We start from the raw sequence: 59754 nt of genomic DNA, 5'->3' as shown, positions 1-59754 counted from the left end.
GTCAATACCTACCCCTCATCCTCCTTGGCCCCTGTCCCAGCCAGGGGCCACCCCTGTCCTGTTTAAGGAGCAAATGGAGGTGCCTTTGTCCTGTGGCCTTCAGGGCCCAGCCCACTCCTCTCTGTGGGACCCTCCTCTCTTCCCGGCCCCTCGGGAGGCTGGAGGCTGAGGCCAGCTCCTGCAGGAACCCACCAGGTCTCTCCTCCCAGCCCCTGGCACACTGGGATGAGCCGGGCTGGAGGGAGAGGTCAGGCCCTCCTCCGTTCCAGAATCGCAGGCTCTGGACTCAGAATGACCTCGCCTGCCTCTAGCTCTGCTGCTTCCCACTCGGGTGGGTCTCAGTTTCCTCATCTGTAGAATGGGGCGCTCCCTCGGGCAAGCTGCAGGGCGGGAAGCTCTGAGTGCCTCCAGGCCTGGCAGAGTTGGGCTCGGCAGTTGTTAGCAGCTGTTAACACCCCATCCTCCTCTTCCTCTTCCTAGCGGCCCCGGTGGCCTCCAGCAAGGCCTCACACGGGGCGCGGGACTCACCCCAGCTCAGCGGCACGCAGCGCTGCTCGCTCTCCGCGTTCCAAGGCTCTGCGATCCCCGCCCCGGCGCCCACGCAACTCACTTTGCTCCGCGGGCGGGCGGAACTGAGGGGCGGGGTCAGCCAAGCCCCGCCCCCAGCCCTGGCGTCTGGGCTGTGACTTCTCCTGGGCTTTGCTTCCTCGACCGAGGCTGGAAAGCCATCATGGGCGTGGGGCGTGGAGACCCCGAGACAGGAGCAGAGACACTGAGTGGCTCTAACCAGGGTTGTCTAAGCGGCCAGGCTGGGGGAGGACCCAAGCCCAGGCCCAGCTTGGGGGCTAGAGAATGGGGCCCCCACCATTCAGAGGGCTCTCTGGGCCGATGGCTGATGGGACCCCAACACCCTTAGGCCTGGGGCCAAGATCCACCTAGGGTCCAAGACCAACACGCTCCCCACGTATCGTACCCCCTCCTTCTCCTGTGAGGCCTCAATTACACGGGGTCCGGACACCTTCCTGCCAGCAGAGGGGCCTGGCAGACCAGCGCTCTGTGCCCTTGGGTGATGGCTGCCCCTCCCAGGGCTTCCTTCTTCAATGGCAGCAGAACATCCAGGGCCAGGCCACGGTTGTTGGCCCACTCAGGGCCCTGCTCCCAAGCAGGTGCTGGGCAATGCTCTGCACGTAATTGTCGTCCCCCCTGCTGGGGTGCCCCAGCGGCACTGCTGGTCTGCTCCCGGGGTTCCCCAGGTCCCGGCGCTCCTGAACTGGAGCTCACAGCTGTCCAGCTGCCTCACTTCGGACAAGCCGACGGTATCCACTAGGGCTCAGAGGGCCCAGGGCCCCTCAGCTATGCAAGGGCCTCTGAGGGGTGGGGAGGTGAGCAAATGGAACCCCAGAACTGGGACTGGACACTGAGTCACAGCCAAGGTCAGCATCCAAGAAAAGTAGAGATATGTTCTGGAACATCATAGGGCTGTTTCCAGAAGGGACCTTCAACACAACCAAACTCAGTACACCATGTATGTGTATGGGGTGGGGGGTTGTCTCAGGTCAACACTGCTGGGGCATTAGAGCTGCAGTCCTGATGCAGAAAACAGCTGTTAGTAGGGGAAAGACTCGTATCCGGAGCTGGACAGTCTGGCCCGTTTAATAAAAGTATTCTAGTTATCTGTGTACCAACCGAGGCTCCTGCCAATTCTCTGATGCTGTTTGTCAGGAAAGTGAAACTAGAAGCAATCTGGGACTTTTAGGTCCGCCTCTTGGAACTGCCGGTTTTTGCAGCACTTTGCCACCAGGACTAGCAGTGGGCTGGGCTCTCGGACACTTCCTGGGCTGCAGGCTTCTGGTTGGGTCCTGCACTTCTCACTTCTGGGCTCTGTTCCTTAACCTGAGGCCCCAAAGCCTTGGCCAGCAGTGGGCTCCAGCCTGGCCCAGGGGCCAGCAGTGATCTGGGGAAAGGCTGTTATCTTTGCAGGCCTTCTCAGAGCCTTGACTCTGCTAACATGCAGTGTCTGTCACAGAATGCAGAGGGCACTCAGAGATTTCCCACACAACACCCTCCCCACTTCCCTCCGAGAAGCATCTTGGGAAATTAATGCTTTGTAAAATACACTTTAGGAAATGATGAAGAGGGGGCACTGAGCGCTCAGACCAGTTAGTTTTCCACGGGATGTCGGCTGTGTGATTCTGAGCAAATCACTTCACTTCTCTGAGCCGGTTTCCCCGCTGCTGAGAACACAAGGAAATGCTCCTAGTGCTTAGCCCGAACTCGAAGGGGCCATTTTAGCTATTCCACTGGCACGGGGCTGGTGTGTGGCCCAGAGGGAACCAGACCACTTTGCTGGTATCACAAAGCAGGAAATCCTGAGCAGAAGCCAAGCCAGCAGCTCAGTCTGGGGAACTTGGGGAGAAAAGAGGATGTGGCTGGAGGTGAGGCAAGACCAGCTCAGGGGCAGCAGGACCTGTGTCACCATCTCATGACTGTCAACCCCAGGACAAGTTTCCCCATGACCTTCCACAATCAGCCCTTTCTCAGGTGCTGCCATTGATGTACTTTGGCCTGAGCCCGTGGGAGGCTCTATGTCCCTCGGGTCTTAGTTGTGGGTAGCCCTGAGGACAGGCAGGCCCAGGACCCAGCCTGTGGACACTCACGATCCTGGGAACAGCAGGCCGAAGCTGATGAAGGCCTGCCGAGCCCTGGGGGAAACGCCTGGAGCCCAGCCCCAAGGAGGGCCTGAGGGGTCCCCAAGGAGAGCTGGCGGGCTCAGCTGGGCCCCGAGGGAGCCGGAGGAACCCACAGGCCGTGGTCACCCTGGCTTGGACAGCAGATCATGACAGAGGCGGCGGGGGAGGTCAGAGCTTTTTTATTGGCAGCAGGGGCTGCGGGCCAGCCAGGTGGGGCGTCACCGGTAGAGGTAGTCGGCCTGGATGTTGGCGGAGATCTCGGCCTCCCACTTGTCCCCGTTGTTCAGCAGCTTTTCCTTGTTGTACAGTAGCTCCTCGTGCGTCTCCGTGGAGAACTCAAAGTTGGGGCCCTGCAGGTGGGGGTACAGGTGTGGCCACTTCAGGTCTCTCCAAGGAGCCTCTGCCCAGGCCTCCCCCACCCCAGGGCCCACTCACCTCGACAATGGCATCCACAGGGCAGGCCTCCTGGCAGAAACCACAGTAGATGCACTTGGTCATGTCAATGTCATAGCGGGTGGTCCGGCGGCTGCCATCAGCCCGTGGCTCAGCCTCGATGGTGATGGCCTGGGGAGTGGCACAGGGCACTGCCAGCTGCCAACCTCACCCAGCTCCAAGCCCAGGGTCCAGCGCTTACTGCTCATTTCCACCCCCAAGTCTGCACATGCCTGCCCCCTTGTGGGGGCTCATCCCTGGGGGGGCCTACAGATCGGACCCTCCGCCACCACTTTCAGCCCAGAAACGCCTTTCCCAACTTCTCTCCCAGCAGACCGCCTGTTACGTATATCTTGTCGATTTCTTCTGAGCATTTTCCCTAGGTGACATTCTTCTCGTCTGCTTGCTAACTGGAGAACCTAAGTCTCAGGAGAGGAGGGCTGTCGTCTGTTTCTACAGCACCCGGAGCCGAGGGTCCCAGCCTGCAGCAGGTGCCCAGTTCTACTGGCCGTGCATTGAACAACCCTCCCATTTATGTCTAATTTTCCACATTTGATGGATGAGAAGACAGAGGCTCAGAAGGTTGAGGGGCTTCCCAAAGCTGCACCGCAAGTGAGGGCAGAGCCCAGGCTCGAAGGGCATCTTTCTCTCAGTTCCGGGTACTGCCTGCGCCAGCCGGAGAAACGGGTGGCCTGCGGCTCCCACAGCCAGGACCTTCAAGGCGCGTGGCAAAGGCCCTCACATGCCCACCACTCACAGTGGGACCTTTGGCTGGTAGCTTCATCTCTTTGTGCCTCAGTTTCCTCCTCTATAAAAATGGGGCTAGCCCTGACCAGTGTGGCTCAGTTGGTTGAGCATCATCTCATGCACCAAAATGTCACCAGTTCGATTCCTGGTCAGGGCACATGCCCAGGTTGCTGGCTCAATGCCCAGGAAGGGATGTGCAGGAGGCAACCAGTCAATGTTTCTCTCTAGCCCTTCCTCTCTCTCTAAAAATAAAATTTTTTTTTAAAAAATTTGTTTTAATGGGGATAATAATTTCTGCTGCCTAGAGTTGTTGTAAAGGTAACTCATGAGCCCTGGCCGGTTTGGCTCAGCGGTTAGAGCGTCGGCCTGCAGTCCAGAGAGACCCGGGTTCGGTTCCTGCTAAGGGCACATACCTCGGTTGCAGTTTGTCCCTGGCCCTGGTTGGTCGTGCGGGTGGCAGCCACTCAATGTGTCCCTTTCACGTCGATGTTTCTCTCTCTCTCTCTCTCTCTCTCTCTCTCTCTCTCTCTCTCCCTCCCACTCTATCTGAACAAAAAAAGGAAAAATGTCCTTGGGTGAGGATAAAAAAAAAAAAAGGTAAGTCAGGAGCCTGGCACAGTGCCTGGTCTGGGGACGGCACTCGCTCCCTGGGAGCCATCACTGTTATTATTTTGGGTCTCTTCTGTGTTCTAGGTTGGTGGCTGGACTGGAAACAGTCCAGGAGATGTACTAGGACACAGAAAGGAGCCATCCTGAGTCATGGACACGTGCTCTGGGGCAGCTACTGGGAAGGGGTGTGCCTGTGGGGCTCCTGCTGGGCACGCCACAGCTCTGCCTGTCACGACTGTCTTTGTTTCTACATGAACAGACCTGACTTCAGGGGTCCACGGGGGACCCTTCAATAGAACCAAACACTGGGGTTCAAGGGAGCATTAGTCAGGCGCAGTGAGGGCCTCCACTGTGGTCTGTGTCCTTGGGTCTGGCCCTGTGACAGGCTCACAGCAGGGCTCCTGAAACTGCTGCTGTGTCTGGGGAAAGTGGAGACCCTCAGGGGCCACCCTGCAGCTCACAGGCCTGGTTTCACATCCCTGACCAGACCCCTAAGGGCAGGACCCACTGGGTCCTGTGGTCTGCTCAGGGTTAGCTTACTCTGCTGACTCACTGACGCACTGACTCTGAGTTGGCCCCAGTGACAAAACCTCCTGGTTCCCATTCACAGGGAGAAGTGGCTCAGAGAGGGAAAGAGTGTTTCCTGGGGACACACACCCAGCGGGGCCAGAGTTCCAGCCCAGGGCTGCCCTGCTTAACTCTCAGCAGCAGGCTGCAGCCTCCACCTCCAGTGCAGGGACTGCGGCCTCCGCCTCCCAGTGCAGGGGCTGCGCCTCCACCTCCCAGTGCAGGGACTGCGCCTCCACCTCCCAGTGGCAGGGGCTGCGGCCTCCGCCTCCCAGCGGCAGGGGCTGCGGCCTCCACCTCCAGTGCAGGGACTGCGCCTCCACCTCCCAGCGGCAGGGGCTGCGCCTCCACCTCCCAGCGGCAGGGGCTGCGGCCTCCGCCTCCCAGCGGCAGGGGCTGCGCCTCCACCTCCAGTGCAGGGACTGCGCCTCCACCTCCCAGCGGCAGGGGCTGCGGCCTCCACCTCCAGTGCAGGGACTGCGCCTCCACCTCCCAGCGGCAGGGACTGCGCCTCCACCTCCCAGCGGCAGGGGCTGCGGCCTCCACCTCCAGTGCAGGGACTGCGCCTCCACCTCCAGTGCAGGGGCTGCGCCTCCACCTCCAGTGCAGGGACTGCGCCTCCACCTCCAGTGCAGGGGCTGCGCCTCCACCTCCCAGCGGCAGGGGCTGCGCCTCCACCTCCCAGCGGCAGGGGCTGCGGCCTCCGCCTCCCAGCGGCAGGGGCTGCGGCCTCCGCCTCCCAGCGGCAGGGGCTGCAGTGGTGGTCTGAGGTCCAGAGCTCACCTGGGCGGGACAGACGGCCTCACAAAGCTTGCAGGCGATGCAGCGCTCCTCCCCGGACGGGTATCGTCGAAGTGCATGCTCCCCACGGAAGCGTGGGCTCAGGGGTCCCTTTTCAAATGGGTAGTTTATGGTGGCTGGCTCCCGGAACAGGTAGCTCAGGGTCATGCCCAATCCTGTGAGCAGCATGGGCATGGTGGGTGAGGCCCCTTATCCCTGACCATCGGTGCCCACCCTAGCCCTTCTGGCCCTCCCACAAGGGCCCACCTCGGATGAGCTCAGTCCACAGCAGGGTTTGGGCTGCCCGGTCAGTCACTGACTTCATGTCCATGGAGGGCTCTCGAAAGTTCACATACTCTGCAGGGGAAACGTGCAGAAAGGCGGTGGCAGTGGGTCTCACGGCCTCACCTCCCTCGCCAAGAGTACAGCTCAGGGAGACGAGGCCCCCACCCCTCTGGCAGGTGCAACAGCTGGGCCCCTGCCCCAGGGGCTTGTTCATTCACCAAACCTTCCCAAACTGGGCCTCTGACCCTGGGCCGTCCTCGATCCCTCTCCCTGTGCCTGTGTGGCATCTGAGGCCAGGAGTTGAGGGGCGTGGGGAGGGGCTTAGGCGCTGGGGTCCTGATGAAGAGGCACGGGCACTCGGGGCTCACAACTGGCCGTTCCCTCCCTGCCCCACACAGGGGCGCTGAGATCACACTGTGTAGCCACAGGGAAGGCCCTCCACTCTGCCATGAGACTCTGTTCCTGTGAATCATATTCAATCTGGACCGGCATCCTCACTTTACAGAGTGGAAACTAAGGCTCAGAGAGTGGAAGCTATTGGCAAAGCCGGGCCTCCTCCCCCTCCTCTGGCAGAACCCGTGATCAGGAAAGCCTGAGGGTCCAGGCACCCTGGGACTCACTGTAGGTGGCTGCCACTGCGCTGCTGTGGAGACTCCGGGCACTGGGATGCCCTGCAAGGAAAGGGGTTATGCTGTGCAGCTGCGACCTCAGGCGGGGACACTGGGCTCCCCTGCACTCAGGAAAGGCTCCCTTGGTCCTACCTGCACGAACAGCCTGGGCCAGGGCCCGAAGCAGCACAGGTGTAGTAGTCAGGCAGTGCATCTGTGGGGATAAAAAGGGAGGGAGGTGTGGTCGGTCCCAGACCTGGCCCCCCCCCCAAGGAACTCTGGCTCTGCAGGAACCCCGACCCTTGATCTCAGGGTCACCTGTGTCATCTTGTCCCCTACTTTATCCCATTCCCGTCAGAGGCACAGATGGCCTTCCTGTCCCCAGATGATGCACGTCTCGGCCCGCCAATGGGACTCGGCCCAGCCTGAGATAGATCCCAAGTTCCACCTAACTCACTTTCTAAGAAATCTTTAAAATCCATTCCTCCTCCCTCCCCCACCAGTGCTCCTGACTCCCATCTCTCCCCACCTATTCATCCTCCTAAATCTGACCCAAACAGCACTGCCAGCAGCCACCAGCCTTGCCCGGAGCTCACTGCACCATGCACTGCTATTTTGTCCTTATGAGGACCCCATGAGAGAGGCACAGAAGAGAGCCTGCAGCTCGGTTTGTCCGATAGCCTGGGGACTGGCGCCAGGCAAAGTGCTCGACCATTGTCTCCTGGCTCAGCCTCGCCTCCCACCCTGAACGGCCTGCCTCGAGCTTGTAGATTAACTCCCATCTTGCTCTTATCGATTCACATTCCAGAGGCTCCATGCATAGCCCCTGCAGGGCCAAACCCTAAGGGACAAATTCCAGCTGCAACAGGCAGATATAAAAGACACAAACCCCTACATTGAGCGCGGCTTCTAGGACTCGACCCCCGGAGTCTGTGAACCCGCCCGGAGTGTACCCAATAAAGCCTGATCCCTGTTTATTCGGCTGATTGGCTCTCCAGTCTCTTCTCTGTTTTATTCGGCGGTGCCCCCGATTCCTTACACGGTTGTGTTAAGTGATTTCCCCAAAGTCACACACTAGGAGGTTGGGACGGGACCTGAACCCAGGCCAGACCCATCCCTTTACATCCCCAGCCCTTCCCTGCTGGAAACCCTCTAGGCAGCGGTTCTCAGTCTGCGGGTCGCGACCCCTTCACAGGGGTCGCCCAAGTATAACAGTAGCAAAATTAGTTATGAAGTAGCAACGAAAATAATTTCACGGTTGGAGGTCATCACAACATGAGAACTGTATTAAAGGGTTGCGGCATTAGGAAGGTTGAGAACCTCTAGAGTCGAGAGGTTTAAATAACCCTCAAGAACAAATTCCTTCCCCCAGCATCAAGGCCCTTCTGGAACTGTCTCTCAGACTGCCAAGTGACCTTGGGCAGGTGAGGTCACCTGGCCTGTTTTCGCATAGGAGAAATGGGGGGTGGAGGGGTGGTCTTAAGAACGAAGGGAGCTCCTACATGTTAAGGGTTTAGCCCAGAGCAGGGCACTTAGCGGTAAGCTCAAGACTGCCCCTCCGTGACCTGTGCCCTCTAACGGGTCCATTTATTTTGACCACTGACTTCTATGCCGTGGGCCTGACCCAGTATCTTCCTCGACCTTCCCCATGACCTCTGACCCCCAAGGAAGGAGGAGGCGCATGCGCCTTGAGAACGCCAGCATCGAAGTCGCTCCGCTGCACGCTCAAGGTCACGGGGACCGCGGATCCCGAACAAGCCGAGATGAGGCCCAGGCGCGGAGCCAGCAAGAGCAACAGGGACGCTATACTCACTCCCGAAGTCGCGCTGCTCGCTCTCGGCCTTAGCAGCGGAGCCCCGCACACCCACCTTGCTGCGTTGCCGCTCCTTTCCCTGCCGAGCGGCCTATCCGCCGGGAGGCGGAGCCTACGCCCTGGGACGCTGCCATTGGACCGGCTGGCTTTGCCTTCTCCGTTCTGACTCTTGATGGTGTGCTCTGACTGGCCAGTGGCGCAACCGAAGAAGGCGGGATGCAGAAACACCTTTCCTCTGATTGGCTAGGGAAGAGCAGGCGCTTGAAGTTATGTCGCGCGCCGCCATGTTGTATTGGAAAGGCCAATAAACGAGGACTCCGAGACACGAGAGGCGGGACATCCGGGGCGTGGTTTAAGAAGCGGCTCCGGGTCGGCCACCGTGGGGCGTGTGTGGTCCTGGTGGCGAGAATCGCTCCCGGCGGTAATTCTGTGCAGCAGTCGCGCCTCCTCGGTGCTAAACTTCACCCAGGCGTCTTCATTTAATCCGTAAAACAGCCCTGGGTGGAGGGACGGTTATTCTCGCTTTCCCGATGGGGAGACTGAGGCACGAACTTGTTAACTTTCCCCAAGCCGTAGAGCTGCGACTGCAGAGCTTCCTGAACCGCGCCTGGATGTGTATGACTCGGGAGCCCCGGCCCTCCGTCAGCCACCCAACCTGAGTTTCCCCTCGTGAGTTGTGTGGCGGGACACCGGAGGCTGCGGACACCGAGAGGGCCCCGGAGGCCTCCTGCCTGTGTGGGGAGTGGGAGGTGGTCAGGGAAGGCTTTGGAGGAGCTGATGCTCGAGCTGAATGCGGGTAGGAGTTGAGCAGGCCAGGTAGGGCCGAGAGCGCGCACGTCCAGCATGTGTGCCGAGGTCCGACCAAAAAAGACGTCACACGCGTTAGAAGAGGACGAGGACAGGCCCAGGGTGCGGGCACAGGGCCATGGCAGAGCTTCCCAGGGACTGTCCCGGCCCAGGTTTGTGGGCCACAGGGAGCCCCAGCGGAGTTTGAGGCCGAGGGCTGGCAGGGTCCAGGGGGAGCTTTGGGAAGGTCAGTGGGTATGCCGAGGAGCAGGGCTGGCCTGCGGGGACAGGGTGGGTTATGATGGCCCTGAGCGCAGTGATTAGCGTGTGGATCAGGGAAGTTGTGTGATGTTGTAGGATCACCGGCACTTGCTGAAAGGTGGGACTTGGGAGAGATGAAAGGGGGTGTCAAGCAGGAGGCTGGTGAGTCGGGCTTTGTGGCTGAGTGTATGGGGGACCGTTCCATGGCATCGGGGCCCCGGGATGAGCAGGATAGGGAATAGGCGTCCAGTGTGGGACGGGTAAGGTGCCCAGGGCTGGCCACTTGGGGGACAGCAGTGTGTCCAGAGCTCCTGAGAAGCCTGAGCTGAAGGGAAAGGTGGGGAGAGAGAAGAGGGAGGCAGCCTCACCCTACTTGAACAAGGAGACAGGATGTCTGGAGCTCAGGGTCAGCAAGCCGCATTTATTAAGCTTCCAAATTTAATCTCACAACCACCTGAGACACTGATTGTTAGTCATCTCCACTGTGCAGATGGGGAGCAGCTCAGGACAGGGATGGCCCGGGTCACAAGAAGTCCACAATGTGGTCCTGGCCGGTTTGGCTCAGCGGTTAGAGCATCATCGGCCCACAGACCAATGAGTCGCAGGTTCGATTCCAGTCGTGGTTCATCTCCAGTCCTGGTTGGGTCGTGCGGGAGGCAACCTGGTGATGTGTCTCTCTCACGTCGGTGTTTCTCTCTCTCTCTCTCACCGTGTCTGATGATAAATGAAGAAATATCCTTGGTTGAGGATTTTTTTAAAAAGTCCACGATGTGGCCTGGACCGGAAATCTGCACCCTTCTGCACAGGAAGCGGGTGGCTCGGCAGTGCCCATGTCTGCCCTCTCCCAGGACATGGGAGGCCAGCGTGGAGGTTTCCAATGATCCCTCACTTTAGCCCATCTTAGTTGGGGGGCGGGGGTGCTGAGGGAGGAGGCTGAGGGCCAGAAGAGGGAGCCCTGGGAGGGAGGAGGGCAAGCACTGGGCTGGGCTATGGCCTTGGCAGGTGTTTTCCTCCTTGTGCCCTGGATCCTAGGCCACATCTCCACCAGCCACGGGTGACAGCAGAGGACTCAGACATGAGCCAGGAGGGGCACTTGGTGCCATAGTGCCTGAGGCAGGATCAGAGCAGGGTGCAGCTGCGGGTCTCCATGGACATCAGCAGTATCCTCAGGTTGCGTGGCGAGTAGGGTGGGTAGCGGATGGAGTAAATCTTCTCCATCCCAGAGGGGCACAGCAGGCAGGCACGGTGGTGGGAAAAGGTGTCGAAGGAGAACTTGCCGTGGTAGTTGCCCATGCCGCTGCCACCTGTACAGTGGCACAGAACATGGTAGTCAGGCCCTCAGTGGCCAGCTGAGGTGACAGCAGATGGATATGGGCTCTGCCAGTCACACACTGCGACCTGGGCGGGCTACCTCTCCCCTTCGGGCCTTGGTTTTCCTGTCTGTAAAGTGGGCTGGCTCATCATGAGAGTGGGTAAAGGGCTTAGCCCTGAGCCTGGCACCAGCTCAATAAACTTTGGAGACACCAGTTGCCATGCCAGGTGTTAGGTTAAGACAGGTAGACGGTGGTCAAGAATGTGGATTCTGAGCGACTGTCCAGGGTTGAACCTCAGCTTTGAACCAGTTGTGTCACCTTGGGCAGGTGACTTTGCCTTGGTCTGCTCCTCTGTGACATGGGGTGACAGTGGTACCCACCTCCTAGAGTTGTGGGGGATTGGGCAAGTGCTCAGACCCATGGACACAGAAAGTGCTGTATCGTTATGAGTCCTCAGCATCTAAGTCAAGGGAGGCAGTCAAGGGCGAGGTAGCTTCTGCACTGAGAAGTCCAGGGGCCCAGCCTGGTGGAGTTGGGGGTAATAAGGGAGGGCTTCATGGAGCGAGTAAGACCTGAGGGATGTGGAGTGGACCACATGAAGAGGGTGGGTGTGGGGAAGGGGGACCCAGAGCCTTGGAGGTGTTTGCCCTGTGGCATGTTTGGACCTGGGCAGACCTCTGGCTGGGGCAGCAGGCAGGGAAACTGGGAAAGGAGGCGAGAGCAGGACCCCACAGCTGGATCAGGAAGGGCCCGCCTCCAGAAGCTATGAGTTGGGCCTGGCTTGATTGCAAGGGGCCTGGGAGGTTTTCACTGAGAGTAGAAGGATCAGATTCACTCCCAGACAGACCCCTAGATACATAAGTCAGTGCAGAGGCAGGTCTGGAAGGTTCTGTCCAGACTCTGTAGGGGAGCATCAATCAAGTAAGGTTAAGAATGCAGGGCTCTGCAAGCACCTACCCACTCCTCCGAAAGGCAGGCTGTGGAGGATCAGGTGCATGAAGCCATCGTTCCCACAGTAGCCCCCGCTGCTGGTCCGGGCCAGCACCTGCTTGACCACCTGGGAAGAAGCAGCAATGAGGCCGAGTGGGCCCAGGGGCTCTGCCCAGCCCCGCCAGGGCCCCAGGAAGGGTCTGAGGCCACCATGTGACCTGAAGGGGGGGTGGGTCAGGTGGAGGGCGTTGTACAGCAGCCAGCCACCAAACTCAACCAACTCAGGGCACGTTTCCTGAGCATCTGTTCTCATGTGCAGGGTGCTGGGCACAGACTCGGCTGAAGGGGAGGTGGGAACCCAGCGTTTGCCTGGGGACATGCAGAGAGCAGAGCAGGTAGTCAGGGAGGTTTCCCAGGAGAGGGATGTGATGTGCCGGCTGAGTCTCAGAGGGGCAGGAGCCATTCAGGTGTAAGACAGGTAGGGAGGCAAGGGGTAGGGAAGCAGACTTTAGGGGGACTGTGGTGTGTAGCACAGGAAGGTGCTCAGATTGGTATTTTAGAAAAATGAACTTGGCCTTTGCTTGATTTTAGGAAGCCCTTTCCTCTTTGGTCTAGAGGTTTATTTGAAAAAGGAGGGAAAAGGATAAGTAGACACTAAATTGTTATATTTAGTTACAGTGTGTGACCTTCAGATGACGGCTGGGTCAGGGCTTGTCTGATAGTGGGCAGAGTGGACCCCCCATCAGTGGGCTCAGAGGTCCATAGAGACCAGCAGTCACGACCTGGGTGAGACATGAGTCTTAGGTGTCACTACATCCTAGGACCAGGGCTGGGCAGTCAGAAAAGTTTGAAAGCCACTATGCCAGGTGACGGCCGTTCCAAAAGCCCTGCATTGTGCTTTCGAAAGTGAACATCACCCAGACCAACCAGGGCTCCTGGAGGGACGGCTGATTGTAGGGCTGGGCGGAGGGAATAGAGATGGGCCTGAGGTGTTGTGTGGACCAGAGAGGAAGGAAGTGGAAAACAGGATGGGCAGGTCTCAGATGGTGCAGCTGAGACAGTCACGGGCCAGAGGAGCCGTGACAGCCAAGTGCAATGTGGGACCCTGATCTGGATGCTGGGACAGGAAAAAGACTGGTGACACCAGAGCTGAGTGCAGTTAACAGCAACATGCCAGTGTCCCCTTCGTAGTTTTGACCCGTGAAAGGGCCCTTCACTGGGGAACTGGGGATGGGAGGTGTGGTCCCTGAGCTAACTCTGTAACTTTTCTGTAAATCTAGTTATTCCAAAATGAAAAGTCTATTTTAAAAAAAGAAAACATTGTCTAGCCTGGCTTGTATGGCTCATTGAATGAACTGAGCGTTGTCCCATGGCCTGAGAGGTCCTGCTTCGATTCCTGGTCAGGGCACATGCCCAGGTTGTGGGCCCAGTCCCTAGTGGGGGACATGCAGGAGCTGGCCAGTTGATGTTCTCTCTCATCCATGTTTCTATCTCTCCCTCTTTCTTTCTCTCTTTCTCTCTAAAAATAAAGGAAAAAAAATTAAAAACAAAACAAAACATTGTCTAGATTGCGAGGGATCTCAGGAGAGCTGGCTGGAAGGGGAGGTGTGTTCTGAGCTAGGGATGCCTGCCCTTGAGGCTCTGAGTCTGCCCCCAGGGGCTGGAGTGGGCGGGGCTCATTCCTGGCCTGTGTGTCCTGGTTGTTCACTCCCCATGCCAGCCCATGTGTGTGCTTCTGTGAGCCAGGCACTGAAAGGGGGTACCAGCCACCAGGCTGATATGGAGGCAGGGCTGAGGGGGGACACTGGATGCTGGGGAGTGTGGCCTAGATTGCAGGGGGAGGGAGCACAGCTGCTCTCGGGAGAAGGGCAGAGACAGAACCAAGATGACTGCCATCCAGGAACTGCTGTGACTGCCCAGAGGGACCAGGACCCCTGCCTCCCCCTAAGTCCCTTGGTCCACTGCTAGCACCTGTCCCCACTTGTCTGGCCCCTACTGGGGCCTGCGCGAGCCCCCACCTGGCTGCTCTTGGAGAAGGCGTACAGGGCCAGGGGCTTCTCCCGGCGGTTGATGAAGTCTATGGCCTCGTCCAGGCTCCTCACGTTCACGATGGGCAGGATGGGCCCGAAGATCTCCTCCTGCATCACCGGCTCCGTCTCCTGCACGTCCACCAGCACCGTGGGGGCTGCCGGGCACAGGGGGTCGCTCAGCCCAGGGCTGGGGCCTCGGGCAGGGCCCAGGGACCCGGAGCTCCAGGCTCGGGATGTTCTAGGGAGGAGTGTCTCCCCACAGCCCCCGAGAAGTGACCAGGACCTGGGGCCCAGAGAACCCCCAGCCTTGGTCTTACAGTCATGGGGTGACTGGACCTCAGACCCCTGGAGCCCAAGGTCCCAGGTCCCAGCCTGTTGGGGCAGCAGCGTCACCGTAGTCCTGTGGTCCAGAGGCCAGGCTGCTTTGTAAGGACAGCCCAGTGGGTGCTCGGGACGGGGACCGTGGCTCCCAGCACCTGGGTCTCGGCCGGCGGGGCAGCAGATGGAGGTTGGGAATCATCACTCAGGAGCCCTGGGTCACTGGGGCCCAGCTGAGAAGCCAGGGCTTGGCCCAGAGAGTGGGGTCATGGGGTCACAGGCTCAGACCACAGCAGCGTGTAGCGCTCATGTCATGGAATCGAGGCGCCAGAGCCGCGGACCCCGCTGGGCTCCAGCAGCGGGGCTGGGGAGCCTCGGGGCCCAGCTGTGCCTCCAGCGTGAAGAGGCCTCAGCGGGGCCCCGCGGTCGGGAGAGGGGGACTCACCGATGTAGCGCTCACTCTCCTCACTCTGGCCCCCGATGGCCACGCGGCCACAGCGCAGCAGGCCCTGCAGCCGCTGGAAATGCTTCTCATTGATGACGCGGCCCAGGTCTGGGGAGCTCCTGGGGTCTTCACCATAGAAACGGGTGATGGCGCTCTGCAGAGCGGGCACCAGCCGCGCCTGCATTTCGGGACTGCAGAGGACGTAGTCGGGGGCCACGCAGGTCTGGCCAGCGTTGAAGTAGCGGAACATGGCCACGCGGTTGGCCACGGTCTGGGGGTCGCAGTTGTCGTCCACGTAGCAGGGGTTCTTGCCCCCCAGCTCCAGTGTGACGGGCGTCAGGTGCTTGGCGGCTGCGGCCATGACAATCTTGCCGACTCGAGGGCTCCCTGGACATGAAAAAAATCCCGGGGTGACCTTCATTCACCTGGACTCGGTGGGAAGGCCTCGGCCCGAGGACTGGCACCTTTTTAATGGGGGTTCACCTCCGCCCTGTGTCTCCCTGGAGAGGCAGGTGAGTCAAGGGGCTGCCAGGCACCACACCAACAGGACCTTGCATGTGTCCCCCCACCTGCTCTCCCTGCTCTGACCCCTGGCTCGTCCCCGGTGTCTCCCCCACATGCTGCTGTGCCCCTCGCCACCTCTCCACGTCCTCCAGAACCCTCAGTGACTCCTCTCGCCTGAGGCCGAGGCCGGAGCCAGCTGGAGCCGGGACATTTGGGTCGCTCCTCTCTGACCTAGCCTGGCAGCCCTGCCACCTTCACCACCCACGCCGCCCCTCCTGTCCCCACCTCCTCAGGGTTGCTCTCCTGGGCTCACAGATCTCTCCTCCACTCACCCTTCCCCACCGGGCCTTAAGACGCTCCTGCCGCCCTGGCCGGCTTGGCTCAGCGGTTAGAACATTGGCCCGCGGACCAATGAGTCTCGCGGTCGATTCAGTCCAAGGGCACGTACCTGGCTTGCGGTTCATCCCCAGCCCTGGTCTGGTCGTATGGGAGGCAGCCAGTCCATGTGTCTCTCTCACATCAGTGTTTCTCTCCCTCCCTACCTCCCACTCTATCTGAAGATAAATGGAAAAATATCCTCGGGTGAGGATTAAAAAAAAAAGATACTCCCGCCCACGCCTGGCCCAGGGTCTCTCGCTGCCATTTCTGTGGGGTTGACCCTGGCCTTTCTCCCTGACCCCACTGTCCCTGGAGCCCACTGAGTCTGCTCATGGTTCCTCCTGCTCCCTCCCCAGGGTCCAGGCTCCTCCCTCAGCTCCTCCTTTCTTTGCAAACTTGTCCTTGTCTGTGAGAACTTCCTGACCCCCACCCCAATGTTGAATTCCACTGCGGTCTCCCCACCAGTGCCCTGCGGTGCCTGGGCAGGTCTGCATTCTCAGGGACTGTCCAGAGTGAGTAAATGAATGGCCGCTTCCCAGGCCACGGCTAAGACAAAAGCTTTCGTGTTTCCTCTAGACAGACTGGTGACAGGGATGGGTCCTGTCTACACATAAGGAAACCAAGGCCTGGCGGAGTAGGTTCGGCTGGTCTCTAGGCCTCTGCAAGGCTGCCCTGGGTACCCAGTCAGAGGCCAGCCTCTTGAGTCCCCCTGCCTCTGTCCCCTCTGTCCTGGGGGCCAAGGCCCAAAGCCATCGAGCTGTGTGGCATGATGGTGAGGGTGGGCCAGCACCCTCCGGCCGCCGCCTCCTGCCCCTCCCACCCCTAAATCTGCAGGAGCAGCCCAGGACGGCCCCTCTGCTTCCATAGTTGCCCCTCCACATCAGCTCAGGCCAGGGTCCGAGGGAGAAAGGCAGAGATAGCACATCCCCTCTGAGGTGGACAAGGCTCGGGACACAGGAGGTGGTCTGCAGGAAGGCTCAGCCGCTGCCGCTGCCGCTGCCCCCTCCTCCAGGGTCCTGGCCGCGTAATGTGGCCCCCGCATCTCGGCCCTGTCATCCCCTCTCGAAAGTGTGTCCTGGTCACTTGAAGCCAGGTGGCGTCTGGGCCACCAGAGTGATGGCATGTGACCACTGAGATTGATTCTGACTCGGGGTCTGGGAGCAAACTCCACCCTCCTCCAACCCTGGCCAGTGGGCAGTCCAGGCTGGGCACCGAATCTCTGTCCCTCTAGCCTCTGACCCCTCCTCTGTCCAGCCTGTCGGAAGGGACCAGGGGGCAGGGGGTCTTGTGTAAGCGCCTGACACAGTGGTGCCTTGTGAGATTGTAGTTGGGGGAGGGGCCTGTGCCGGGGTGGGGACCCAGTCCTCCCAAGGGTCCAGGGCTTCTCCTAGGCTCCAGGAGAGAGGGACCAGCTGTCCTGCAGCCCAGGGCACCATCCAGGGCTTGCCCCTCTGAGTCCTTCCGGCTGTCCATCTGTCCTGGCGCTGTGTGGCCTCAGGGTTGCACACAAGACGTGGAGCGGGGCTAGGTGCGGGCCGCCACCCCTCTCGTCTCGCGCACCCGCTGGCCCAGCCGCCCACAGCAGGCCTCTCACCCGTGAAGAAGATGTAGTCGAACTTGTGTTCCAGCAGCTGCCCCGTCTCCTCGGGCCCGCCCAGCACCACGGCAAAGCAGCTCTGCAAGGAGGGACAGGCGTCGGGCTCCCCTGGGACCCCAGCCCGGGCGCCCCGCGGGTGGCCTGCCTGCCTGGGCCTGCTCTCTGGCCTGGCCAGGGCTCTAGGTGGGCTGGGTGACGGTGAGGTAGGGGACAGGTCTGGGGCCTGGCAGTGCTGGTAGGAGGCTGAAACCACGGTTGGGGCACAAGGGGCCCCAAGACACGGACCCCTGGGAAACGGGCCCCTCAGAGCACTGCTGTGGTCCCAGCCTTCTCTTTACCAGGGGAACGAGGCTGAGAGGCGGTGACTTGGCCACGGCCACACAAGCCACAGAAGGCAGGCGTGAGGTTGGAACTCGGCCCTGCCAGGCCACCGGGCCGCCTGCCTCTGCTCACCTGGTCCAGGTATCGGGGCAGCACCTCCACCAGGACCTTCTCGGTGTTCTTGCTGATCTCCGAGGGCTTCAGCACCACGCAGTTCCCTGCAGGGCAGGGCAGGCAGGGCTGGGCTGGGGGCTCTCCCGGTCCCCATTCACTTCTCACACCTGCAGCACAGGTGTCGGCCTCACTCCACCTCAGGTGAAGAATCGGCTCAGAGAAGTGCCGGCGGGTCCAAGCCCACCCAGCCTGGGGATGGTGAGCCGGATGCAGCCAAACTTAGCCACCTGGTGTACCCGCTCCCCCGTGGCTCTGTGGGCCCCGTGAGGCCACCAGCGAGGGGCTGGGTGGGAGAGGGAGACGGGCCCTCACCTGCGGCCAGGGCGCCCACCAGAGGCACCAGGGTCAGGTTCACGGGGTAGTTCCAGGGGGCGATGATGAGCACCAGGCCGAAGGGCTCCTTCCGGATGAAGGCGGAGCTCAGCTGCACGGCCTGTGCCAGGCCAGGGTGGTGGTGAATTGTGAGGGGCTGAGACCCAGCCCCTCAGCACCACCCTCCACCCCAGAGGCTGCCCAGCGGGAAGCCCCAACCCTGAACCCCACATGCCTGCCCCTACCCCAGGCCCACTCACCAGTTTCTTGGATACTTTCTCGTCCTTCATCCAGGCCCGCAGGTTCCTGAGGGCCAAGTCGATCTCGCTCTGGCTGGTGCTGATCTCAGACACCTCAGACTCAGAGGCCGACTGCGGGGGTGGGGTGGGGGGTGTCAGCGGGGGCCGGCGCCGGGGACGGCACAGCCTGCTCTAGGCAAGGCCTGCTCCTACTGACTCATTCGTTCGTTCTCTCCATGCGCACCGAGTGCGCTCAGTGCACTGGGGTCATTCTGGAGCCGGGGTCTGGCTGGAACAGAGGGAGACCTGCCCCAGGGAGCTGCCGTCGCAGGCGGACAGGCAACATGATGACAGTGACTGCTGCTTAGGAGAGACAGTGCAGGGGTAAAATGGACAGGGTAAGGGGGATAGAGAGTGTGTGTGTGCACAAGTGTGAACAAGCATGCAAGTGTGGGCAAGTGCACGAGTTAGTGGTGTAAGAGTGTGTGTGAGAGTGAGCGTGTGTGTGAATGTGAGTGTGTGGATGTGTGTGAGTGTGAATGTGTGAGAGAGTGTGTATGTGTGAGTGTGTGTTTGAATGTGAGTGAGTGTGAGAATGAGTGTGCGAGTGAGCATGTGTGAATGTGAGAATGTGGATGTGTGTGAGTGAGTGAATGAGTGTGAATGTGTGTGAGAGTGTGTGTGAATGTATGTGTGAGTGAGTTTGTGAATGTGTGTGAGTGTGTGTGAGTGAATGTATGAATGTGTGTGAAAGTGAGTGAATGTGTGTGAGTGTGTGTGAGTGAATGTGAGTGTGTGCGTGAGTGAATGTGTATTTGAGTGTGTGTAAGAGTGTTGAATGTGTGTGTGACTGTGAATGTGAGTGTGAGAGTTAGTGTGTGAATGTGTGAATATATGAGAGTGAGTGTGTCAATGTGTGAGAGTATGAATGTGTGCATGTATGTATGGTCAGTGCCAGCCTCTGGGGTGAGGTTACATGTGAGCAGTGAAGAAAGGGAGGAAGGGAGCCCTTGAATATATGAAGGCAGAATATTCTAGGCAGAGGTCATAGCACGTGCAAAGGCCCTGAGGTAGGCACAGGCCTGCTCTGTTCCTGATTAGCCAGGGGCAGAGTGGGTGAGGCGCTGGGGCCAGGCCTCCCGGGGTGAGGACTGTCAAGCAGAGCAGGGACAGGATCTAGCTTAAGCTTTAACATGATTGTCTGTGTGTCCCACTGTGGCCTGCTGTGTGGTTATCAGTCTGCAGGGGACCCTGGGGACAGGCATCCTGGGGTAAATACCATCAGTCTCCACAACCCAAGGGCCAGGCATCACCATCAGATTTCCAGGGCAGGAGGGAAGAGGCAAACCTCAGTAGGGACATTGTCCTGACTCTGTCTCCATGTGTCTGCCTCACCCCACGAGGGAGGAGAGACCCAGCCCATGGGCTGCAGGCAGCATGAGGCCCATGGTCAGGGACACCAGAGCCTGAGGCTTGGTTGTCACAGCGCAGACTCTCTCCTGCTAGAGGGCAGGGCAATGGTCCGAGGGGTGCCGGGATGGTTTGAGAGTGAACCGAAGGCCAGAGACGGGGATGCCCTGCTCAGGCAAGGCCAGGGCCAGGGCTGAGCCCTGAGAGGAAGGGCACTGGGCCTTGGGGGGGAAGCCACACCCACCAACACTTCTAGGAGCTGAGCAGGGTTCAGGCATGACCCCTACCCCTGTGAGTGTGGCCCCCGTTCCCACCCAGTGAGCTGTGGGGCCTGGTCACTGCATCTGATATGTCACCTATGGCCTGAGTGAGCTGTGGGCTGGTTTAAGGATCCACCTGAACTGATATTGGAAGAGCAGGCTCTTTTGAGCCAGGACTGTGTGCCCTCTCTGAGCCTTCTCTAGGGGTGACCAGGTGTGGCCCCTACCCGGAAGACTGCTGGGTTTAAGGACTGCAGAACAGGGCAGGGAAGGTGTCTCCCCCTGGGAGGGCGGGGCTCCTGGAAACTAGGAGTTGGGGTGGGAGGCGGGAATGAAACCTGAGCCAGAGGGAGAAAGGGAGCAGACAGCTGGCTCAGGTCTCCCGTGGAAGGGCAGCTGGCCAGCAGGTGGGTGGTGGCAGAGGCTCACCAGGGTGCCAGTCCCCCACCAGGCCCAGTGAACTGACACTCCCCACAGGGTGGCAGAACCAGCCCCTTGAGATGGGAGCGCTGGGGAGGGTGTGGTCAGGAGCCCTGGTTTCCTAAGAGGGACAACAGATGGTTCCGGAAGGCCGATCGGGGGCCCGGTGCACGTGGCTACGGTACTCGTAAAAAGAAGGCTTGGGGACACTGAGAAAGGGAGCAGGTGTGACCAGGAGGCACCATCCTCAGGACAAGTCCTTGTGGCCTTTGCTGTCCCTGTGGAATGGGGGTGCACCTTGTCCATGACTCCAGATGCTCCTAGGCACTAGTCTCAAAGTCTGGGACTGCTCCAGGGACAGGGCAGGCACTTGGCTGGGTGCCTGTGACTAGGGCGGGTCCCAGGGAAGCTGCTGAGGGACCCCTGGCCCTGCCGGTGTCAGTGTCTCTACCACAATCTGAGTGGAGCCGGCTGGTCCCTTGGAAAAGTGGGGGAGGGGAAGGCAGCATGTGGACCCAGAGCTTTATGGGGTGGACCCCAGGGGTCAGTGCAGAGTCCTCTGTGTGGGCTCAGGAGGCCCCAGGCCCTTCCTGGGACATACTCAGGGCTTAGGGCGGACAAGCTCAGCACTCAGCACAAGCCAGCAGGGACTGTTGCTATCCCCTGGGGACAGGAAGTGACCATAGGGGCTGGATGGCAGCCGACATGCACTGTGGGCCCTTCTCAGGTGTTAAGTATCAAAACTGCATCTTGCCATTTGACAGTTACAGGCCTGGCCCGCGGGGTTCCAGGTGGTGAGGGGCAGGGGGACGAAGGGATGGGTCTGGACACTGTGGCCTTTGCAACATGCATGGGGGACATTTTTACCCTGGACAGCTGTCCAGGGGCAGCTAAGCAGGTGGGCCCTGTTAACTGGGGGGGGGGGGGGCTGCCTAAAAGAAAGTGCATTTCTTGGAGTCCTGACATGGCTGCTGCTGGAATGGGGAGGGGCTGAGCCCCCAGGCCTCCAGGGTTTGGACAGATGCCATGATGCCCGTTGTACCAAGAGAAGCTGAAGTCCTCCAGCCTATGGAGTCCTGCGTGGTGTGACCCACCTCCCTGGGCTTCATCTTTGTATATCTCTGCTTCTACTCCAGCCATGCTGGCCTCCTTGCTGCTCAAGCATAAACACACTAAGTACCTCCTGCCTCAGGGCCTTTGCACGTGCTGTGCTCACTGCTATTTCACCCCATATCCATGTAGCTCCTTCCCCCTCCTTTTTTATGTCTCTGTTCAGATGCCATTTTCTCAGAGAAACCTTCCCTGACCCGCACCCTGATCCTGGCCCTCTCTTGCTCCCTTCACACTGGGAGTGTCTCTCCATTGTACTTATTACCATCAACATACTATGTGATTATTTATTTACTGTCATGTTTTGTCAAAAGGCCAACTTGCTGGGCACAGGGACTTTGTTTTAGTCTCTGTTGCATCCCCAGATCCCAGAACGGCACCTGGCACATAGTATGTGCTCAATAAATGGTGAGTGAATGATGAATGAATCAATGGTGAGCGGGTTACAGCACAGGGAAGGGGGTGGAGTTGGATGGGTTTTTAGTTCCACCTCATGGAGGATGAAGCTGTCTCCATACCCTTGTCCCGCCCTCCCTCCCCTGCCTCCCGCCACCTGCCGCCTTCACCTTGCGTAGGTCCTGCGCCAGCGCCTCCTGCAGAAGCTTCTTGTTGTCCTGTAGGAAGCGGGCCAGGCCCCGGAGCTGGGCAGCTCGGAACTCCGCTGGCCGCGTCCGCCCCGAGCGGAAGGCCTCCCGCAGCCGCCCCAGGGTGTCCTCGAAGGGGTCCATCCTGCGGGGAGGAAGGGGGAGCATGGGCCAGGGCTACCCACCTGAGAAGGCACCCGCTTCATCCCTGCCTGCACCCATGTGGGCTCACAGACACCCTCACTGGGACTCGCGTGTAACCCAGAGGGCCAGGGCTGGCCATGTTCACACACACACACACACACACACACACACACACACACACGGCACACACTGACAGACCCGCAGACAACTTCCCTTGGCCAGTGGGCAGCAGAGCCCTGGACCCTGAGGGCTGGTGTGGGCTTGGGGACAGTTACTCCACAGCCCCTAAGGGTGGACAGGCAGCCAGGGACCAAACCGAAATTAGCCCCAAGCCATGGCCCTACCACTGTCCAGCGCACCTCCTGGGCATGGAGCTGCCTCACCCTGCCAGTCCTGGAGTAACCAGAGGAGTTTGATAAGGAGAAGGACAGTCCACCAACTGCCACCGCGGCCACCACTTGGAGACGTTCCAGACAGAATGCTCTGCCCCCCTGCCCACAGCAGGGTGGCACTGCCCAGGGAGGCCAGGTGGGCTGGCAGTGGCTCAGAGGGCTGGGTGACAGAGGGCAGTGGCCTCTTCTCCCCATTCCCCAGCTCCCCAACAGGACGGGGAAAGAACTCCAGCCTCCCAGAGGCCCTGATGCCCACCCCGCCTGGGCCAGCCGCTGAGCTGGAAGAGCAGGAGACAGTGGGGACAAGGGGTTAAGGGGCAGTCGTGCCCCCATGCTGTCATCAGCCAGGGCTGGCAGGCGGGGGAAGGACCCCAGCATTCCCCCGTGCCCTCACCTGTTTACTTGAGCACTCTGATGCACTCATCCCTTGGCCTGGTGCTAAGGGCCTGGGGGACCCTATCTGACTTCCTTCCTTTCAGGGTTCAGCTTGCTTGATGCCTCCTCCAGGCAGCTCACCCTGGTTTCTCCCTCACACACATTCACAGTGGCCCCTTGGCTCTGCTCCCTACCACACTGGGCCATACTGGGTTTCATCCTGTCCACCTCCTGAATCTTGCCCCTCGGCCCCCACTCCCTCCTCTCACCAGCAGAGGCCAAGCACTCATGGTCTGCCTCACTCATCCTTGGGGTCCTAGTACCTGACTCTCCCCCTCTGTTGGGGGGTGTGATGGCGCCGCCAGCCAGCAAGGTGTTTATCAAGGGCGGGGCATCCATAACTCCAGGGCTGACCGCTAGGTTACCGTGGCTACTGTCACCGTGGCCCTCAGTTTTCTGGAAGGCTCCATGGCCCTGAGGGCCAAGCCTGCTGCAGCCCACAGGATGGCCTGGCCCACCGGGACTCTGTGCTGAGGGGCTGGCTGCAGCCCTTGGCCATCCGCCCGGGTGTGGCTGGGGGCCAGCTGCCCCCACAGACCTGCTGCTCTGGCCGGGAGAAACTGGGCAGTGACCCCAGGCACCGTGAGCCTTGGGGTGGCAGTGTGGCAGAAGAGTCTCAGAGCCCCTCGGGGCCCCAGGCTCCACCCTGTTCCTGGGAGGAAGGTGCCCTGGCCCGTGGCCTCCAGAGCCGTCACCTGGGCTTGTCCCCGGCTTTGCCTCTTAATGGCCTGACCTTGGGCAAGTCACTCACCCTTGCTCTGCCTCAGTTTCCTTGTCTGTCAGGGGGGGACGACGCAGCACTCGCTGTTGTCCTGGGGGTGGAGGCTGCGATGCCACGAAGCACGTGCGCCCACTCAGGCCGTCACTTGCCTCCTCCGCGTCCACAGACACCCCGCCCGCCCTTCTGCCCAGCTCTCGCTTGCAGGCTTCTGATGGGTGCTGGGGGCACAGCGCCACCCCCTCCTGCCCCCCGGGTTGTTTGCACTTTCCTTAGAGTCTCTGCAGAACCCACAAAAATGTCAGGCATGGCACTCTGCGAGGTGGAGGTGGGGAGCTCTGCGGGGGGTAGAGGTCCGCGTGGAAACTTCCAGCAGCCTCTCCTGGGAACACTGAGGCAAACTCACCCAATGTTGTCCCCTGCGGGCTGGTCACCCTGGACAGAGACCCCCAAGAGCTGCCGCTGGGAGACAACCCAGGCAAGCAGAAAAGCCAAGGCTGCCTTCCACCTGGGATCTGGGGGACCCTGGGGCTGTGACCTCGCAAAGGACCCACAGAGGAGCTGGTTCCTGCATCAGACAGGGCGGGGGCTCCCTGAGTCCCCCACCCCCACCCGGCACAGCTGAGCTGCCTAAGTTCACAGGGAAGTCAGTCAGCATCCATGCCCTGTGCCTGGGTCACTCCTTAACCACCGGACAGCCTGGAGCGGGCACTGTCCCCCTTCCCACCGATGGGGATGGGGGCCGGGCACAGAGCCTAGGAGCTGCCCGAGGCCACCCAGCTTCTTCACCCTGAAACCTGGAATCCAGAGGAACAGAGGGCCGCGCACCCCACACCCCACCCGCCACCCGCGGCTGGGCGAGGGGCAGGGCAGCCTGACCTGGGAGGGGACACCTCTGGGCGGGCCTGAACCCAGAGCCGGCACCAGGCGGGCAGTGGCATGTGGCAACCGGCTAGGACGGAAGGTGTGTGGTTTGTACCCTGCTCCCTCGGCCTCTTCCCTTCTCTCTTCCCCATGAACCGCGCTCAGCTTCCCCTTCTTGCCTCATCCGGCTGAACGCCGAGGTCCCGGGCTGGCAGGCCAGAGTCTGGGGGCTCGGACACTCCCAGTGGGCTTGGTCCCGGCTTCAGCCGCCGGCTCAGCCATTTCTGTTGTGGGCCTGCTGCTCCGGGCGTGGGTGGGGTGGCCCCGAGCTGCTAATCCCTGGACGGTGCTAAAGGATGGACCTGTTTCCCCTGCCTGAGGCCCGCGGGGACCAAACAGGTCCCCTCAAGGCCACAGGCCTGGGGATTTCTCTAATGAGAATAACCAGGTGCTCACGGTGCCAGGCACGTGCCAGTGTGGGTGCAGCTAGCGCCCGGTGCCCCTGAAGGAAGCTGAGGCCCAGAAAGCTCACATGGACTTGAGGAGGGAGCGGTGAGGTGGGCCCCCGGGTCTGCTGGCTCCAAGGCACCGAGAACCTGCTTCCAAGCCCACCCCCAACCTCTGCACGTTCTCGCGTTCTGCCTGCCTCAGTTTCCTCACCTCTACCTGAGGCTCTCTAAGAGCGCCCTCCCAGTATGACGCTTAGGGGCCCAGTGACCTTGAACCCCAGCAACTCCATTGATTAGCTAGGAGGCCCGGGGCTCACTTTCCCATCTGTGAAATGGGATGGCACCTGTAGCTGCGCGAGGTGCTGCTGGGACAAGCGTACCATGCTCTGCAGGGCGGACCTTGATGCTTGGTGACGAGGTCTCAGCGGCTGTATTCAGACCGTGAAAGGGCCATGCCCAGGGGTTTCGGCGAGGGGACACCGGGATGGGAGCCCCGGGAGACTGAACCCAGTGTGAGCACCAGGGAGGCAAGGACTCAGCCTGTGACCCAGAGCTGAGAAAGACGACGGGTGGTCCCAGTGCCCGGGGACCCCTCACCTGCCGGAGACGGAGGTCACGGGCCAGCTTCGAAGGTCCCCACACCCTAGTTTGTCCAATCTGATCTCCTCCATGTGGCTGTAACCTGGGTTTCCTTAAGGTCCCTGAAGCTCTGGGCAGCTGCCCCATCCCTTCCAGGAGGGCCCCGGAGAGCTGGGGACCCACCCAGCCCCACCCCGGAAGAGGTTACACCTTCGCTCCCTTGCCTGCAAAGCCCCCCCCCCCCCCGAATCAGTTCCTCCTGGGCCTGGCAGGGTCCACCCCCAAGAGCTCGGTCTCCTAATCACTCACTGCACACCGGCCCCAGCTCCAGGCTCAGGCTGGGTGTGGCCAAGCAGATGCTTGCCACACAACACCCCCCCACCCCGCTCGTCCAGAGATGGGGTGCTCTCCCTCCTGGGGCCACTGGGGCAGGGCTGGGGCTCCGAGCTCCCTTACAGGATGTGTGACCCCAGTGAGAGAAAGGATGGTGGCCCAGCTCTCAGCCAAAAGGAGAGTGCCCGCTGGCCACCCCGCCTCTGCTCAGTCCCTCCCTCTCCCTGTCTTCCCTCCTCGCCGAAGGGAAGTTCCCTTCCCCCTTGCTCCCAGACAGGCAGCTCTGAGCACAAAGCCTGTCTGTGTATGTGGCCAGGAGTGGCTCCGGCTGCCTGGGCGGCCAGCAGCCCGCGCCCCGAGGCTGCCCACCAGCCAGGTCCCTGGCCGACTGCTGTCCGGCCTGCCCTCCCGGGACGCGGTACCTGAGGCTCTGCCAATGGCCCTTCCTCTGGTGTCCTGCTCTGTGGCTGCCCTGCCTTATGAAATGTCCAGGGCTGGGCCAGCCCCCGGGGCGGGGCTGCCCTGGCCCGCAGCCTGGGGTGAGAGTCACCGCCGCCTCCCTCTGGAGCTGGAGCCGGGCAGAACCGGGGTTGCTTCCCCTAAACCCCCGCAGAGGCTGTCTCACGGACTCTCGACCTGGCCCCAGGCTGCTGGTTCTAGAACAGGCCTTGCCCGGCCCCAGGCATGCGTGTCCGGCATTTCCCTGACACTCTGGGACGGTCCCACCCCGGGGCCCCACATCTCGGCCTGTCACATATCACTCCGCAGCCCTTCCCTGAGCCCAGGCACCGTGCGCTGCCCGAGCACACTTCACCTGTAAGTCCCTTAATGAACCGGATGCAGTGGCGGAGTGTCAGCCCCTCATTTGGGTCCCTCAGGCCTGGGAGCTGAGGGGTCCAGCCCGAGGCCTGGTAGTGGGGACCCAGGCCCAGCTGGAGAAGGAGAGACCATGGCGGGGGCCTGGACCGGCAAGGAGAGCCCGCCCACCCGAGTCAGTTTCCCATCTGCAAAATGAAGAGAGCAGATCTCAAGGTGGCTGGCGTCCAGAAACACAAGCAGGGCCACACCCTCCGCGCTCTGTCAACCAACCACTCCCGGAGCCTGTCTCCCAGCAACCTGCCTTTTTACAGAGGAAATGGAGTCCCAGAGAGGGGACAGGACTTGACCAGGAGCTCTGGGGCCGGGGGCTGCGTCCATTCCCAGATATCCCCCCAACTCCCAGGCAAGAGGGCCTCCCTCTGCCCTCTGGGGCAGCTGTCAGGATGATGAGTGTCACCGTGGCGGTTCCTGTTCCCTCCCCTCAGCTGCCTGAGCAGTGCCGGGGGGACCATCCTCTGCCCTGCCCTGGCCTCCATCCCGTCACACCTGTCAGAGCCAACACAAAGCGGGTGAATCCCCAGGAGCTGCTGGTGTCACACAGGAGGTGATTAGGTTACAGGTGTGGGGGCAGGAGCATCCTTTGTACCATCACCTGGGCTACCCTGGGCCCTCTGCCGCTGTCCCCGCTGTCCCCGCTGCCCCTTTGCCTTGGTGCCCTGGGTCTGCCTGGGATCCTGGCCTGTGGCCTGTAGGCCTCCCAGCCCCTGGGAGAAGCTCCTCACCACCCTCGCCCTCCCTGCCCCTCTGCCTACCTGGGAGGGCAGGAGAGGTCTCCTCGCCCACACCTGCTCTGCTAGCCCCTGGAGACTTCAGTCACTTGGGACAGGGGTCGGGGGCTGCAGAGGCCCCGTCCTCTGTGTGGGATGGAGCCCCCAGCCGCTGCCTGTCACGTGGCTCAGCATGTGACAGCCCAGCCCTGCTGTCTGGAGCTGAGCCAGGCAGAGGCAGAGCTGGCTCCTGCTGGGGCTGGGCTAGAAATCAGGCCCAGAGAGGGACAGCCACCGGTCTAGGGCCACACAGCAAAGCAGGGACCCCCTGAGGAGGGACTGGTGAGTGACAGGGGTGTTGCAGGATCTTGAGGGGCACCTCCCTGGCCAGGGATTTCCCCCTGCAGGGCTACTCCTGAACTTGTCATGACTTCAGGAACATTCGGGAGGTCACCAGTGAGGCCTGACCTCCTGGCACAGGGGTCCTCGCCTGGGCTGGCAGTGAAGCTCCCCAGTCTGAAGGGCACTGTTTCCTGGGGAGGAACGGGGGCCAGTGCGCTCCTGCTCCGGGTTGGATGCCTCCTTACCAGTGAGACAAGAGGCTGGGAAGGTGCAGTGACCAGGCCAGGGCCACACAGTGAGAGGTCCGGTGGGGAGTCTTGCCCTGCCTGACCAGACTTCCGGGCCCTTGTTTAGGAGCTGGGGGGGGTCACCCCGGGAGCCTCATGTCTCAGCTGAGAGCAGCAGCCGCTGTGTGGTGGACAGGGTCCTCGGCATCCCAGCAGCCTGTGCTGATCACTGTCCGCTGCACCTGGTTTGAAAAGGGTCAAAGTTCGCCTCCGCGAGACGCAGCGTCAGGTGAGTGTGCAGTGGGCCCAGCGCGCTCCTCTTTGGGACACGATGCAGGGGTGACACGCTTTGGCCTCTCCACGTCCCAGGAGCTGTGGTTTCGGGGTGTTTGAATCGGGACACAATTTGTCTCTCCTGTCGGCTTTTCTGTAAGGACATCTCTTATTTCATAATGAGAACAAAAAATAATATCTGTTACAGATAAAATCATTTGAAAATAGTGAGAGAGAGACGGCTGTTCATTGCTGGGGATGTGACAGTGGGTGTTTGCGGCCTAGACCAGGGTGGTCAGTGGCCAGTTGCCGTGGTCAGCTCTCTGTCCTGCAGGCCACACCAGCTGTCTGGTGCCCCAGTGCCAGCTCACAGACAGTCCCAGGGCTGGAGGGTGGAAGGCAGAGGATCAGGGTCATCCAGGAGCCTAATCTGTGGGTGCTGGGACCCTGAAGGAGCCAAGCCACGCCCACGTGCCTGCTGGGAGAAACCCCCCAGTCTCCGCCAATGCCGCCTGCTGGCTGAATCCAGTCGGAGCCTGTGCCGAGTAGGTGACTGACAGAGTTACTGAGCATCAGCCGCTTTCAGACCCTTGGGGTTGGAAGTGCCTTTCACACTCGTGTGGTCTCTTTGTGGGAACACGGACAAGGCCGGTCACTCCTCACTCCTTGGGACATTCATGTTCGTCTTTTGTGTCGGTGTTTTATTTTAAAATATTTTTTCTTTTTATTGATTTTTAGAGAGAGAGAGAGAGATAGAAACATCGATGAGAGAGAACATCAATTCTCCGCCTCCTGCACGCCCCCCACTGGGGTTCGGGCCCACGGCCTGGGCATGTGTCCTGACCGGGAATCGAACCAGTGATCTCTTGGTGCAGGGTCGACACTCAACCACTGAGCTACACCGGTGGGCTTGTGTAGGTATTTTTTCTTTTAATGAATTTTTTGGTTATTTAGGTGTGTGTGTGTATACATTTTTTTCAGAAGGTTAGAATAGTGTCATTAACCATTGTGCCATAATGTCAGGCTTTGTAACAAGCTATCAGAAAATGTTCTGAAGTGAATTGATTTTAATAAAGCAATTTATTTATTTTTTTATCCTCACATGAGCACATTTTTGCATTTGTCTTCAGATAGAGCGGGAGGAAGAGAGAGAAACATGGAAGTGAGAAAGACACATCAAGTGGCTGCCACCCACAAGACCCCCAAATGGGGCCGGGGACAAACTGCAACTGAGGTACGTGCCCTTAGCGGGAACCGAACCCAAGTCTCTCTGGTCCGCGGGCCGACGCTCTAACCGCTGACCAAACCGGCCAGGGCTTAATAAAGCAATGTAAAATGGTACCAATGGACCAGAGGAGTCGACGTGTAACAAGGACTATAAGTTAAATAATTCTGGGACCCTCAACTGTAGAGCAACCTCTTTTGTAGGCATGGGCGTGAGCACAGAGAAATCATGCAATTTCACAGTCAGCATACAAGTAGCTACTATGCCGTGGAGCAAGTCACGTCTTGCTGGTGGGGTCGGTATGGGAGACACGGGACACGTCAGTGTTGGTGGGGCCTTCTGTGGGGCAGACCACCTCTTCCCTCCTACCTTCTCTTTGCTTTCTGGCTGTTTCTTAAAACACTCTGATAAATTTTATCTTGGGGTCCCTTCCGGTGGAAGACACAAAACCAATGAGCTCAACAGCATGGTCCCTTCTTCCCCTGAGCAGACCAGCCCACCCTGGAGACCTTTACCCGTCCTCGGACAACACACACCCACTCAGGGTGCCACACACCTGGCCACCTCGAAATGCACCCACTGGGTCTGTGAATTTCTCTTCCCGCCTTGCCCAGGATGGGCCCCCACCCCGCCATGCCGCCCCCTCTCAGGTGCAGCTTCAAGAGGCAGCATCTGGGAGCTTCCTGGCCCCCTCACAGGCCGCCCGTCTCCCCTCCCTCCCTCTACAGTACTTCTGTGGGCCTGCCCTCTTTTCGATGCCGTGGCAACTAGACAGCTCCCCTGTCCTGTCTCCCTCCAGGAAGCCGTCCCTCCAGGTCTGCTCTGCCTCCAGGGCGTGCCTCTTCCTCCTGCCGCCAGCCTGCTGCCCCCATCCTGTGTTTAGAGGACAGAAATGCTTTTCTCCTTATCCCTATTTCGCAGGCCAGGAATACCATGGCATGTGCCCACCAGGCGAGGTGAGGGGGCTCCCACACTAAAGCCCAGAGAAGCTCGGCACCCAGCTGGGAGGATGCCCTGGGGACCACGCTTCATGGTGAGAGGGTCCTTCTCCGGCCTGTTCCTCCCTGGCCCACGTGGGTTCTCTGCTGGAGGAGCCGGAGGAGCCGGGGCTGCCTGTCCAATGCACGTGGCTGCATCCTTTCTTTCCTTGGTGGCCTCAAGCAGAGAAGGGGGCACATAGGGAAGGGCTCCTTCACAGACCAGAGATGCTGGTCTACACCCAGCTCAAGGGTCCCCTTTCCAAGATGGTTTTAGAGGGGTGCACTCCTGGGAGGAGCAAGGGGTCATTCTCACGCTCCTGCGGAGCTGACGGACCCCCGGCCTCCTACCCTCTGCTGCATTAAGCCCACTTCCTGAGGACACACATCCACCTTGGCAGCCTTCCCTCCTCCTGTCCACATCTCCTGCCCGCCCCATGGCTTCTACAGGACTACATCCTCCTGGGCATCAAGGTCCACTGCCCCCACTTGCCCCATGACCTCCTGTACCTCCGCATCCCCACACACCCTGGACTTTGTCCTCACTGCTGTCCACTCTCCGACCATGGCCCCCAGCCTCCTGGCCTCCCAGCATCATTGCATCCCTGGACCTCGGGCCCCGCGCTCTCTCCTGCTCCTTCCATGTCTCCCACCTCTGGCATGATTCCACCTGTGTTGTTCACCTATATCTGCACGTGGGTGTGGTCTGGAGAAAGTTCCATCACCTCTCAGCCTGTCCTCCACCCCCCCAGCTCTCCACATTCCCCGCAACCCTTCTAGGATAGGTATTTAGCATTCATTCACTCGTCCAGCCACCCACATTTATTGAGCACCTACTAAGTGCCAACACAAGCTTCTGCATAAGGGGTGCATGGTGAGCAGAAGCTTGGGGGGGGGGCAGACAATTAAACCACAGGAGAGAAATAGTTCATACTGTTCTCCAAAAAGGCTGGACCAGTTTACAGTTCCACTAGGCGCACAATGGTTCCCTTTTCTCTATGTCCAGGCCAACACTTGTCTCTTGTCTTCTTGATGACAGCCATTCTGACAGGTGTGAGGTGATGTCTCATTGTGATTGTGATTTGCATTTCCCTGATGGTTAGTGATGTTCACACCTTTCCATGTACCTCTTGGCCATTTGAATGTCTTCTTTGGAAAAAATGTCTAGTTAGTTCCTCTACCCATTTTTAAATTTAATTGTTTGCTTTTTATTGTTATGAGTTGTATGAGGCACTTATACATTCTGGATATTAGCCTCTTATCGACACATGGTTTGCAAATATTCTCTCCTATTCTGGAGGTTGCCTTTATGTCTTCATTGTTTTGTTTGCAGTGCAGAAGCTTTTAGGTTGGATGTGATTCCACTTGTTGATTTTTTTCTTCTGTTGTTTGTGCTTGTGGTGTCATATTAAAAATATCATTGCCAAGACCAATGTGGAAAGGAATAAAGGAAAACTCATTTAAAATGAAGTTGGGCCCAGCTTGTGTGGCTCAATGGTTGAGCGTTGACCCATGCACCAAGAGGTCGCGGGTTGGATTCCCAGTCAGGGCACATGCCCAGGTTGTGGGCCTGATCCCCAGTGAGGGGCATGCAGGAAGCGGCCAATCGATGTTATCGCTCATCGATGTTTCTATCTCTCCCTCTCTGTTCCCCTCTCTCTCTAAATATCAATAAAGAAAAATAAACTTTTAAAAATAATAAAATGAAAAATGAAATGGAGTTGGAAGCCCTGAAGGGGGAGCTCTCGGACACTGCCACTCACTGCACCTTGCAGACTCCAACAGGAAGAAGTCTACCCTTACATTTCTCCATAGGAAGAAGCCTACTTTACCACTCCAGTGGGAGGAGGGCTGATTTTCTCCTTGGCAAGCAACAGTCCCAGCCAATGTGAAACTGCCAGGACTCAGCCAATGGAAAGCTACTAGATTTCAGAACTCAGTTTCCGCCAATGGACATTTTGTTTATGAGAGCCCCTCCCAACTCACCCTTTTTCGCTATAAAGTAATATTCCCCCCCTTTGTTCTCCAGACTTCCTAAGGTTGGCCATGGCTAGCATGTCCTGAATTGCAATTCCTCTGCCATTCCTGAATAAACCCATTTTGTGGGTAAAATAACTGGCTGTTTTATTTTGGAGATTGACACCAATGTTAAAGAGCTTCTTCCCCACATTTTCTTCTAGAAGTTTATGGTCTCGGGTCTTATGTTTAAATCTGATCTGTTTGAGTTAATTTTTGTAAGCGGTGTAAGACAGAGGTCCAAGCCCATTTGTCTGCATGTGCTTATCCAGTTTTTCTAACGCCATGTGTTGAAGAGACTTCCGGGAAGTGTATAGTTTAAAAATCTTCCCAAGCGTTTCTAACCAGGGCAACAGCCAGTGCTATGGAGCCTCCCCCGGGCAAGGCTGGCAATTCATGGGCTCCTCTGGCAGCCCTGGACGCAATGCCCAGGGTGGGGTGGGGTGGGAGGCTCTGAGCCCTCCTGCAGGGTGGCGATGGGGTCACTCCACGCTGTCCAGCAGCCACCACAATCTCCGCCTCAGAGTGGCCCAAACTGAAGCTGGAGGTGCATGGGCGGTGGCACAGGCTGTCAGTCCTGTGGTAGGAGCCCTCTGGGGGCTGCTATGAGGACTCTGCTGACCTGCAAACACACCGAGTGGGGCCTGGTGTGTGGAGGTGGTAAGGATGACAGTGGTCAGGGGAGATTATTACGGGCCTAGCACTTTTCTAAGGCTTTGCATTAACTCAATAATCCAGCGCTAGCCCTGAAAGTTGTGTCCAGTATCCCATTTTACAGATGAAGAAACTGAGGCACAGAGAAGTGGGGTTAATTTCCAAAGTCACAAAGCCAGAAAGTGGCTGAGTGGGGATTTGAACTAGCATCTCACATCCCTGAGGAGCTGGCCGCACATGGACACTCTCCTCTAACACACACACACACACACACACACACACACACACACACACACACGACACGCCCCCAGCCGTCCTCCCGGGGTAGGTGGCCCCTGAGGAGGAACGGGGCGGGGCGGAGGCAGGTCCTGGCCCCCTGGAGGAAGTGCCAGCCCGCTGCTGGGACACCGCGGGGCTGCCACCACCAGTGCTCCTGCCGGGACGGGCTATGGCAGAGCCGCCGCTCTACCCGGTGGCGGGGACCGTGGGTCCGCAGGGCGATGAGGACCGGCTCGGGCTTCCCGACGGGTCCGAGGCCCCGGTGAGCGGGGACGGGACCGTGAGAGGGCGCGGGGACCCGGGGGGCCGGGGGTGAGACGCGGGCCGGGGCAGGGGTGCGGGGCCGCGCGCGGACGGGTGCGAGCATCGTGCGTGCCCCGCAGCTGGACGAGCTGGTGGGCGCGTACCCCAACTACAACGAGGAGGAGGAGGAGCGCCGCTACTACCGCCGCAAGCGCCTGGGCGTGCTCAAGAACGTGCTGGCGGCCAGCGCGGGCGGCATGCTCACCTACGGCGTCTACCTGGGTGGGTACCTGCCGCCCGGCGCCTGGTCCCAGGGTCCCTCGGCCCACCAGCGCCCGCCCGCCCAGACCCTGGCTGGGAAAGAGAAACGTTAGCGCCCGTCGGCCTCTCTTCCTCTTTCACTTCCCAGGCTGCTGACCTCGCAGCTGCAGCGCTCCCGCCTACCACGTGGGTGGGGTGAGACTGCAGGTCTCGGGGCCCCAACCGGAGCCTTCCGGAATGTGTGGGCAGGGGGCTGGGGTCCAAGAGACCTGCGGAGCAAGGCGGTGTGGCCCGGGCCAGGGATTAAAGATGCTGAGGCTGCCATAGCAGGCAGGACGCTGGGCCCAGCCTGGCTTCCCCCTCTGTCCTCACGGGCGTTGGAAGAGGGGAGCCTTCGGCAAGTGTTACAGCCTCTGCTTGCTCGGCCTGGTTGCCGGCGAGCCAGGCCCCCTCCGCGCTCCCTGTCCCTAGGTGTCCTGCAGATGCAGCTGGTCCTGCACTATGACCCGCCTCCTCCGCACTCCCTGTCCCTAGGTCTCCTGCAGATGCAGCTGGTCCTGCACTATGACCCGCCCCCTCCGCGCTCCCTGTCCCTAGGTCTCCTGCAGATGCAGCTGGTCCTGCACTATGACCCGCCCCCTCCGCGCTCCCTGTCCCTAGGTCTCCTGCAGAGGCAGCTGGTCCTGCACTATGACCCGCACCCTCCGCGCTCCCTGTCCCTAGGTCTCCTGCAGAGGCAGCTGGTCCTGCACTATGACCCGCCCCCTCCGCGCTCCCTGTCCCTAGGTCTCCTGCAGATGCAGCTGGTCCTGCACTATGACCCGCCCCCTCCGCGCTCCCTGTCCCTAGGTGTCCTGCAGAGGCAGCTGGTCCTGCACTATGACCCGCCCCCTCCGCGCTCCCTGTCCCTAGGTCTCCTGCAGAGGCAGCTGGTCCTGCACTATGACCCGCCCCCTCCGCGCGCTCCCTGTCCCTAGGTCTCCTGCAGAGGCAGCTGGTCCTGCACTATGACCCGCCCCCTCCGCGCTCCCTGTCTCTAGGTCTCCTGCAGATGCAGCTGGTCCTGCACTATGACCCACCCCCTCCACGCGCTCCCTGTCCCTAGGTCTCCTGCAGATGCAGCTGGTCCTGCACTATGACCCGCCCCCCTCCGCGCTCCCTGTCCCTAGGTGTCCTGCAGATGCAGCTGGTCCTGCACTATGACCCGCCCCCTCCGCGCGCTCCCTGTCCCTAGGTCTCCTGCAGATGCAGCTGGTCCTGCACTATGACCCGCCCCCTCCGCGCGCTCCCTGTCCCTAGGTCTCCTGCAGATGCAGCTGGTCCTGCACTATGACGAGACCTACCGGGAGGTGAAGTACGGCAACATGGGGCTGCCCGACATCGACAGTAAGATGCTCATAGGCATCAACGTGACACCCATCGCAGCCCTCCTCTACACACCTGTGCTCATCAGGTGTGCTGCTGTCCCCAAAGGGCTGGGCTGCCCCCCCCCCGACCGTGAAGGGGTGCAGGGGCTGCCCTGGTGGTCTTGGGAGGTGCAGAGTTGGGAGAGGCCTTGCCTACCCGGAAGGGTGAGAGAGAAGGTCCAGGGAAGGAAAGAGAGCCTTGCCCAGGGCACACTGGGTTTCAAGCAACCGAAATTCACTCAGCTTGCCTGTGACCCACGTGGCATTGTCCTCGTGCCCTCTTCTGTGGCCTGGAGCCACAGTGACCTTTTGGGGTTAGGGCTGTAGAATCTCTGCAGAGAATCTAATCAGCAAGACCCAGGCACCCACCCCTGGCCCAATCAGCTATGCTGGGTGTCAAAGGACATTTCTCACTGAAAGGGCATAGCTGGGCAGGTGCCCCAGAGGGCCTGCTCTAGACCGAGCCTGGAGGCATCTGGTCCAGCTTCCCAGCCGCTGCAAAAATCCCCTGCACGAGCACCCTGAGCACCATGTGGTAGGTGTGTCTGTGCTCACACAGGACCCAGAGACCAGCGGACAAACTAGATGGGTTTTAGTTCCCTTATCTTTAAAAAAACCACACTTCTGCCCAGGCCGGTTTGGCTCAGCGGTTAGAGCGTCAGCCCGCGGACAAGAGTCCCAGGTTTGGTTCCCTCTGGGGGCACATGCCACAGTTGCGGTTTGTCCTTGGCCCCAGTTGGTTGGGGTCATGTGGGTGGCAACCAGTCGATGTGTCTCTCTCACATCGATGTTTCTTTCTCTTTCTTCCTCTCGCTCTATGCAGAAATGTCCTCGGGTGAGGATAAAAAAAAAAAACTTCCTTCATTCACAGCTACACAAACAGCATTAGAATCATAATTGAAATCAGAACAGAGAAAGTCCCTCCCAGGCCCTCCAGTAAATCTGCTACCTTTGTTGTCCCACAGCACTGGGTGGGTGGGGCTTCCGGCCTTGTCCCCAGAGCGTGTGTGCGCCACATTCATTGTTACTTTCTTCCCCCTGCACACACCTTGGCCGGCCCCTGCTTCCCAGGGGGCACTTTGTGATGCTGGACGGTCGGCAGAGTTGCGAGCACCCAGCTGGCTCAGAGTTGCACATGGCATGTTCACTTCGCATGTTCACTTTGTGCTTTGTAGCTGATTTCTTCTTAAAACTAAAATAAGAAAATTTCCAGGATAAATTTCCAGCAGGGCCCCTCCTAGGTCCCAGGCATATGAAAGTCTGTAGGGCTCTTCAAATTCATCGCTGTTAACAACAACCACTGGCTCATCTCCTGTCCTATGTGCTGGGCACTTTCATTGTTGTTGTTGTTAATCCACACCCGAGGATATTTTTTCCACTGATTTTTTTTTTTTTTTATTCTCACCCGAGAACATTTTTTGATATTTTGTTCAGATAGAGTGGGAGGGAGGGAGAGAGAGAAACATCGACATGAAAGGGACACATCGAGAGGTTGTCACCCACACGACCCAACCAGGGCCAGGGACAAACTGCAACCGAGGTACGTACCCTTAGCGGGAACCGAACCCGGGTCTCTCTGGACCACAGGCCGACGCTCTAACCGCTGAGCCAAACCAGCCAGGGCAGTGCTGGGCACTTTTATAAGTGTTATCTCATTCCTTACAATCTGAGGTAGGCATTCTAAGCTTAGACACAGAGAAACTAAGAGATTGAACAGCTTGCTCAAGTCCCACGGGCAGCACGTGGTAGACTGAAGACTTGAACCTGGGCAGAGTGCCCCTTGCCCAAACTACCAGGCTGATTTTCCCAGGGGCTGTGTCGAGCTGCACGACCACTGGCTGAGTGAACCATGGCCCTGTAATAGAAGAGAAAGTAATTGTATCGGAAGGTCATTTCACTTTGCTTCCCAGAAACCAAAGGGAACTAATGATACAAATACTTAAAAAAACGAGACAAAGATCTTGGCGGTTTTCAGCTTGACCAGCTTGCCCCCTAGCTTGTCACTTGTCAACCCCCTACGAACACGGTGTGATATTTCCTCAGAGCCAGTGAGGAGGAGCCTTTCTGACTGACCACATGGACTGCGAGAGCAGTGGGCAGGGAGGAAGGGACATCAGGGGCCAGCCCTGCTGTCGGTCAGCACTGGAGCCTCTTCTTGGCTCTGCTCCTACGTTCCCTTCAGCCAGTTTGGGTCAAGTCATTGGACATAGGCCAGGGCCCTGCAGTCCCAGCGTGTGAGCGTGGGTGGAGAAGGGGGTTGGTGAGTCAGCCCAGAACATAAATGAGGGCTGGATGTGCCCACAAACCACTGGCTGGTGACACTCTCGTCCCGTTTTATCTCCTTCCATCTTTGCAGTGGCTTAAGCTCTGTGCCCACATTACAGCTGTGAAAACAGGTGCATGGATGCCTGGCTCACGTGAGGCCACTCAGCAAGTCCCTATCTCTGAGACTGTCTCAGAGTCCTTGACTCCAAGGTCAGGAGTCCCTGAGAGCTGTGGCCACTCTGGTATCAGCCCCGCAGTCCTGGTAAACCCGTGGTAACAGCATCCTTCCCACTGCCCACAGGTTTTTTGGCACCAAGTGGATGATGTTCCTGGGTGTGGGCATCTATGCCCTCTTCGTCTCTACCAACTACTGGGAACGCTATTACACGCTTGTGCCCTCAGCCGTGGCCCTGGGCATGGCCATCGTGCCTCTTTGGGCCTCCATGGGCAACTACATCACCAGGTGAGCCTGGTGGATAGCAGGGCGGAAGGCTGGAGACCTAGCCCAGCTCTGCTGCATTGCCAACCTTGGCCAGGGGACCTGGGATTGGCCCCTTTTGCCTTCTGGGCCTGCATTTCCCCACCCATAAGGCGCAGGGTCTGGCCAGCCCATAGCTTGGGTGCAGGAAGCAGAGGTGTCTGGCAGAGGTTGGGCTGGGGAAAGCCTTCTCCTTTGTGGTCCAGGATGGCCCAGAAGTACTACGAGTACTCCCACTACAAGGAACGGGATGAGCAGGGCCCCCAGCAGCGCCCACCGAGGGGCTCCCATGCGCCCTACCTCCTGGTCTTCCAAGCCATCTTCTATGGCTTCTTCCATGTGAGTGCACATATGGGGCCCTGGGGGTGGGGCGGGTATTCTAGCCTGAGAACCCACACGCTGGAGCCCATTCCACAGTCTTGTCAGCCTTCTAGTTCCACTGCCCTTTCTTGGGCCAGTCCTTGTTTGCTTATCCCAGATGACTGAGACCTCATTCCCTCGCTGTCCACAATACTAAACAGGAAGACATCCTCCTGCACTGGGCACTCCTCCCCCTACCAGCAGGCTGCCCCAGAGGTGGGAGGACTCCTGTCCCCTCAAGGCTGTGCCCAGACCCCTCCCAGATCATGCCCGTGCCTCTTGCCCACAGCTGAGCTTCGCCTGCGCCCAGCTGCCCATGATCTACTTCCTGAATCACTACCTGTACGACCTGAACCACACGCTGTTCAACGTGCACAGCTGCGGTTAGTCCTCACAGGGGTGGGGTCCCCAAGGCCTGCTCACCTCCCCCATTGAGGCCTGCAGGGCAGACACTGGGCCCTCCAGGACAGAGATGATGCTCTCTCTCAAAGGTTCAGGGCTGAGAGTCTCGTGTCCCAAGGCTCTGATGGGTGAAGCACAGGGCCCTGTGGAGTATGTAGTTATCTGACCCAGCACAAGGGGAGGGGTGCATCAGGGAAGGCTACCTGGAGGAAGTGCTATCTGGGATAAAGCACCTGTGGGACCTCTCTTGGGGCCAAGTCATGCCCTCAGAGCTCAATCAGTGCAGGTGAATGTACAGATGTAGGAGATGGACTGGCCCTCCACGCCCCCCTCCCCATCCACTCAGCCTCAGTGCAATAGAGCGGGAAGGAGGATGGGGAAAAGTGTCCCTTTCCTTGGGGTGGTTCAGCCCTAGTGGCCCTCACTTCTAAAATGCTCCCCAAAGGAACCCTGCTTTGCGTGCACTGCCATCGCCCGCCCCTCTAACCCTCCCCTCAACCCACCCTCTTGCTGCACTTCTTTGTGACTGAGTGAGAGTATGCCCTACTTCCTGACACTCCCAACGCCTCTTCTTCTCAGGCACTAACAGCCAGGGCATCCTCAGCGGCTTCAACAAGACGGTCCTCCGGACGCTGCCGCGGAGCCGAAACCTCATCGTGGTGGAGAGCGTGCTCATGGCGGTGGCCTTCCTGGCCATGCTGCTGGTGCGGCCCGGGATGGGGCGGAGTCAGTGAAGTCTGGGGCCCGAGGCAGGGATGGGGGTACAGTCTGGGCGCGTGGCTGGCGTCCTGGGCAGGGCTGAGTCCTGGGGAGGCAACGCCCTTGCGCCGCGGGACAGTAGGGCAGGAAGAGGACTGAGACTGGAGTTGGTAGGGAACCAGGCCAGGTCTGGGGTCGAGCTGGAGACAGGGTCCGAGAGGACTGGCTGTGACCTGGGCTGGTGGTGGAACCCAGGCGAGGGTCGGAAGGTGTGTGGCTCCAATCCCGGAGCCGAACTGGAGGCAGGGCTAAGGCGTGGGGCGTGGCTAGGGCGTGGGCGTGGCCTGGAGGCGGAGCTGGGAGGCAAGGCCGAAGTCTGGGGGTGTGTCTAGAGTGAGGGGCGGGGCGTGTGTCCAGGGGCGGGGCCCGGGGCGGGGCCGGAGTGCCTGGCTGCTGCCCCCTCACGGCGCGGGTCCGCAGGTGCTGGGCTTGTGCGGCGCCGCGTACCGGCCCACCGAGGAGATCGACCTGCGCAGTGTGGGCTGGGGCAACATCTTCCAGCTGCCCTTCAAGCACGTGCGCGACTTCCGCTTGCGCCACCTCGTTCCTTTCTTCATCTACAGCGGCTTTGAGGTCCTCTTTGCTTGCACTGGCCTCGCCCTGGTAAGTTCAGCCTGCATCGATTGCTAGGTAAAATACAGTATGCATGGTTCAATTTGAATTTCAGATGAACAACGATTAAATTTTGAATATAGGTTTAAGTACGTACATGTATGTCCCAAATATTCCCCTCTCTCTTCTCTTCCCTTATTTCCCCTCTACCTTGGACAAATTATTTTAACCTCTCTGAGCCTCAGTTTCCTCATCTGTGAAGTGAGTCTAGTAATGATATTCACTCCCGGAGATGTCATATGGTTAAGATAGGATAACACCTATAAAGCGTTTGGTTCCATGTGGGGTGCAGCCTTGGTGCCTGGGGACAGTGTCCAAGCATTGTCTCATTCTCTGTCCCACCCCACCCCAAAACCTTCCCAAGAGCCTCAGAGGGAGCAGGGTGTAGCCCAAAGTGAGACCTCATGTGGGGAGAGCCAGAGCCTGGACCAGCTGACCTAACATGCCCCCCTCCCCCCGCAGGGCTATGGTGTGTGCTCCGTTGGGCTGGAACGCCTGGCCTACCTCCTCGTGGCTTATAGCCTGGGCGCCTCGGCCTCCTCGGTCCTGGGCCTGCTAGGGCTGTGGCTGCCACGCCAGGTGCCCCTGGTGTCTGGGGCCGCACTGCACCTGCTGCTCACTCTCAGCCTCTTTTTCTGGGCCCCCAAACCTCGGGTCCTGCAACACATCTGGATCCTCTATGTAGCAGCTGTGCTCTGGGGTGTGGGCAGTGCCCTCAACAAGACCGGGCTCACCAGTGAGTATAGCCATGGCTCTGGGATGGCTGGGTAACCCTGTGGCTACCTTGGGGCAGTGGGGGCATCGCAGACATCCCAGGAATAGACGTGGGGTCCCATGGACACGCGGTAGGTCTGTCATGGGGTCCTGTAGACAGGATAGAGGTAGGTGGGGATCCCCGTGGACACTACAGGTGTAGAAGGAAGTCCTGTGGACTCTAGGGACAGATGGGGAGGGTTGTGGACACCCTAGGGACAGGTATGGGAGTCGTATGCCATGGACATCCTGTGGACACCCCAGGGTGGGCATGGGGCTCTGTGGACACGAAGGGGTCAGTGTAAGATCTTATGGCTACATGGGGTAGGTACGGGGCTCTGAAGGATAGTGTGAAAAAATACATTAGGGTTACCTTGCTTTCATACCAGGGGACAGAACCCATTTGACACAGTTTTCATTTCACTGGGAGCAAATTCTGGGTCTGCCCTGGGAGCATGGGAAGCAACAGCGGCCCTGTCCACACCCCAGGTGTAGACAGCTATGGCCTTTACAGAGAGGAGCTGGGAGCAGGCATGAAGCCCCAACACTAGTCTGCAGCGTAGCAGAGTCGAGGCCCCACGTTTGGGCTGCTGGGGTCAGGGCACCAGGGAGTGGGGCCCTGTTTGCAGAAAGGAGGCAGTGGGTCAGAGTTCAGCTCTGTGGTGTTCTCTGCCCTCAGGTGGGCTTACGCACAGCTCAGCCATTTGGCTCTCTACGTCAGCATCTGTTCAGTGCTGTAACACGTTTGAACGCCACTCCTGGCAGCGTGGCTCGGTGGAGGTCACGCTTGCTGCAGGCGGGGCAGGGGCTGGCTCACGTGACCTGGCGTTTACCATCAGAGAGAGGCAAGCACCTGTACCCTTCAGGAGGTGGAGCCCATGCTCTGGACCACAGTCTCTTGGCTGTTTGCTCAGGGGTAGCCAGCTCTGGGCAGCATCCAGCCTAGGTTCCTTGGACCCATGATATGCGTGGACTTGGGCCTGGTCCCGATATCCCCTTCTTTGTGGACCCTGGGACTCCATGTCCCTCCACAGCAGCCCCATGGGGCTACAGTCACACTGCGGGGCCTTAGGACAGAGGTGTTCGTGTCCAAGTGGCAGGTGGGTGTACGCTTGCTGCGTGAGTTTTCGCACATGAAAACCTCGCAGTATAGCATATACACCTGCTCTCATTTTCCAGGTGGGAAAAGTGGCCCTGGGGGTTAACTTCTCCAAGTCCCCCACAGAGCCAACATTTGAATCCGCGTCTCTGTACCAGCTCTCTCCACATTACTGGCCTGAGGGTAGAGTCTGAGCCCCCTGATTGCCTGTCCAGTTCTGCTCAGCCCAGGGGGATTCTTTGGGAAATATGTTCGCATACCCCAACTTCAGCTTTGATTTGTGGGAAGCTTGTTGCTGCAGCAGGTTGCCTTCCCGGAGCCAGGGGTGAGGGGGAGAAACAGGCACTGAACACTGGGCCCTGAGAGGGGACAGGATGTGATGGCACAAAAGGCTTTCCGCTTTTCAGGCCAAGAGCCCCAGACCGAGTCCCCACTGTGTCCCATCTCACCTACTCTCTACTCTGCTCAGCTCCTTTGGCAGCGTGATAGCCAGGGATTCCACTAGGGGGCAGGCCAGGACCGGTCTACAGCAGTGGTGTAGGCTCTCCCAGCCGAGGGCTAGGACCTGGCACAGCCTAGGAGGGTCACTAGTGGGAGGTCAGGCGCCCTGGGCCCTGGGTGACTCTTCTCACCCACCCCCTGCCCTGCCCTGCACACCCACAGCACTGCTGGGAATCCTGTATGAGGACAAAGAGAGGCAAGACTTCATCTTCACCATCTACCACTGGTGGCAGGCGGTGGCCATCTTCATTGTGTACCTGGGCTCCAGCCTGCCCATGAAGGTGAGGCTGAGTGGGGTGGGGGAGGGCCTCTGGGGCATTAGGCACCCCATACATCCCCCAACTCAGGCAACAGATCCCTTCTGGGTGGCCCCAAACCCAGCCTTCGCTGTTGCCTCACCTCCCTAGGCCTCAGTTTACTGGTGTCTGACAGGGCTCACAGTTTGCTCTTTGCCAGTGGGCACATCCCAGCCTCCTTGAGTGTAGTTGGATAACCTGTTCACCGGATGTTGGGCTCTGAGAGGGATTCTGAGGGCCTGTCTCCCTCATAGTTATCGGGGAGCAAGGGTCCTCATGCTCTGCTCCCACTCAACTGAGTCAGTTTAGCAGGTCCTTCCTGACACCCCCCCCCATATATATTTTTTAATCCTCACCTGAGGATATTTTTCTACTTATCTTCAGATAGAGTAGGAGGGAGCGAAAGGGAGAGAGAGAAACATCGACGCGAGAGGGACACATCGACTGGTTGCCTCCCACATGACCCGGACCAGGGCCAGGGATTAACCGCAACTGAGGTGTGTTGGTGCCCTTGGCCGGAATTGAACCCGGGACTCATTGGTCCGCCGGCCGATGCTCCACCGCTGAGCCTAACCGGCCAGGGCCTGACCAATATTTTTTTAAAAAATGAAATGGAATAGAAAACAGCAGGGAGCATGTATGCGAATATATGTGTAGGTACTGAGTTATGATGTAGGGTTTGTGGGTTACAGTCAAACGTCTGAGAGGCATTACTTACGGTCCCCAGCGCAAGGGGCAGAGGGACCTAAGCGGGCCAGGCCCGCACTGTGGGCATCTTCACCTCTGCCTGTGAAGGGCAGAGCGGGGATTTGAGGCTGCGGCAGGAGGGTGCTCAGGAAACCGGTGGGAACGGGCCTGTCGGGCGAGGGACGGGGCAGAAGGGTATGGGGCGGCCCGCGGGTCCCCAGCGTCTCCCTGTGCGCCCAGGTTAAGCTGGCGGTGCTGCTGCTGACGCTGGTGGTGGCCACGCTCTCCTACCTGGCGATGGAGCAGAAGCTGCGGCGCGGCGTGGCCCCGCGCCAGCCCCGCATCCCGCGACCCCAGCACAAGGTGCGCGGCTACCGCTACCTGGAGGAGGACAATTCCGACGAGAGCGACGCGGAGGGCGAGCGCGGCGGCGGCGCCGGTGGGGGCGGCCAGGGGGACGGCGCGGAGGAGGAGGCGCTGCCCTTGGGGGGCCGGCCTGGTCCCGAGCCAGCCGGCTTCTGCCGCCGGTCCTGCCCCTACGAACAGGCTCAGGAAGGCGATGGGCCAGAGGAGAAGTGAGGGGCCCAGGCTCCTCGTCCGCCTCAGTTGACTGCGTTTCGGGTGGTGGGACCTTCTGAGTCCTGGGCCATCTGCCCCTCCCCCCGTGCTTGGGAATACCCCCTCCCAGAACCGGGGACCACCTGGAGCTTGGGCTCCGCGCTTCAGCCTTCTAGGTGGAGTGGGACCTGAGACCCCCGGCCAGGCCTAGGGTTTGAGGGCTCAGCTGACCACCCTGGAGGGGCCTCTCTCCTGACCCGCTCCCCAGGCCTGCAGCCCCCCAGCGGGATGAGTCCCCTTGCGCACCCCTTCCCCCTGTCCTACCCAAGCCCTCAGCCACAGGCCTGGGTGGAGCCTGTCCTGCGCTTGGCACATCCTAACCCGACAGCCCACTGAAGGGCACGACTTTTTATAGAAAATGGACAATAAAGAGGTGTTTGTACTGTCCTGACTGGGAAGTCTCAGGCCGGGGGAACAGAGCCATCCCGGGGTGTGTGTGTGGCCCATGCAGCTTCTGGGGCACAGTCGTCAGAGGCCTTGATTTACCCCCCTAAGCCCCGCCCACCAGGCTGGCTTCCCTCCTAGAACTCCGGGTTTTGCCTGTCGCACCCCAACCGCCCAGGAGAAGGACGTGCCTGGGGTGGCCTGTCGGGACCTCAGCAGAGACGGGGTCTAGAGGATGGGACAGATTCCAGGGACCCAGGCCCAGCTGCCCCATCCTCCTTGCCCACCCCCATCCTTTTTTAATCTTTTGGGGTGTTTCTACCCACCGCGTCCCAAAGGACTCCTTGGGGGACAGGGTCCACTTCTAAGCCGTGTCAGGGTCACTCTGTGCCCAGTATGGGCCAGCAGAATGGTTGTCCAAGCCCAGGTAAACTTGGCCACTGCCCTCTGCCAGCTTCAGCCTCAATGCCCATGAGAGCTTCAGCCCTCCTACAGGCTGAGGGTGCCACTTTCTCCACCCTGCCGCTTACAGGGGAGGGACTGATACCCCACGGTGAAGACTTTCAACGCCCCTGGTGAAGACTAGCGAGGGGGCTGCAGGAGGGTCACAGAGCTCCCGACTGTACCCTAAAAGTTCTGCTGGGGACACACCACTTCTCATGCTCCACGCCCCCTCCACCACTGGCTGAAGTCCAGACCCTTGTCCACACTCAGTCTAGGTAGCTTCAGGTCTCCTAGATCTTCCACCCATAAGCTGTACCCCACCCCCCCACCCCTGCCCTCACTTGAGTTTTGTTCTAGCAGTCCCTAGGGGGCGCTGGAGCCAGATTGTGACTTTAGGCAAGGGGTCTGCCGCTCTGAGCCAAGGTTCTTTCTTGGTCCAGTGTACCTACAAAAGAGGCACGTGTGAACCCCCTCAGCACCTGGCTGCGAGGTCCCCGGGCCTGGGCCTCCAGGAAACTCAAGGTGCAAAGGATGCTTTACATTTTCTACACTTGAGAGGGAAGCAGTGGTCCCGTACATTTCTGAGCAAGTTCAAGGTCCAGGTGGTTCACGGTTTCGACATTAGGTCACTCCGCGTTTCTTCCCCGTTGTAATTTTGAGAAGCTGTTTCGGGTCTGAGGAGCTAGCTGACCAGGGCACACAGCCCATCAGCAAGTAGCGGTGGTTATTCAAAAATGAAATCAAGCACCAATTTTTTCATGTTATTGCTGTGAATTCTGTTTCCTGAATGACTACTAAATTATCAGCACATCAATACTTACAAGTTATTTAGACCTAAAGCAATTCATACATAGAACTGTCGGCTATTTCTTTTGGCCTCAGGAACACCATGAAAAATGACTGAGACCTGAAGGGTGCCAGGAACCGAGGTCTGGGCACTCGGGGTTAGAGCTCAGTGGACCTCTGCTATTGACATTCTGGACCCCCAGAGAGTCCCTCACTGGTCTCTTGGTCCCTCTTCTACCCAAACAACTGGCTTCATCCTTTCTGGGCCCAGTTCTAGGGAAGGTGATTAAACCCATCGTCTGTGATGCCTCCTAATGAAACCCTGTCCAGACTGCTGCAAAGCAATGTAAGCCAGTTACCAAGTTGTCTTTGGCAGATTCGGGGTCCTACATTCATGGGGGCAGTGGGAGCTTCCACTGTAGTGAGGACCACAGGCTACCTCCTCCAGACTCCCCACCGGGGGGCTGTCCACTCACGCAGGCGAAGGCCGAAAGCTGCCTGCTTCATACTCAGACTTTCAAAGACAGGAAGGCCCAGAAATGACAGGAAGGTCACGCAGTATGAGCTGCTGGCTGGGTGAAGGGCCAGCGCTCTGTCCCTCCAAGTCCCCACCAGCGCCTGGCCTGGAAGGGAAAGTCTTTTGACAGCAGATGTGGCCACATCCTCCCGGCAGGATCCCAGCTAAACTTCAGTGGAAGTCGGGCAACCAGACATGACATGGACATTGGTGTCATCTCCTGTCTCTGTCACCTCTGGATAGGGTGACTGGGTAGAGGTTCCAGACCTCTGAGTGGAAGATCAGACTCCATGTCATGGCCTCTGTGATTCTGTCTGTCTGTCCTGCCTCCAAGGATATTTAAAAATGATCTGATTCTGTCTGGTCGGTGTGGCTTAGTGGTTGAGCGTCGACCCATGCACCAAGAGGTTGCCAGTTTGATTCCCAGTCAGGGCACATGCCCAGGTTGTGGGCCAGATCCCCAGTGGGGGCATGTAGGAGGCGGCCAATCGATGTTCTCTCTCATCGATGTTTCTGTCTCTCTCTCCCACTCACTTCCTCTCTCTCTGAAACCAATAAAGAAAAAAAAATTTTTAAAACAAACAAACAAACAAAAAATGTAGTTGTGGCTTTGTGGTACCGCTGGGATCCTAACAAAAACACACAGAAAATCTTTCTAGATGATCCCTGAAGCCCGGACACCCAAGACTCCTCAGACAAAGCCCCTCTGAAGCTGAGCTCCTGATCCGAAATCACAGGACACAGAAAGCAAACCTGTGAATGAAGTACCACAGACCCCAAAGAGGCAGGCTTAGACACCCCCCACACGCCTCCCCCAGCTTTGAGAAAGAGGCTGTTGATTAGGTGAGTCTGGGCACAGCTTCTCACGTGGCTCCCAATGAGCTCTGACTGACCCTTGACCCCTGACTCCTGAGTCCTCTCCCCCCCTTAGTTGTGGAGTGGACCTAGTGGGTTTCTTCTAACAAGTAGAACATGGCCGAGGTAGGCAGAATGCTCAGTTAGCTCCAAGGCTCTCTGCCCTCCTGGTGACTGGCAGGACCACAGGGTGTGGCGGGAGTACCTCCGTGGTCGGGGTCCCAATCAGTCAATCGAAAGGGAGATTGTGGGTGGGCCTGGACTGATCAGGTGAGTCCTTTAAAAGAAGGCCACCTGTTTCCTGCTGTTTGGAGGAAGACAAGGCAGGAGCTGAGAGTGGCCCCAGCTGACAGCCAGCGAGAAAACAGGGACCTCGGTGCTACAACCATAAGGAACTGAATTCTGCCAACAATCCCGAGTGAGTGAGGTGGACTCTAGGTCCGGACGTGAGCGCAGCCCAGCCGACTCCTCCACAGCAGCCTTGCGGGGCCCTGAGCGGAGGACCCAGCTGCCCTGTGCTGGCTTCTGACCACATCAACTGCCGGATAATGAATCGGTGTTGTTTTACGCTTCCAAGTTTGTGATCATGTGTTAGACAGCAATAAAAAATGAACACACTGATAAAAGTGATAGGATATCACTTCTGAGAACAGGTTATCAAAGACTCTAATGTCTTGCTCACACTCTGGCTCCTGTCACTCTCTCACCCTGATGGAGTCAGCGGCCGTGTCCCCAGAGGCCCATGTGGCAGGGCGCAGAGGGTGGCTTCTGTGCACAGCTGACGAGCGTTCTCAGCCCAACAGCCCCAGAGGCAGCGACTCTCGCAGCGACTCTCCCAGCGACCATGTGATGTCGTTGGAAGCAGGTCTTCCCACAGCCAACGCCTTGACCCACAGCCTTTGGTGACGGAGGCACACGGGCACCAAGGAACAGGGCATAAAACTGATTGATGACACAGTAAACAGCAAAAAACTTTCCCGAGGAGAAGGGCTCTGCTTGGGTGGGGAATGGGGCAAGAGTGGGCAGGGAGGGTGGCGTTGGGTCTTCATCGTGGTCAGGAGCAGAGCTGGGGGGCGGGGTGGGCAGCCTGGAGCTTGCCTGGCTGGGAATTTCTGCCGGTGCCACAGGACTGACACCGTTTGCCACATGGATGAGTCTGGGAAACATGATGCTAAGTGATAGAAACCAGACACAAAGGCTACATAGCTTACAATTCCATGTACATGGGATACCCAGCGAGACAGAGACTAGACTGGTGGTTGCCGAGGGCTGGGAGAGGGGACAATGAGGAGTGACTGCTAATGGGTATGAGGCCTCTTTTTGGGGTGATGGAAATGTTCTGAAGTTACGTAGTGGTGATGGTTGCACAACTATGAATAAACTAAAATCCTCTGAATTCTACATGTTACAACAATGAATTTTGGGGTCTGTGAATTATATCCCAATAGAGTTGGTATTAAAAGAAGGAAAGGAGTCGGGCTGGTATGGCTCAGTGGTTGAGCATCAACCCTGCACCAAGAGGTCGCCAGTTTGATTCCCGGTCAGGGCACATGCCCAGGTTGTGGGCCCATCCCCAGTGGGGGGCGTGCAGGAGGCGGCCAATCGATGTTCTCTCTCATCGATGTTTCTCTCTCTCTCTCCACAGCACTAAGCGTCCATTCTACACATGCTTGCCCAGCTGCTGAAGGGCACTATTTAGTAACATGTTTGAAAAGTGAATGAAAATCCACAGAAAACAAATGTTCAAATAGTTTCCACGGAAACCCAGATAAGTGTGACCCTACCTCCCGGCCTTGCACATTACCCTATCTGTGCCAACCCTTTCTATCTGTACAAAGACGTTTCAAAACCAGCAGTAACTAAGTTAAATGGTCCCCCAAATCTCTTAATTCTAGCTACACTCGCAGTAACAGCCACAAGAATGGCACTAGTACGTCAACGCAGTAACAGCTACAAGAATGGCATTTGTATGCCAACGCAGTAACAGCCACAAGAATGGCACTAGTACGCCAACGCAGTAACAGCCACAAGAATGGCAATTAGTACGCCAACGCAGTAACAGCCACAAGAATGGCATTAGTACGCCAACGCAGTAACAGCCACAAGAATGGCACTAGTACGCCAACTCAGTAACAGCCACAAGAATGGCAATTAGTACGCCAACGCAGTAACAGCCACAAGAATGGCATTTGTACGCCAACGCGTGCTGCGGCAGGGGTGCTGGGCGACATTGCACCCGTGCTCCCACGCCCCAGGGGCAGGCAGTGCTGGCGACCCGCCCCCCAGTGTGGGTGGAAAGCCCTGGTTCTGGACTTGCTGCCCCAGCAGCCGCGGCAGCCCTGACTCACAGAGCAGATAGTCGGCTCCGGATCCACTGTGAGCGGAGCAGCAGTGCTGTGAGCGCTCACGTTGTCAAAGAGCATCCAATCCCTGCACATCGGGGGCGTCCCAGCACCCAACCGCGCAGCCAGGGCCGCACACGTCGGCTCCCGCGGGCTGGACGAACACCACTTCTCCTCTGGTCTGGGCCTCCTTTGCAGGAGCCTCTGTGCTCATGATCGTAAAGGAGGCAGTTAAAGATCCATCATCGTCCATCAGTCATGTAACATATAAAGGCTCATTCACTCAACTCCTCCTCATAAGAGCCTGTTTGATCCTTTTTTTTTTATCCTCACCCGAGGACATTTTTGCATTTATCTTCAGATACAGCGGGAGGAAGAGAGGGAGGAAGAGAGAGAGAAACATCGATGTGAGAGAGACACATCGAGTGGCTGCCACCCACACAATCCCAACCGGGGCCGGGGACAAACTGCAACCGAGGTACGTGCCCTTTGCAGGAACCGAACCCGGGGCTCTCTGGACCTCAGGCCGACGCTCTGACCGCTGAGCCAGACCAGCCGGGCCTGTCTGATCCTCTAATGAGCTCTTTGGCAACGGTGCTGACTGCAGGCGTGCAAGCTGCTGTGACAGCGCTGCCTGGCTCAGCCGTGCGCCTCACCCCGAGCCTGACGGAAGAGACCTTCCAGTGCTGGGTTGCTCTCACTGGCTCTCTCTTGAAATGGAGTCTGCGTCCTCACTTACTGGAAAGCCAGCACCGGCATCAAGCGGACACATGTTGAAACGAACCTCAGCTGCCACATCAAAGACCTGGCGGGCACCCGCGTCAGCTTGCGCGAAGCCTGGGGATCGGCAGAAGCTGGCACCGTGGACGTGATGTGGAGCTCCTCCCCTGTTCCCGAAGCACCGGATTTAACGCTGACAGCTTCGGAATGACCACTGGCAGCCTGCAGATCTGGCTTGGCCTTTGGACGTGCCCTGGCAGCGTTCACCGACCTGACGTTCCTATCGCAAGGCATGATCTGGAAGCAAGTTGAATCCGACACACATGTTTACGGGGACTGGCGTAGAGAATCCTCTCTGGAGGCACTAATGTGTTGAGTCTTGCTGGCACAGTCCGATCCTGTCTCGATGCCAGCCAGGGGCTTCACGGTGGCTCTGCTGGCGTTGCATTTGCCTGCACGAGGGGGTGCCCCGAGGAAGAGCTTGTAAGTATTCCAGATGTTTCTCAAGAATGCCTCCCAGGTGCACATCACTGAAGGCATCCTTAGCACCGTCAGAAGAACTGTCACTCACTTTCTGGTCCAGAATGTCCTTGGCAGCGAGGCCCTCCTTCCTCACTACCGCTGTTCCTGGTTTCCGGACATGCTTCAGGGAAACCAAGAGGTGGGACTTACAGAAATCATTCTCTGCTTTTCACGAAGGTGATTCTCCGGGAACTGCGAGTCCTGCTGAGGATGGGCGTTCCCTCCTGCCACAGCGGAAATGTTCGGATAAACACAGACTCTGCTGCTGCCCTTCGAAGACAAGGGTACCGCTGCCCCGTCGTCACCGGCCCAGCTGCGGAGACCAGGGAACTGAGGCACTTCAGTGACAGGGGATTTGGGGAAAGGTTTCAGGAAACTGGGCTTTGCTCTGGCTGTAGAAGCAGGGGCGTTTCTGTGATCTTCGTAACCTTGGCTGGAGAGGCGCAGACTGGCGTGAGGGCCCAGAGGCCTCAGTCACTCACATCAGCCAGGACAGCGAAATATTAGGCCGCCTGTGTGGTCTGCACAATATTCATGTTCGTTTGTGTTCAGCCCTGTCTTTGGAACAGTCTTGGTTTTTTTTTGGCTTTCTTTTATTCTTTTAATTTTTTTTTAAAATCTTTATTGTTGAATGTAGAATGTATTACAGATGTTCCACATTTTCCCCCCATTGACCCCCTCCTCCCCACTCCCGCCCCCTTCCCGCCTTTTCCCACACTATTGTCTGTGTCCATTGGTTATGCATATAAGTTCTTTGATTTATTTCTTCCCACCCCCCCAACTCCTTTCCCTTTGAGGTTTGTCAGTCTAGCAATGAATTTGTGCTTCTTAATCCCTTCACCTTTTTCACCCATTCCCCCAACCCCCCTCTCATCTGGCAACCAACAAAATGTTCTCTGTATCTATGAGAATGTTTCTGTTCTGCCTGTTCATTTTGTTTGTAGATTCAATTGTCGATAGATATGTATTCATTGCCATTTTGTTTGTTCATATATTTTATCTTTTTCTTCAAAAAGACCCTTCATCATTTCATATAGTAACGGTTTGGTGGTGATGAACTCCTTTAACTTTTTCTTGTCTGGGAAAGTCTTTATATGGCCATCGATTCTAAATGACAGCTTTGCAGGATAGAGTAATCTTGGTTGTAGGTTCTTGCTTTTCATCACTCTGAATATTTCTTGCCACTCCCTTCTGGCCTGCAAAGTTTCTTTTGAGAAATCAGCTGACAGTCTTTTGGGAACTCCCTTGTAGGTAACTAGCTGCCTTTCTCTTGCTGCTTTTAAGATTCTCCCTTTGTCTTGAACCTTTTGTATTTTGATGATGATGTGTCTCGGTGTGGGCCTCTTGGGGTTCATCTTGTTTGGGACTCTCTGTGCTTCCTGGACTTGTATGTCTGTTTCCTTCACCAAGTCAGGGAAGTTTTCTGCCGTTATTGTTTCAAACAGGTTTTCAATTTCTTGTTCTTGCTCTTCTCCTTCTGGCACCACCAAGATGCGAATGTTGGCACGCTTGAAGTTGTCCCAGAGGCTCCTACACTCTCCTCATTTTTTTGGATTCTTTTTTCTTTTTGCTGTTCTGATTGGGCGTTTTTTGCTTCCTTATATTCCAAATCGATGGTTGGCTTCTTGGATTTACGTACTCTACTATTGAAGCTGTGTAAATTATTCTTTATTTCAGTTAATGCCTCCTTCATTTCTGACTGTGCAGCCATCATTTCTGACTGGTCCTTTTTTATGCTCTTGAGGCCCTCACTAAATTCATTGAGCATCCTTATAAGCAGTGTTTTGAACTCAGCATCTGTTAGGTTGCTTATCTCCATTTTGCTTAGTTCTTTTCTTGGGGTTTTGTTCTGTCCTTTCATTTGGGACTTGTTTCTTTGTCTCCTCATTTTGGCTGTCTCCCTGTGTTTGTTTCTGTGTATTACTTAACAAGAGGTATGGGGCTAGCTGCGACCAGATGCTGCTCGTTTGAAAGAATTTAGGAAAAACCTGAAGCAGGATCCAAGACAGGCCAATCCTATGGTTAAGCAAGTGGCAACAGCTTGGGTGGGCCTGAAAGTTGGGTGGGCGGGGCCTCAGGGAGTCACCAGGACGGGGCTACCAGTGTGAGCCAGATTGCTGGAGTCCCAGATATGGGGACTGTCTGCCGCCCCAGGGAAGGGCTCACCAAAGGAACAAAGGCCTCTGACAGCACGTTTGTCCTGGAGAAAGCCCCTCTCCAGCCCTCGCTCCAGTACCAAACAGCTCAGTTCTTCCCTGTGTGTCTCTGGCGCCCCTTGAGCTGCCTCCCCTCCACGCTTAGAGGGAGAGAGTCCGATAAGTCTGTGCGCGGGCCCTTTAAGAGGAGCTGCCTGGGGCTCCAGCCACCTCAGCCTCCCTGAGCCTCAGTTCCCGCTGGTTTTTCCAGCCAGAAGTTATGGGGATTCTCTTCCTGGCACTGGAACCCTGAGCGGGGCACCTGGTGTGGGACGGGGACCCCTCAGTCCTCAGGGAGAACCTTCCCAGCCGAGGTGTCCTCCTGATTTTTATCCGCCACACGTGGGTGTGGGCCCAGCCCGTCCCCTCCGCCCTCCTACCAGTCTCGATGCGGCTGCTGCTCTAATTCCGTAGCTGTAGGACTTCCATTCAGCTCGATTTCAGGCGGTTCTGAATGGTGGTTGTTCTGTAGTTTAGTTGTAACTGTGCTGTGGTTGTGGGAGGACGGACACCGCGTTTACCTACCCGCCGTCCTGACGGGAAGTCCTGGAACCGTCTTGTTTTCGTCTGAGTCCGTTGTGGTCCCAGAGGGCTTGGCCGGTGCTCTGTTCTGTGAGGCTGTGCGTGGTCAGCAGGAGAGCAAGTCCCAGCTGACAGAGCCAAGCCAGCTCCCGGACGTCAGGGCCTGCCTTTCCCTTCCTCGACGCTACACTGGAATCGACGCGCACAGGTGACAAACGAAGGGACACGACGGCCGCCCAGGGAGGTTATCCAGAGACACCCCGGCTTCCTGTGAGGAGCTTAGAAGTCACCACTCCCTCTTTAAAAAAAAATTTTTTTTTAATCCTCACCTGAGGATACCCTCTGACCAGGATCGAACCTGCGATCTTTTGGTTACACGATGATGCTCTAGCCAAGCGAGCCACCGGCCAGGGCCATCAATCCCTCTTAAGAACGAGTGGAAAGCTGACCAAACTGCAAACATCTTGTTGGATCTGTCAGAGAAGGGAGGTCACAGGGCCCCCGATGGGAAGGCAGACAGGTGGACAGAGGGGAGCACGGCTTTCCAGAGCAGACACACCCTCTTCAGAAACGGATGCAAAACCTGAGCTGTGACTGAGGAGTTGCTGGAGGCTCGCTGGAGACGACCCTGAGAGTTAAACCCCAGGGCCCCAGTCATGGGGCCCCACACTTAGGTTGACTTCTAGGAGCTCCACCAGGTCCTTACAACAAACACAGGAGAAAACAAATCTCTTGATGCTTCTGGCAAAGGGTGGGGGGGATGGGAACACCTGCAACACTGTTGTCCTCAGCAAGCCCTGCCCTCAGGGGAACTCCCAGAGCCCAACACTCCTGGGGAGGGAGCTCCCCAGCTCCGGCCCCCTTCAGCCTTCCGTGGGGGGGAAGGGACAGACTGGACTCCAGGCCACTCTAGCCATCCCGTCCCTCCAGAGCGCAGCCTCGCCCCACCCTTCACCTCTTCACTTTAAAGACCCGTCTACCAAAGTCCCTTTCGCATCGTGTCTGCCCTTCAAAACGGATTCCAGCCCTGGCCAGTTGGACTCAGCGGTTAGAGCGCCAGCCCCTGGCCAGAGTCGTGGGTGTAATCAGAGCCAAGGGCACGTAGCTGGGCTGCAGGTTTGGTCTTCAGCCCTGATCGTGGCCGTGCAGGAGGCGACCAGTCCAGCTGAGGAGTTGGAGGCGGCGCAGCATCGAGGGACGGGGCCATGGGGAGGGAGAGCTGGGCGCGGGGGAGGTTTGGGATGACTTGGAGCTCGGCGCGCAGGAGGCAACCCAGTGCACAGTATATCTGGAGGTTTACCTGGACTCCACGTATCTCAAAATAAAACTAAAATTAACACCGGAGATTGTGCCTGCAAGGCCAGAAACTCCCAGCCCCCATTTATAGAAATGCAAATTAGAAGCCCCACCCCCAAAAGCTGGTTTCATTCAAGAGGGAACAGCATGCCCAGCCTGTGTGGCTCAGGGGTTTAGTGACGACCCCTGCACCCAGGGGTCGCAGGTTCAATCCCCCGTCAGGGCACAAGCTTGGGCTGTGGGCCCGATCTCTGGCATGGGGCATGCAGGAGGCGGCCTGTTGATGTTTCTCTCTCTCTCTCTAAAAATCAATAAAGAAAAAATATTAAAAATCTGAAAAAAACCCTGCAGCACTGAGAAAATAGACCTTAAAAAAAGAGAGAGGGGGGCCCTGGCCGGTTTGGCTCAGTGGTTAGAGTGTCGGCCTGCCGTCCTGAGAGACCCGGGTTCGGTTCCCGCTAAGGGCGCATACCTTGGCTGCAGTTTGTCCCCGGTCCTGGTCGGTTGTGCGGGTGGCAGCCACTCGATGTGTCCCTTTCGCATCGATGTTTCTCTCTCTCTCTCTCTGTTCCTCTCTCTCCCTCCCACTCTACCTGAACAAAAAATGGAAAAATGTCCTCGGGTGAGGATTAAAAAAAAAAAAGAGAGAGAGAGAGGGGAACAGCAACTATATCCATTCCTTTCTCTGGGACCCTGATGGGTTTGCAAAGGAATTTTATTTACTGTTAAAGCCCACAGTGCCGGCACTTCTGACTTATTCCAGGTGATATACCTATTGGGTTCTGGGAGCAAGGCAACAGGATTGCTGAACGAGTTCTGCAGAACTCCAGGGTGTGTTCCGATTGCAGAAAGGCAGGTCACCTTAGAGAGGATTACAGGAAACCAAGTTGGGGTTGGGAGAGAAACCAAAAGCAAGCATAGGGTGGCTCCAAGGGTGCTTCCCTCCTCCTCTCTAACACTTGGGGAGAGGTTGAAATGATCATAAAAAGGGAAGTCACTAAGGCCCCTATAGAGGACCTAGGGCTGAACCCAGTCACGTGGGAAACACAAGCTTTAACATATATGATTATTGCAAAAGCAGAATTCCTTGGAAGGACCAATCAGAGGCTAGTAAAGTATATCTCTACCCCTGGACAACAGAGGCCCGTGGGCCACCCTCTCAGGTCCCCTCCCCGTTGTGGGGAGTCTGTCTGTCTTTCGAATAAACTTTCCTTTCACCTACCCCTTGGTCTATGGATTCATTCTTTGATTTTGTAAGACAACGAACCCAAACACCGGCGCTGGTTTCATCTTTGGGGGCTCACCCAGGATTCTAGGAAACGGTAAGTAAGACGGACTCTGTCCTTTGCTCTTTTTCACTGGGAGGCAAAAAACACCGGCACCTGTCACCACTTAAAAGCGACTAGCACGGCTGCCGTTCTTCAAGACACGGTCGGCTCCTCGGCGAAGTCCAGGCCACTCGCCGGTTACAGGAACGTCGTACCGATTCCCAGCCGATGTCTCTTTCCAGGACTTCTGGTCTCCCTTCTGGGCCACCTTAGGTGGGCACGGGTCAGCATTAAGAGCCACAAGGGCGGCGGCTGCTAGAAGACCCCCACCCGGGACAAACCGGCCTCGGATGTGGCGAGACTGCGCCAGGCAGCCCGCTGGCTCCAGCAAACGCCCGGGCAGCACACGTGTCCACCCCTGCCCTCCACACCCACTAGGTTTGGGGGAGACCAGGGGCCTGTTTCCTCTCTCCATCACTATCTCTTCCTGTCATACTGCCCACAACTGGGTGGAGGATGAACCCGGGGTGCCTGGGGTCCTGACTTCGGGGTTGACTTGCTGGCTTCAGGGCATCCCCACCCACAGGCGCCCGGGTGAGTGAGTGCAAACGACTCTCCCCTCTTCACGTCTTCACTTCGCTCCTCGGACCGCACGTAGGAGAAGCTACGTGGCTTTTACGTAGATTAACAGGCAGACCTCAGCCCCTCTGCCCATGGTGTCCCTGGACTTGCCCTTTCCACTCAAGGTCACGGGGAACTTGTCCCTTGGCCTCCGGTCCCCTGCAGTGGCAGTCCTGGCCTGACAGGTCTTTTCTCAGGCCTGCCTCTTGTCCTCGGGGACTGGAGCCCTCGCACAGGCGGGCTCCTCGGACCCTCGTCGTTAACAGATGTTCATTTTCCCCATGACCCCCACGGACAGGCGTATTCCTTTCATGGATAATACGGACAGAGACAGCTCTCGAGGAGACTCCCAAGGAGTTCAGGGATTTGTCCTTCCCTCCGAACCCTTTCCCGATGGATGGTCCTCATTCTCGTCCTGAGAGAGGCCCAGTGGGCCCTGCAGACATATTTTAACCATCTGGGCCACCCTGGAAATCAACAAGGGTTTGTTTCTCTCCTATCAGGGGAGACCCACACAGACAGCTAACCCCCACCCCCGGGGCTGGATAGCACGGTCCGATAGACGCTCACATCTGGTCACGCATGTGTGAGCACAGACACTAGGGGGCGGCATGGACAAGACCTCGTGGGTAAGCACGCACAGTCCCGCGGTGGGTCCTGTGAGTGGATGCACACTAAGAGACCACCCGTCTCCTGCCCTACACAGGGGACGCCCCACGTCAGAAGGTGCCGGGCGCCTTCCTTTTCTCTTTGTCTTTTTCAGATGAGGAACTCCTCCTCTGCCGCCCAGGTTAACACCCCCAAGACTGTAAACTGAAGAACTGGGAATTGTTTGATACACGAACCCTGAAGAAAACGCCTGATCTGTCCTCAGGCTTGGCCTCAATACAAACATACAGACGGAGAGGCATCAACTATAATACTCTTCCTTTAAGGGAAGCCCCAGGGGGGAATAATAAGACTTGAGGTTCCATTTAACATGCAAGATTTAATAGGCATGAAGGACAGGCTGCGAAGTTCTACAAGTGACCCTGGCAAATGCATGCAAACATGGGGGAGGCTCATTACCGCCCAGACCCTAGCATGTTACCGCTAAGGAAAGTAATACGTAGGAAGCCTGTTAAAGGAATTCTTCAGGTCTGTTAAGGGCCGAGCGCTTTGGGGATGCATTTTATCCAACATACAGCCACAGACATTAGGGAAAAGTTACAAAAACTGGCTTTGGGACCCCAGGCCCCCACTGAGCAACTGGTAGAAATAACTTTCAGTGTTTTTAACAACTGAATGGGGCGAAGAAAGAACAAAAAAAGCCAGCCCACAGAAACGCACGGCTCATTTTGAAACTGTTCACCACCTCGAGGAAACCTAGCTCCCTGAACACAAGGAACCTCAAAGGGCCAGCGTGGTCTGCAGACAAGAGGGACAGCGGAGAAGGGACAGCGGAGAAGGGACAGCGGAGAAGGGAGCGCCCTGGGAAGGGGCTTTCTCCGGACTTTTTTTTTTTTTTTTTAATCCTCACCCGAGGATATTTTTTCCATTTTTTGTACAGATAGAGTGGGAGGGAGAGAGAGGAAGGGAGAGAGAGAGAGAGAAACATCGACGTGAAGGGACACATCGAGTGGCTGCCACCCGCACGACCAACCAGGGCCGGGGACAAACTGCAACCGAAGTACGTGCCCTTAGCGGGAACCGAACCCGGGTCTCTCCGCACCGCAGGCCGACGCTCTAACCGCTGAACCAAACTGGCTAGGGCGGGAAGGGGCTTTCTCAAGGGCCGTGCCCCCTCTGTGGCAAGTTCGGCCACTAGAAGAGGGACTGTCTGTAGGACTGGGTGTTTGATGAACAAAATGTAACCTTGAGGTGTGCATTGTCTCGGCCTGGCCAGCCAAAGACCAAGGTATCCGTGTGAATAGACAAGGTCTGCATGTTGGGTTGGAACACGGCCCCGACAAGTATGATCCAAGTGCATGAGAATAGACAAGGTCTGCATGTTGGGTTTGGAAAGCCGTCCTGGGAGCCCAGTGAGCTTATTGCTCAAGCGTGAGTGTGTTTATTATGTCTCTCCCCTGAAATGGAGACATCTGGGACAGGAAGTGTGCTGGGCTTGGCTAAAAGGTCAGCAGAGACACGATCTCAAGGATGTAATTGCTTAAAACACCGAGTAACCTACATCCAGAGATCTGGGGTCAAGAGCATTTGCTCCCGTGCGATGCTCCCCTCACTCCAAGCGTGTCTGCTTGTAGTTCATGGTATTGACCCCTGGCAGGCTGAGAGTCGTGTCCCGGGGGCTGGGAGGTTGCTGGACCAGAACCTACCCACACAATGGCCTTGAGCTGCTGGGGACCAAAGTTTCAGACGGCTCCTCACCAGAACATCATCATTGAAGGGGCGGAGCCAAGGGTGGCTGGCCCTTGACACGGCAGGTGCTCTGCTCTGACTCACTCACCAGGGCCTCTTTCTTCCAAAACCAGTTTGATCACTGGCCCGAGTGGTGTCCTTAATGCTACCATTGCACTCAACCCCTAGGCTACGGCCTCGGGAACCTCACTTTTAGTCATGCCTTATAAATCTGAGAAGCCCCACTCCCTTATTAGGGAGGGACACCTTACCTAGTCTAAACTTCTGGGCAATTAAACATGCAAACAAGGTTAAGATAATTAAAGGAAAACAAATAATAGTGTATCTTTGAAACCCTCCAAATTCTCCTCCTAAAGGGCGGAGCTACAGCAGGGTCCTTGCTCAAGTCACAGAAGCCCCAAGGAGGGGGCCATGCCCCCCTGTAAAGGAAAGAATGTAGCACTTTTTAAATCAAGTGGCTGAAGGCGGGAACTACAGTCCCAGGAACGGGCACAGGTCTTTTCTGACCTCCTGAACGGTTAACAAAGGAAATGAAGCTGTGCTCTTAATTGTCAAGGACAAACACCCTATGTGAACGCACAGTACCATTTTTCCCGTTAGGCAGACCTCACCCCCTGGACTTGAAGAGAATGGCAAGAACTAGCTGCTCCAGTTAATAGATAACCTCTGCATTGTATAGATATTGTTTTGTGTACACCGACCTGCTTGCTCCCTCAGACATAACAGCTAACTGCAAATATCTGCTTCTGTACGTGCTTGCTTGCTCGC

The 59754-nt window shown here is 58.0% G+C and overlaps 4 protein-coding genes and 1 long non-coding RNA gene across 9 annotated transcripts in view; 2 read left to right on the top strand and 3 right to left on the bottom strand.

The window, feature by feature from the left end:
• The window catches only part of TCIRG1 (T cell immune regulator 1, ATPase H+ transporting V0 subunit a3), a 9421-nt gene extending 8811 nt beyond the window's left edge, over nt 1-610 (bottom strand). The window contains exon 1 of the mRNA XM_036258947.1: nt 529-610. The gene's annotated coding sequence lies outside the window, so the exon portion shown is untranslated. The remainder of the gene's footprint in view (nt 1-528) is intronic.
• A 2238-nt stretch (nt 611-2848) lies between these two features.
• Nucleotides 2849-8665, bottom strand: NDUFS8 (NADH:ubiquinone oxidoreductase core subunit S8). Of its 2 annotated transcripts, none has more exons than XM_036259750.1 (7): nt 8587-8665; nt 6872-6932; nt 6731-6781; nt 6093-6182; nt 5829-6001; nt 3126-3254; nt 2849-3040 (listed from the first exon to the last, which is right to left on the bottom strand). In XM_036259750.1, the coding sequence occupies exons 2-7, from the start codon at nt 6930-6932 to the stop codon at nt 2909-2911; spliced, it is 636 nt and encodes a 211-aa protein (XP_036115643.1). In that variant the 5' UTR covers nt 8587-8665; the 3' UTR covers nt 2849-2908. The 2 variants fall into 2 exon arrangements, with proteins under 2 accessions (XP_036115643.1, XP_036115644.1); XM_036259751.1 differs by having other exon boundaries at nt 8532-8617.
• Nucleotides 8666-10241: 1576 nt separating this feature from the next.
• ALDH3B1 (aldehyde dehydrogenase 3 family member B1) lies at nt 10242-27598 on the bottom strand. 4 transcript variants are annotated; one of them, XM_036258059.1, is made up of 10 exons: nt 27469-27598; nt 21906-22068; nt 18161-18271; nt 17901-18021; nt 17547-17632; nt 17091-17172; nt 14615-15001; nt 13840-14006; nt 11849-11948; nt 10242-10882 (listed from the first exon to the last, which is right to left on the bottom strand). In XM_036258059.1, the coding sequence occupies exons 2-10, from the start codon at nt 22065-22067 to the stop codon at nt 10698-10700; spliced, it is 1401 nt and encodes a 466-aa protein (XP_036113952.1). In that variant the 5' UTR covers nt 22068; nt 27469-27598; the 3' UTR covers nt 10242-10697. The 4 variants fall into 4 exon arrangements, with proteins under 4 accessions (XP_036113952.1, XP_036113950.1, XP_036113953.1 ...); XM_036258057.1 differs by lacking the exon at nt 27469-27598 and adding an exon at nt 26652-26872; XM_036258060.1 differs by lacking the exon at nt 27469-27598 and adding an exon at nt 26260-26318.
• On the top strand, nt 26944-32549 carry LOC118627659. Its single transcript, XR_004959209.1, has 3 exons — nt 26944-27260; nt 28120-28281; nt 32283-32549. It is a non-coding gene; the product is annotated as an uncharacterized LOC118627659 (long non-coding RNA).
• A 1005-nt stretch (nt 32550-33554) lies between these two features.
• UNC93B1 (unc-93 homolog B1, TLR signaling regulator) lies at nt 33555-44537 on the top strand. Its single transcript, XM_036259882.1, has 11 exons — nt 33555-33678; nt 33800-33941; nt 35220-35373; nt 37893-38054; nt 38276-38408; nt 38719-38812; nt 39411-39535; nt 40011-40193; nt 40665-40938; nt 42718-42836; nt 43779-44537. Exons 1-11 carry the CDS (start codon nt 33586-33588, stop codon nt 44115-44117), a joined length of 1818 nt encoding a protein of 605 aa, XP_036115775.1. The 5' UTR covers nt 33555-33585; the 3' UTR covers nt 44118-44537.
• Nucleotides 44538-59754: the final 15217 nt, after the last annotated feature.

Source organism: Molossus molossus, unplaced genomic scaffold, assembly GCF_014108415.1.
Source record: "Molossus molossus isolate mMolMol1 unplaced genomic scaffold, mMolMol1.p scaffold_m16_p_13, whole genome shotgun sequence".
Lineage (NCBI taxonomy): Eukaryota > Metazoa > Chordata > Mammalia > Chiroptera > Molossidae > Molossus > Molossus molossus.
This window is presented reverse-complemented; position numbering and strand designations above follow the sequence as displayed.

What these genes read in the sequence shown, in the direction of transcription:
- ALDH3B1 (XM_036258056.1), bottom strand. Translation starts at nt 25,596, where the DNA reads ATGGAGGAGATCAGATTGGACAAACTAGGGTGTGGGGACCTTCGAAGC. An exon ending in TGGCGCAGGACCTACGCAAG is followed by an intron (nt 18,272 to 21,905) that starts GTGAAGGCGGCA and finishes CCACCCCCGCAG; the next exon opens with TCGGCCTCTGAGTCTGAGGT. An exon ending in CCTGCCTTTCGGAGGAGTGG is followed by an intron (nt 10,883 to 11,848) that starts GTAGGTGCTTGC and finishes GCCACTGTACAG; the next exon opens with GTGGCAGCGGCATGGGCAAC.
- UNC93B1 (XM_036259882.1), top strand. Translation starts at nt 33,586, where the DNA reads ATGGCAGAGCCGCCGCTCTACCCGGTGGCGGGGACCGTGGGTCCGCAG. An exon ending in TACACACCTGTGCTCATCAG is followed by an intron (nt 35,374 to 37,892) that starts GTGTGCTGCTGT and finishes CACTGCCCACAG; the next exon opens with GTTTTTTGGCACCAAGTGGA. An exon ending in TCTTCTATGGCTTCTTCCAT is followed by an intron (nt 38,409 to 38,718) that starts GTGAGTGCACAT and finishes TCTTGCCCACAG; the next exon opens with CTGAGCTTCGCCTGCGCCCA.
- NDUFS8 (XM_036259750.1), bottom strand. Translation starts at nt 6,932, where the DNA reads ATGCACTGCCTGACTACTACACCTGTGCTGCTTCGGGCCCTGGCCCAG. An exon ending in CGCAGTGGCAGCCACCTACA is followed by an intron (nt 6,183 to 6,730) that starts GTGAGTCCCAGG and finishes TTTCCCCTGCAG; the next exon opens with AGTATGTGAACTTTCGAGAG. An exon ending in CTGTGGATGCCATTGTCGAG is followed by an intron (nt 3,041 to 3,125) that starts GTGAGTGGGCCC and finishes CCCCACCTGCAG; the next exon opens with GGCCCCAACTTTGAGTTCTC.